The following is a 72,089-nucleotide window of genomic DNA, read 5'->3' on the forward strand; positions in this document are numbered from 1 at the left end:
TATATCTATGAAAATCATGGAACAAGGATGGCTAGTAATAACTAGATCTCATGAATTTCATTAAAGTTTTCCTTGCTAAAAAGTGGTCACCATCAAGACCATCACAAAGCTCTTCAATCACTTTTTCATCTTGGTGTGTTTCAATGCATCTCAATAGGGCTCTATTGAAGTCCCTCCTGAAAAGGATACCATCAACTATGGCATAAGGAACAGATTGCAATCTAAACTATCTTCTTTTTTCCCTATCCAATTCCATGGGATATCCATTGCATGACAAGAGGCCATCATATCATCTATCCAATTCCTTGTATTCTCATTTCCTACCTCTTGTTGTCTTGTCAATACCATGATGACCTCCTCATCTAACTCCTAAGATGAGATCATCTATTTGCACAATCATTTCCCTCTTACCAACTTGGTGATCTAGATGTCAACATCTTACTCCATTGTCTCAGTGACCCATCCAACTCTCTTCTCACTAATGTCTTTTCTCAAACTAAAGTCCTTCACACTTGCATGAGGTACTAAAAAATGGATTTTCTTATGAGACAATAGCTGCCTAAATTTCTTCAAAGACTACAAGGGCTTGCTTCTCCACATAGCTATACTTATACTCATATTTCTTAAGCCCTTCACTAAAGAAGGCTATGGGTTGTTCTTCATTCTTACCATTTTTTTGAATCAAGACAACAAAAATTATTGACTCACCTTCTAACATATAAAGAATGAAATCCTTTTCAAAATTTGGATTGATGAGAGTAGGAGCTGAGGCTATGACTACCTTGATCTCTTCAAAACTTGTCTTTCCTTTCTTTTTCCATGCAAATATCATGTTTTTCTTAAGCATAGCTATAATAGGTTTCACCATGGTGGTTAAATTAGGAATAAATCTCCTCAAAAAATTTATTCTACCGAGAGAAATTTGCAGCCCTTTCTTATGTTTAGGAAGGTAGAGAGAAAGTATGGTTTTAGTTCTCTCTAGACCAATAGTTAGACCATCCTTAGATACAATGTGTACTAAAAATTTCCCTTAACTAATGGTAAAGACACACTTTCTTGGATTTAGGGATACTCCATACTCTCTACATCTGATAAATACTTGTCCAAGATGGCCAAAATGATCTGCTACATTCTTTGAATACACTGTGATATCATCAAGGTAGACTAACACAAACCTTCAATCATGTTCTGAAGGCTATCTCCATTTCCTTTTGAAATGTGGAACTTGGATTTTCTTATGCCAAAAGACATTTTATGATAGGCATAGGTACCCCATTTGGTATTGAATGTAGTCTTAATTTGTCAGCCTCTTTGACTAACACTTGATTATAACTAGAGAATCCATCAAGAAATGAGAACCTATCTGAACCATTAACCATAGAGAATATTTGTTCCATGGAAGGGAAGGGATGATTATCCTTAAGGGAGGCTTGGTTATGGTCCCTAAAGTCCACACACAATATAACTTCTTGATTCTTCTTCCTAACAGGGACAAAGTTTTCTACCCATGATGAGTGCTGAATAGGGAAAATTATATTAACCTCAATTAGCTTAGATAGCTCTTTTTCTCATTAAGGGTTCAATTTTAGGATTCAGTGGCCTCTATTTATGCCTTATAAGTTTGACATTATTAATTAAATCTATGGTATGCTGAAATAAACTTGGGTCAAAACCCTTCAAATCATCATATGTCTAAGCAAATACATCATTAAATTTTTGACAATGGTGAATGAAATTCTCTTCCTCAGTTTTAGTACATACCTTTCCCATGTTTAAGGTCTTTCCATTAGCAACCACAACTAGTGTGTAATCATCTTTGTCAGTAGCTAGGTTCATGCCTTTATCCCTTACTTGGTCATTAGGATTGAAGACGCTCTCTATGGTAGCGAGACCCTTGGGCATCTTGTTGGAACTGAGATTGATGATTTGATCCCCATACTATTCATGCAACCTAGATTGATTCCGATCTAAAAATTTGGCCTCATTCTATAAGAAATTAAAAATTTGCAAATTAGAGTCAAACACTTGCCAATTGATGTTGTTGTCAAGAATAATAGGCCTAACTACCACTTTAATCTATTGCTTCTTTTTAGCTTCAAGGCTCTTTGGCACATTATAAGATGCACCTACTATTGCAAGTCTATCAACATATTTATTTTCTTTCCTAGGGATGCTTTGAATATTAAATGCATTGAAACCTTTAAGTAAATCCGATACTCTTTATTTATAAGACTTGAGCAAACTATGCTTGGTAACATTCCAGTTTCTCACCTGATTAACCACCAACTCATTATCTCTATATACACTTAAGGCTTGATTACCTCTTATTTAAGAAAGTAGGAGAACCTAAATCAAGGATTCATACTTGGAAACATTATTGGTACAACTAAATTGGAGCCTAAAGGAGATGTAGTACCTTAATAGTGTAGGAGAAATCAACATCACACTAGCCCCCAATCCATTCTTATTCCTTGATCCATCAAAGTACATACTCCATATCCCACTTGTATGCTCTTTGGTTCTCATAAGGTTGGGGACAAGAGTATCCTTTTCTGATACACAATATGTACTAAGGCTTGTCTCTAGGGTTTCCAATATAGGATCAAACTGGTATGCACTAGCCCACTCATTTAAGAGAAAATTAGGTATCTCTACTAGGGAAGTAGTAGGCTCATTTACTATATCATCTTAATCTATCTCTAAGATAGTGCAATTCATATTGATGAGATTTGGTGTGCAGGGCTCAATATGATGGAGGCCTAGAGGATCTTCTCTGATTGAAGCCTTGGCTCCTTATCTTTTTCTTAAAAACATGTATAACCAATTAGAAGATATGTAGCCACCTATTTGAGTGGTGAAATCTCTTGAAAGACAAATGCAAAAGTGTGGCTTGGCCTTAGCAACTTATATATCTTGAACTAGGGCATGCATGTAAGGCCATTTCAACATTCCTAAGGATCCCTAAATCTTGATAGTACTACCATACAACTATAATACATCCCTAACAATGGGCTCATATTTAATTTCTAAAGCATAAACAACACACTTAGGCATCACTCAATTGCTAGCCCCTAGATTAATCATGCAATTGTGGACTAGTTTATCCCCTATAATCAGAGAAACATAAAATGTAGGAGATCTAACCTTTTTACTTATTTCTACCTCCCTTGATGATTATACTAGACTTGTGGCATTCTCTATACTAGATGACTAATCCTTTGGTTCAATGCTCTCCAATTCTTGCTGCAACAACCTCTTTTGCATGGGTATAGTAGCAACAACATCCCACATTGAGATATTCACATTTTTCTTCTTCATTTGATCTACGACATTGAATGATGCATTAGGTGCTCTGGTAGAAGCTTTGGGAGCTACATATATAGGAGGTTGAGATGGAATAACTCGGGGACTATTCACATCTCTTCTATTACTATTCTTCCTTTATTGTTGAGGAGCATTGGCTTGATCATTTACTACTTGTACATGAGGTATTGCATTTGATGTTGAAGACTGATTAAGAGGAGGGGTAGCGTCTTCAACAACTCTTGTTTTGCTCCTAGTATTGTGAGCAATGGAGTCCTAGTTCACATTATAATGTTCCTCCACCTAATCATTCATGAAGGAGCAATCACCCTATCTTTGAAGATGTGAGGGACCTTTGGGTTGGGTCTCATTATATGATTATACTAGGGTAGGCTCTTGAGTGGTCAAAGCCAAATAGGATTCAACCTTTTGACACATACAATAAGAATATGAGTAATTGTAGGAGGGGCAAAATCCTTGATCTTGAGGCATGTTGTTATAAGGGACTAAGGCCCTACTTTAATTTCCATTTGAGGTAGAAGCATGGCTATTCTGCCTAGTCTAATCAAAAGAATTGTTCCCATGATTATGATTTGGAGGCCTACCATTTGAAGGGGTCTAATATTGTATTTAAGGAGCCTTATTACCTTGAGTATACTACCTTTCCAAAGTCACCACCTTATTGCCAACTTTTTGCATCACTGAGAGACCATCCTCTAGCTCTTGACCTTGCAATCTCTTATCTATGTTTTGCATCATAGACTGCATCATCTCTTTAATCTCATCCATTCCATTTGAAGATGTGGAAGCTTGAGGGGCTAGAGAAAAGGGTTGTGATGTGGAAGGTGTGGGAATAGGGGCCATTATTGGTTGATGATTTGGCATATCAGGGAAGAAGGGCATAGGGGGCCTTGGAGCTAGCTTTCCTCCTTATATCAATATGTTTTCTACCCTTATTGCTATTTCATAAGTGTCATGTAATGTATCTCCTCCCATAGTTTGTATTGTAGTGGCAATATCACTATTAAAAGCTTTGAGGTAATGCAAGAAGGCATTACCAAGGGTAGGGTTCATTGAAGCTGGTATTTTGTCCCATGTCTTTTGAAATCTATAGTTAAAATCAGTCATACATTCATGGAGGGCTCTTTTCATAGTAGTCAACTATTCTAAAATTGACAAATAGTCACTTTTGTCCTCAAAATGTTTACATAGTCTAGCTCCTAACCCATCCCAATCCATTACAGAATCATGTGGTAGACCCCTATACTATTGTAGAGCTTTCCCTTTTAAAGATGACGCTAGGAGTCTAACAGCTACATCATCTTCTATAATACCATGGATATTGTAGACATTTGCAACCTCTCGAATCTATTCTAAGGGAGAGATGGAAGTTTCACTAGTAAATGTAGGTATACTTTTAAGTGTAGCTACTAGTATATCATGTCTTTGGGCTAACAAAAGAGGACTTCCACTATTGAAAGTGGAAAAATCATGAGCTCTAGGCTATTCCATATGGAATAATGGTCTTGATATGAGTAGAGGCTATTCTTGGTTGAAATCTAATAATAGGAGAAGTGGAGATTGATCTTGTAGGCATATTTATTTCCTCTATACTCCTAACTAGCGATTAAGATACTCTAGTCTTCATTTTCCTAGGGTTTGAAAATGAAAGCTCTTGGTACTGAAATTTACCTCTAGAAGATGCCCATGTTTCAGCTTTGTGCAGGAATCAAAACAAAATTGGTCTGAAACTAGATCTAAATGACTTAGAGTCATCAAATTCTTTGTGGAATGAGCCTCTTGAAGGCCTAAAATGCTAAGAGTAGCACTATTTCTTAGCATGAATGAGTTAATTCTTCTTTAACACCAGTAGACTTTGAAATCTTCTAAATATAGTTGTTCCATCGTGCATGCCAAAAAATTTTGTCACAAAATTTTGTACCCTTGTCCAATTTTTTAAACTAAGGATAACCTTGTGAAACAAGGAAGCAACCTCCAAGCTATGGGACTTGAACTATGAGGTAGAGTCTCTGGAGAAGGCCAAATTCCTTTGCTATTAGGATGCACCTAACTACTCTTGAGAGGAAGAGGGGAAAGAAGACAGTGCATAAAACATTAACCTAATCTATCCTAAAGAGGTGATGCACCAAAAGAGTGCATTCAAACCAATCTCTACCTATATATGCACTTTTGAACCATTATGATGCCAAAAGACATACAAATCTAGACTTGTTTTAATCCAACAATCACATGCAGATAAGAAAAACCAAAATAAATGACATAAGTAAAATGGGATTCACTTACATATCATTCATAGGTCAAGGAGCTATAGTCATGCAAAATTGTAGATATTCACAATACACCAATGAGAGGAAAATAGGTCTTGCACAATACATCAATGGCTGAAAGTGATAAGATAGAACACAATGCACAATTTAGAGGCAAAGGGGATTTATAATAGCATGCTAGAGAAATGTTAGAGAAATAAAGGGGGTTTGACCTTTAGAAAAATTACAAAAACTACCTTGATAGCTTAGGCATAACTGAGATACCTTGCCTTAGAAGCCAAACTCAACCACTATTATCAAGTTGTAGAGAGACAATAATGTTGATACCAAAGGATTTTCTTAGGTGCATATCCATATGCAAAAAATTGTATTCTTATACATGTATTCAGCTCTAGAAGGGACATAAATGACAACCATAACTAAAGATTGGGTAGATGAATCACCCAAATTAGAAAGACGATAGAAGATTTATTTACTAGGCATGGGGAACACAAAATAGTAGTTGTAGATGATCAAAAGATTGATCTAATCATTAAGAGTAATTTTCATTTTTCTTGACGCTTAATCAAATATATTAATAAGTCAAACGTATTCAACCTCCATCTTAACCCTTCCTACAATTTCATTGGTTAAAGATCCCTTTGTTTTTATAGACTAGACAAGTGAAACACCTTCATGGTCAACTTAATGTCCTACAATCCTACGATTGTCAAATGAGGTCAAAACCCTTCATAACATTTTCAAGTTGGAAACTGATCTTTACAATGCTACAATCATCAATTATCTTATGGTCAAAGGTGCTTTTTATAATATTTATGAGCTTATGATCATCAAGCCCTCCTTTTACCCTTCTTATGATCTTATGATCATAACATTGCCTTATGATCCTACAATAGTCAACTTACATACTTTTGCATAGCATTAGGGATTGGTATTCAAACCTTTGTGATCCTAAAATCATAGCTATCCTGGCCTTGTCATGATCTCAATGGCTTCCTCATTTTTACTTGCAATCCTATGACATAGCTTTATTGTAAGATTAGAGCACTTCATCTAACTACTTTTTCTTAACCACTACTGCTAGCTACATTCTTACCTTCTAAACTGGGTTCTCTATGTACACATGTCCTCACATCACTTCCTTGCATTGTCTAAGGTTCAAGTAGTTTCATAAAGTGAAAAAGAATGGATCATAGATCCTTTTTGATCTAATGATGAAGACTAAACCCTTAAGTTGCATGTAGATTCATTTCCCCAACCAATAGGAATGAGCCACATGTGTAAAGACTGACATATCCAAAACCTATCATAGCCCACCAAAGATGAATGGACCCACCATACACAGTCTCAACTTGTTACTTTCTTGCATTGTCTAAAGATTGTACTTCTTGGAAAAGTGAGATTGCATTGATCGTAGATTTGGGAAGATCTGACAGTAGGGAAAGTTGTGAGCCTATGGGAAAATTAAAGTGCATGTTCACTTTAGGAAATGAGATATGACCTAAAGTTCTCAAGATATATTTTTTGTGTGCCCTAATTTGAAAACTTCAAATATATGAATGTTATAATTTTTAAATTCAATATTTCCATTTGGCAGGAGGACAAAATTGGCCAACAAGTATCATCCCCATTGGGTTTTCCCCTTGGCTAGGGTTTTCCTAGTTAACAAATAAAGGTGTTATGAGGACTATTCGTGTATGGTTATATTTACTCTTCAACATTGTTGGTTTATTTTCATATGCAAGTTATAAAGTAATTAACAATATTCAACCATGGGAAAAATTTTGTAGAATATTGATTCACCCCCTCCCCCTCCTCTTGCCCTCTCAATATTACCTAATTCTAACAATGGGTATTAGAGAACAGTTACTCTAAGGAGGCTTAACAACTTGAGTAATATCCCTATGTATGTGGAATAGTTGAAGAGAAACCTTGAAGAAGCTCTTGAACAAATTAATCTTCTTACATAAGAAAGAGACAACCTAAAAGGTAGCTACGAAGATGCAAAAGTCTATATTGGTAAGCTAAAATATAAGATAGATGATATAAAATCTAAGAAAGAACCAAGTGAGAAAATTAGTAGTAATGATGAAGTAGAAAATCTAAAGAAAGAAAATGAGATCTTGAAGCATGAGTTGAAAATTTTTGAATTTAAGTTGAGCCTTAAGAAAAATGGTAGTAAGAAAGTCTGAAATCTAAGAATGTAGACCTTATATCCTAGTTAAGTCAAGTAACATCTTAATTAGATTCTATCAAGATTGAGCATGTAGAATTAGAAACGTACGATATCATTGTGAAAAGGGAATTGACACAAGCCAAATAGTAGTTAGAGAAGCTTTACTCTAGTAATAAGAAAATTGACAAGTAGAAATTTTACTAGAGAACCTCTTACAAAAAGATAGGTCTTGGATATCTTATTGAGAAATCAGCCAAGAAAGCTAAAGTTAGAAAAGAGCCTGATCTAGCTATAGAAACACCTAAAGAAACTGATTAGAGTAAGATTGAGTTATCTAAATGAGTTGACCTAGTTGATTTGTCTAAGAAATTGTATGAACCTAAGCTAATAGAGCAAGTTGATCAACCTAAGAATGTTGAATCACCCAAGGAAGTTAGACATGGAAAAGAGGTAGATGTTTCATATGCAATGAAGTTGGTCATATGAAGAGAAATTGCACAAGTAAGTCTTTTAAACCCATTACTAATTTCTATTGTTATAATTGTCATGGTTATGGACATAAAGTAGTAGAATGTAAGAAACCTAAATTTGATGATAATAATGAGAATAGTAGAATATTTAAGAACATGCAAGTAATGAAAGAGGAAGACCCCAAAGTAGATCCAATGATGATGAAAGATCTAATGGTGAAAGGAAACTATTTCTATATTACAAGTGTAACAATATTGGACATATTGCAAGGAATTATAGAGTACCTAATAGTCAGAGTGGAACCAATCAGAGGAGGAATGCATTTGTATGTTAGTTATGCAATAACTTTGGACACACATCAAAATTTTGTAGAATGGACAAAAGAAATTTCAATAGAAATCCTAATCATAGAAGGAATAATAACATAAATGATAGAAGGAATGATAATGATAGTGATAATAGTCAGAATAAAGCAATCAATGAACAAGTTGATGAATTCAAAGAAGTATTTGTGAAAGCCTATAATCCAGAGAGTTCTTATATAGTTTTGGAAGAACAATATTTTGATGCACATGAAGGGAAATTGAAGTTATAAATTGTTTGTGACTCATCTTATCTGAATTAAGAAGTTTTAGCAGAGACAAAACATCAATTAATTAGAATTGATGATAGCGAGAGAATTAGAAGTTGTGCAATTAACAGGAAGAAGAAGACATAGAGAAGATGCTATGGTCAAGTGTGCAAGCTTACATATGATCGCATGAAGTTGTAAGACAAAAGACAAGTTTACTAGTGATCAGTGATAGTTTTTAAAGTTATTGTAGATGCACATTTAGTGTAGAGTATGATTTGAAGTGATTTAAAGACTATGAAAAAAATTGTGAGTATCATTTGATAATGCAAAGAGTTTAGAGCTATTTGGGAGTGATTTGACAATGATTTCAAGTGTGAAGAAAGGAGTTTAAAGTATGAAGTCACAGAAGCCCTAAAAATAAAATTTAAAGGTTGTTTTAGAAGCTCAAATTTAATTTTTAGTGTATATAGATAAGAATTATGGCAAGTTAGACAATATATGATGTAAATGAAAGGCCGAGGTATAAGTTCAAGAAACACCCATTTGTTTCTTTAGTTGATGATTCATTAGGAGCACTTTCCCAAATTTCATTGAATGTGCTTCACCTAGAGGATGTTTGAAGCTACATTCATTATAAGTTTGAAAGCATTGGAGATGAGGACATACATAAAGATTTAAGAGTTGTGTACAATAGTGACCCAACCCTTAAATTTGAGTATGTGCTCTTTAGTGAGTTAAATTTGGTCAAGTATATGTTCTACATGGTGTTTGACAATCATGAGTGGACCAAAATCATTCTACGTAGAGTTCATGATGAGATGTTTTCGATAGGTGATGTGCTAGTCACAATTGAAATGATCTAATTAACAAGGTTATAGGTCTAAGAAATGAAGGTTGCAATCCAGTTAATGGCAGGAATATGAGAAAGTTTGTGGAGACAAACCTTAAGACTATATTTGATGGCACAAATATGAGATTTGATCTGATTTGAGATATTGGAATCAAAATATTAAGCAAAATTATATGTTACAAGTTAAATCATAGCTCTAGGATTAATTCAGTGCCAACAAGATTTATGCATGCAAAATATGTGATGACAATAGAGAAAATAAAGGTAAACATGTGTTAGATTGTTAGAACAGAGTTGTTGGACAACATTGCAAAGTTAAAGAAGACTAAGAATGTAGTCTTTAGATTTGATTCTTTATTGACACATATGTTCTTTTATGCAACCAAGCAATTTCTTGGAATGAAAAACTGGGAAAGTGATGAATGTACTATGAAGATGGTAACACAATGTTATAGGGCTAGATTGGAAAATGTCAGAGATAGTGACATTGACAGAATAATGAAGAAATTTTAATATGAGATGAAACAAAGATATAAAATCCCTCCCTCCATTGTGGAAAAGTATAAATATGAGATATGCTTCATGGTGGAAACTAAAAAAACTTGTATGGAAGTAGCAAAATCAAGGGTGAAACTCATTGAACCTATGGGTTATGAAATGAGTGAGGAAATCATAGAAGGGTATGCATAGATCATACTATAGTCAAAGAAGGACACTCAATACCCTAGATGGGATACTTATGATAAGAAGGTAAGAGAAGTTTATTCTGAACTTCACAACAAGGAAATTAAGAAGAAAGTGGAGAAGAAAATATATTCCATTCTTAAGCAATCAGGTATGACTTGAGAAGATTTTAATGAGACCAAAGGTATTGTGCTAAAAATGAAAGCTAGTGGATAGAATGAGGTGATAGATACAACACTAATTGCTATTGCATCACCATTTGAATGAATAATAGTTGCAGAACCTAGTACAAAGATATCCACTACACCCTATGCAACAGTTGTGTAGTCAAAATAAAGTAACTATTGTACTACTTGTTAAACCTTAATCAAGCTAGGTAGTTAGGAGGTGAGGTAATACGTCAATTGGTTTGCACAACTAACCAACCCTTCTATAAGTACTTGGAATATTTTCCATGTATGGACAATGTTTTTGGTATGAATAAAAAAACCATTTCCTCACCCATTGGTATTGTGGTATTAAGGTACATTCTATTTTTTTTATTTATGGGTATATCAATTGTGATATTCTATATCATTTGCATTACTTTGTGAACATGAATTGTATTTCCATTCTATATTTTTGGTGTCATTTCCTAAGTCCAAACTAGGAGGTCGACAAGATGGATTAATGGGAAGGCCCTTCCCACCACTTATACAAGTAAAAAATAGTGATAGATAAGAAGAGGAGATAACCAGGGAAGATCAGTTGACATGCAATATATTGACAACCTGGGAAGCTGTGCTCAATTAGTACATACAAAGAGAAGCCCATGAGAGAATGGTTCTTGAAGATATGGTACACGATGGAATTTTGGTGCCACCAGTGGTGTATGATCTCTTGGGAAAGATTCCTCACTTGTTGTCACACAATTTTTTATGAGTAGAAGAGGAAAGAGTTGAGACACAAAGGGAAAAAAGGAGATGACAAGTACTCCAATAGTTTTTTGAAAGGAGGACCAGAGAATGTAACTTGGAGGAATGTAAAAATTCCAAAAAGGAAAATAGATACTAAACTAATTCATGCCCCTGATTCCAAATATATATCCGAGGCGGGTACCAAGAGAAGAAATTGAGGAGGAAGCTACTTTGAGGACACTATGTCTCCAACAAGAGAAGGAGGGATGTTGTAACTTAAAGGGAGGACAAGGGATTCCACCAGAGTCCAAGAGGGGTTGATTGAGAATACAATTAAAGGTATAGCCAATTTGGTCATCTCAAAGACATCAAGAAGGAAGTTAGGGTACAAAAATCCATAGACACTTGGACAAAGAGACCTCCAACAAGAGCAAAGTTCTAGAGAAGAGGATAATTCTAATGATCAAGAATCAAGTTCATCAAGAGGAAGTGTTCCATTCAGAGGGAGTGTTCCATTAGGAGGGAGAGTTCCATCGGGAGGAAGAATTCCATCTAGAGGAAGTGTTCCATTGGGAGGAAGTGTTCCATCAGGAGGAAAGTGTTCCATCGGGAGGAAGTGTTCCATAAGGAGGAAGTGTTCCATAAGGAGGAAGTGTTCCATTGGGAGGAAGTGTTCCATTTGGAGGAAGAGCTACACCATGAATTTTAGGAGAAATTATTTTGTTAGGAGGGAAAAAGGCTAACATAATGGAAATAGACAAACAAAATGTTTTGAAGTTCATAAGGGATAGCTCGGGGGACCCCACACACCACTATAAAACATGCATAACCATATGGAAAGACAATGTAGAAAATGACATAGCTGAGTGGCTAAAAGCTTTCCCTACCACACTAAGGGGTATAGCCATTGACTAGTATATTGATCTAAAGCTAGGAAAGAAAAACAAATGGAATAATATCCATATAGCCTTTGAGAAAGAATTAAGAATCTTGAGGGATGATGATGAAATAGTAATGGAAATTTATAACACAAGGAAATGGAAGAGTGAATCCATTAAAACCTACATTCGAAGACTAAAAGAGCTGACAAGAAAGCTTGACAACAAGCATGCAGATGGACAAACGAAAAGATGATTCATTGAAGGATTAACACCATCCCTTAGGAAAAAGATGAAGATAGTCCCACCATCAACATTAGGGATGCATGTACTCACACTATGGACATAGAAAGTGAGAGGAAAACTTCCAAGGTGAGAAGACATGGAAGTATGTGTAAAAGCCCAAAAGAAAAGATGAATCCAAAACCATCCAAGCCCTGAGAAAAGACTTGAGGCAATTAATGAAAGAAGTGGCATGGAGTAAGGAAGAAAAAAAGAAAGGGAGGGTGCTTTGGTGCACCAACTATGGAAAAGAAGGCCATACAAAAGGAACATGTCCAAAGAAAGAATTTTGTGAGATTTGTCAGGTACTAATGCATGCAATTAAAGATTGTCCCTATAATTTAAAAACAAAAAGTGCTCAAGTATTCCTTATCCAAGGAGACAAATCTATACCACCCTCTAACCCTCCTAAGGATACAAATATGAAAGCCTCACCAGGAGGATACATAAATAACAGAAGAGGAAGCAATAATAATAGCAAAAATAACAATAATAATAACACACCTCAGCATGAAAACTAGTGTAATTTTGAGGGGATGTCTATGATCTAGTGTAGGAGGTGTAATCAATGGGGACATTTTGCATGAGATTGTCAAAATGGAGGAGGATAGAATGGAGAAATGTTGTGGGCTAGGAAATCACAAGGATGTAAATTGTCCAAGATAGAAGGGGGTAAATATGTTAGAAATTGAAGAACTAGAAAGTGAAATCCTTTCCATCACAAGGATGCAAGCCAAGAAACTGGCCTACCCAGATGCTACTACGGAGAAGGAATGATTTCAGGAAGCAAAGCAAGACATTCAAGATAACATGGAAGAGAAAGGGAAGACAAGAACACATAACCTATCTACAGACATGGGTGTACCAAATATTGTGAGGCAAGTATTGGAGACCACCATCCTAGTAATTTTTTTTGATTTATTGGAAACATCACCTCAACTATAGGTAGCATTAACATAAGAGGCAAGCCTGAGAGGGATACCCTTTGAGGGAGAGAAGAAAGGAGAAGTATAGATCCAAATAGAAAATAATACCCTAGTCACTATAGGAATGGGGAGAACACTAGAAATAGTAAAAATAGAGATATTAGGTTACATACTTTCAAATAATATTATTTATAAATGTTATGGGGTAAATGTCTTATCTGAAGAATCATGCAAGGAAATAGGAAAACCCACACTTTGGCCACCTACATTTCAACTGGTAGGAGCAGACCATCACAAAATTAAGACAATCAACACCTTGATGTGACACATAGTCAGTACACGACAGTTTTTCTTAATTTTATGGTTATTACTATAGAAAAGAAAGGGTATGATGCTTTATTAGTAAGAGGATGGCTAGCTCCAAAAAAATCCACCCATTATTGGAAACAGAATACTCTATCTATTGAATCAAAAGGAAGAAAGTACATCATAGACCTAAAGAACCAATTAGTCAGTCAGGATATGACATCAGATTCAAAAGGGGAAGACCATGAAGGGATGTAACCTGAAAAGGAAGGAGTGCTCAAGTTGGGAGAATGCTTAGATGATGAAATAAGTTCCCTTAATGGATTAATCAATAGGAAAATGGGAGACTATGAAGTTTCCCACGCAAAATGTAATATGTTGCAAATACAAGAATATGAGTTGGAAAAAAGATACTCGGAGGGGTACATAGAGTATAAAGAAAATGGGGAAATAAAGTTATCTAGTCCAAATAATAAACCTATCAAAGACCTAGTCAATAGGTCTAACTTAAAAGCATATGAAGAAAGGAATAAATAGGTAACTAGCTATTTATAAGTACAAAAGGAGGAAATGAGAAAACAAGAAAAGAAAAAAGTGGCCTAATAGAAAAATCTCTCCCTAACTCATATAAAGGGGTTTCTATACAAACCATCACCTTCACTAGAATACCTCTAGAAATAGCCACACTTGAAGAAAAGAACATAGTGGCCATATGAGAGCATTCATAGAAAGAACAATGTATGAATGTTGTTGTACAAAGGGGAACAATAGTTGTAAGACCTGAAGACAAGGATAATATAGTGGTCATATGAAATCATTCAATGAAATCATGGTGTATAGACACTATCATATAGAGGGGAACAATAGTCATATGAGGAGAAATAGGATTTGTATAGGCTATCATATGAAGGGAAGCATTAGTATGGGTGGCCATACAAAGGAAGACACTAGGCAAGGGATCAGACTATGTGTAGTCCATATGGAGACAACAATCTATACTAGGTCTGTATATGGGAGTCATACTCACTAAATTTTCTACATGGTGCCATATTTAGTTGGTACATAGACAACTCTTCAAATTAGTTTTGTACAAGGGAAGCTACTCACAGGCTGTACAAGCACATACTACATCCATACAGAGCCAGTATCAAAACTGTACCACACTATCATACGTGGAAGAGGTCCATATAGAGGACTGTAGGAAGCCACACTATATGAATGGTTGTTATATTTGGCATACACAAATAACTAAAGAAATTTTGGAATTGAGGTATCAACACACAATGGTGAAATCAAGCATAGGAAACCTTAGCAGAGAACATTATTGATTCCAAAAAGAAAAAACTAAGGACACTAAAAACAAAGAAGGAGATAAGGAAGGTGACAAAGGGAAAGGGTAAAATGGCACAAAAGATCACTCTTGAGAATATCACACTTGAAAGTATGATGGGAAGTGAATGCAGGACCCAGTGGGAGAAAGTGAAAGAAGATCATTCTCTAAAAAAAGAATTGTGCATAGGAGGTAGACAAAATAATTTCCACTCCAATCTTTGAATTAATGGAGTTTGAATGTATATTATGAAACTTGGTTATAGGTTATGATAGATCATGCCATAAATCTATAGTCTAGTATTTCTAGCAGCTGGTGATAGTTTCTTATTCTATCAAGAAAATAAATAAGGTTTTCAAAATTCCCAATAGAGGGTAGAAACTAGAAAAAACCCTAATGTTCGTAGAGGAAAAGAAGAAGTGATTTAAACTAATGTGCATAAAAGATCTTACAAATCTAGAATGAGAAGGAATTCTAAAGAGCAGTAGGGGTCTCAAGAAAATTTTCATTGTAAATGATGAATGGCGATGCATTTTAGATTTTGTATAAAGTAATCCCATAGCTAGCAACCACATTTTAGACATTGCTCTTTGGATGTTTCCCATGGTTGATGGATTGTATAAGGGACAAGCATATAATTGGGCCCTATTTCTTTTTGATAGACTTCAAGAATTCATGGAGTTAAAACACAAAGCCTTTTACATGCCCCATCCTATCGTGGCTTTATTTTTAGAAGAAATATGGAATCAGGTGAGCAGTAAGCATTGATGACCATTGATATTAGCTAAGAAGGTGGAACCCTACAAGCCAACTATGACATATCCATATGGACACCATGAGTGTAGGATATCACAATGGTGAACCACAGAAAAAGAAACTAAAATAGGTAGTTGTGGTGGAGATACTAGAAGAGGATGAGGAGGATGAAGAGAGTTCTAAAGAGGAGGTGAATGATACATATTTATCTTCCTTAGATTCCTAGAAGGCAGAAATCTGCCTAAGTCACCTACAAGGAACTCCATGGGAAGTTTCTTTCTTACCACCTAGGGAGGGTCCACTTCCAACAAGAATATTAGAATCTTCAAAGATTTACGATGACCAAACCATGATTGGTGGGCCCAAAGGAATTTCTATAGAAGAAATACCTATGGATGTTCCTGAACCAAACCTGGAGAGAGCTAAAGAAGTAGTGGGTGATAGGAAACAACTTCCAAAATGAGGGGCTTCTAGATTATCACTTCCAAGGATGGTACAACTAATCCCTTCCCCCCCTCGAAAAAAAAAAAAAACCCATACTAAAGTAATAGATTTGAGATACTAGACAAAGTGTGCACATAAGGTGAAGTTGCAAACACCTCTAAACCCAAAAGTAGTGCACCCATTTTCCCTTGTAGTTCAGTCAATAGGGGTAGTGGATAACTAGAATGGAGAGATTATCACTAAGGAGAGTATGAAAACTATGGAAGATATAGTCCTAGAGGAGGTTGATTGATTTCTTGAGGAAGAAGGAATGGTGTCTTCCCCTTATTGATAGTTGATGAGGACCCGATAGAGATACAAAGTGAGTATAGGAAGCCTCTTGACATATTTTCTTTCATAGCCAAGGAAAAGTTATTTCTAACTAAGTTGAACACCATGGAGAATTATACTAGGGATATCATGCAACAAGCTAGGTCCCAGAATCTAGAAACTATCATAATCATAGTCAAAGCATTGGCTGCATTTATGTAGATGGATTGCCATATAGACTTGGGACTATTAAAACATAGTGGATATTCATAGGAGGACACAACAACTACATAGACAAACACATTTTTTTCTTGATGGTCAAGAACAACCACCACCTCTTATGGAGACCCTTATAGGTATGGAAGTTTCCTTTTGGAGGACCTTCTTGGAAATCTAGTAGGGAAAAATCTTGGCTAAGGAATGAGAGTTGGAAAGGGAATCTCTTCAAGATCAATGGAAAGAAGAGACAGTTGACATGAAGGAGACCTAGAGGATAGAGAAAACTGACTTGGAAAGCAAGATATCCACAAGAGAATCAAAGAAGATGGACATCCTAAGAGTACTACAAGGTGTTCAAACAAAATAGAAGACAACTAAACGTGAGCTGCAATGGCTATAGGGAGCTCTAAGTACATGGATTTCTTCCCATCCCTCTTCTTAAAATCATATTTTTGTTGGTTTTCCCAACCAACTGACCCTTCTTTAAGTACTTAGAATGTTGTCAATGTATGGATGGTTTTTTTGATATGAATAAATAAACTATTTCCTTGCCTATTGGTATTGTGGCATTAAGGTAAATTCTATGTTTTTCTTTATGGATATATCAATTGCAATATTCTATGTCATTTTCATTACTCTATGAATGTGAGTTGCATTTCTGTTCTACAAATTGTGCAAGTACAACCAATTAGAGTACAATTTAATCAACCAAGAGGCAATTAGAGGATGGAATACCTATTACATAGAGAAAGTTAAAGAGATTGGTGAAAGTTAAGAAGGAATCTACACCATTCTCTAAGAAAAGGGTCAACTAAATTGTAAGTGGACCCGAGAAAAGAAGAAAGACTTTGCAAATCAATGATTCTGAGGACTCTGATTATGAAACTAAGGAGAAGCCAGTTGAGAAAGAAACAAAAGAAGGAAGAACACCAACATGCAAGAAGGCATGGAACCAAAGGTAGAGAATATGAACATGTAGATCATTAATGATAACAATTTTGTACAATTGAATAAATATTATAGTTTGTATAACAATATGGATGGAAGATAACTAGAAAATGCTATTGCAAGAAATATGATATTAATAAATAAGAGATTTGATAGCATACAAGGTAAGATCCTAGAATATCTTTACAACAAGATACTAAATAGAAAAAGAAGAGTAGTAGAAGAAGACACCAAGGTAAGAGACAACATGTTTAAAAAATTGTGTGAAGTCAACACCAAGGAAGACTAGGAATTTTTTTTGAAAGACATTGAACCCCTACTAAGAAATAAAAGAAGAGTTATTTTTCTTATGGGAGGAAATTATGAGGAAGCCAAGAAAGAAATAGAGGAAGCCATAGTGAAACACATGAATCTTGTACCTCCAGTCATGAAGGAGAGTGTGCAACCACAATCAGATAGTCTAGTCTATGTGTAAGCTAGTACACCATTTGATGGTGAGGAACATGTTGAGGAAACACAACAAGCATACTGACCTCCTCACATAGTTATGGGTACTCAATCCATGAAAGTGCATAGTATGCACATAATAGTAGATGCAAAAGAGAACCCTTTTGCAACTTATTAAACAACAATTGTTGGCAATATTATTTCCTATACCATTTTTTATGAAGAGGATGAAGAAGAAGAAAGAAAGAGGAGTGTAGAGAGGAAAAGATTAGAATAAGAAGAAAGAAAGAAAGAAAGAAAATTTTATAAAATAAAAGGTTGGAAGAAGAGGAAAGGAAGAAATAGGTAGAAGAAGAGAAGAGGAAAGAAGACAAAAAGAGAGAAGAAGAAAAGAGAAAAGAAGAAGAAAGATAAAAGAAAGTAGAAGAAGAATCAAAGAAAGAAGAGGAGAAACAAAAAATAAGCTAAGAAAGAAATATTAGAAGAAGAGAGAAAGAAGGATGAGGAAGAGAAGAAGAGTAGAAAATTGAAAGTAGTTACACTTATTCCTACAACAACTCTAGTAGAAGAAACAACAACAATAATATCTAATGACAATGATCATTAGAAAGGATAGATGAGATCTTTGAGAAAATTGCTTCAAAAGAATAAATTAGTTAAGTCCTTGGAGAGGACATTTTTAGAAGTCTTGGATAGGATGTAGAAGACAACTCACACAACTACTACAAATATAGTCTTGCAGAAAAAGTCTAAAGAATTGGTGAAGTCTTTTGATGAAGAATTCACAACCTTGTTTGAAATTGCTTCAATACAACCATAGGCCAAGCATGATGCATCACTGTTTGATACAATATGCACAAATGTGAGAAATGACATAAAATAATTAGATGTATGCATTAAGGAATTGAAGAAGTATATTGATGAAGGTAAGAAGTTGTATGGACAGTTTGCACTATCATACAATTACCTACCAGACTTTGAGAATAAAATCAAGAGTCAAATGAGGGAGGTTCATACACTCACTACCAGATTACAATAGCCTAAAGAAAGCATTGAAGATATTGGAGCTAAAATGGAGAAGATTCACAATGCTATTAGAAGAATTGAAACTAATAAGCAACAGGCAATCAGAAGATTCTTTATTCTTAGAGAAACTTTGTCACCCAAAATCAACATTTTGCAGAGGTAATTGGAGGAGTGTCTTGCAACCAAGCCCTCCTATGACAAGTTTGCCTATAATGATTTGAGTGCTGTAGAAGTTGCATCCTATGAATTTGTACAATAATTAGTATATCTAATTTAATCAAGGAGAATTGGAAGAAAGATATGGAGTGAATGAAAACTGGTTTTGCAGATTGTTTATTGAGAATGACAAGTTGATCAAAAAAAGGCAACACAATTTTTGTATATAGTTTTTGACAGCCTTTTCCATTGATTTCAAAGGGGGAAAATTATATTTAATGAAAATTGTATATGTATTAAAAAGAAGTACATATGTGTATGTAAAGGGGAGTACACTTATGTTAGAAATAATATTCCACCAAGATAACTGAGGAGGGGGAAGGGGGCGGGGGTGAATCAATTATCCAACAATTAAAACATTTATCTTCTTCAAAAAAACTTAATCATTCAACCAAAGTAAACAAAAACCATAATAAAATTCACATAGATAATTACACTAGATAAGTTGACTAGGAAACCCTTGATCAGAGGGAAACCCTAGTGGTAATGATGCCCACAAGATGATGTACTAATATAAATATTCCTTGTTATAGGATGGACCCTATTAGGAGTCTATTACAACATTTAGTACAATGGGTCCCAATTAGGAGACTTTGAATCCATATTAGGAGATTCCAACCCTATTAAGAGTTGTGGTACAATGTATGTAAGAAGAGCCCACTACCCAAACATGCAATTTTAACTACAAGAAGAGCTCACTGCTCAAACAAGTAATTCACTGTTATGTCCCTCTTTCCTTTGATCTATTGACTAAACCAATCACTATTAGACCTTGTAGACTAGGTCAAAAGCCTTAGATCACTCAACAAAACCTTACCAATGACGTTTCCTTCACTTCCACACTACTCTGCTTAACTTTGCATCCACTCTTGCTGCCACTTATCATCAATTAGGAAAAAAATATCATTCTATACCATGATAAAGGAAAATTTCCTTTCTTTATACCAAGTCCTCAAAAAAATTCCCTGAGTTGGTTGTTAGACCTTCTCAATTAATTATTATAGGACCACATTAAGAACATGTTATACTTAGTGATAACATAAATCTTCTACCTTGTAACTTGAATAACTTTTTGTACACACAATATTATGACTATTGAGATTAGCCACATCATTACCAACATGTCTTCTTCATGTTCTCAACCTAAATTCTCAAAATATCAACTCTGCTACGAGATATAACAAGTTTATCAAAACATGCCTCTATAAACTCTATCTCAGAATAGACATCACCAAGTTTCTCATAAATTCTTCTATACTTATCCTCTCTTTTAATGACATTAAATGCACATATCATATACTTAGGAGTGTCTCTCATAACCTTGGATAGTGTAAATACTTAACTAGCCATCCATACCAACTTGATCTTTCTGTTGTTCTTCTGTCAGATACCACAAAAAATTGCTATGTTGACATCAATGACAAACTCGATCATGAATGTAACATATCATCATAGTAACATATCTACAATACTCCCCCATAGGAATATCATCAACATTCATTCTTGCAACCAATCTTCTAACAACTTATGTGTCATTGTAAGGAGTGATAAGGAATGCATTGATCCATCAAGATATGAATAAAAATGTTATATTTTGAAGGCATTTCTTTTGTATTTACCCTTTTTTTGTATGACATCATTTTGGGACTTAGCCAATTTTTCCAAATGTTTCCATCAATGCCAAAGGGGGAGATTCTTGGTAATATGGATAGATAGATGTCTACAGTGTTTTTATTTATGACAAAATGTATTTGATATTCATTTATGCAATTAGAGTTCAAAAATTGTCTAAGTGTTTGATAGATTGTAGTAGTATAGAGATAAATATAGTGTGTACAGATGGAAGAGATCGAGTTAGGACATGCACATTTAGGGATTGTTAGAAGATAGTATCTTGATATGTATGTTAGTTCACAAACATGTATAAATAGTATGGCATAAGTTATAGTTGATTTATTAGTTTAGGTGTTTAATAAAGCATGACAATTTATTGGATTATATGACTTAAGGAATTGTTTGGGTGACAAAATAATTACTAATTGATGATGGGTTGGCATCCTAGATGTTTACCCCAAGTCATTTTTATGTTTGGTCAAGCGTGTCAAATCATTGAGGCCTATTGAGTAGGGATTTATTAATTTGTGAGATACAAGAAAATATCTTATCTTGCCCAGATAAAGAGTAAGATATTTAACATGCAAATTGTTCTGAAGAAATCTTGAAACATATGCGAGCCTTATGTGATACAAAATCTGATGTATGATAAGATCAAGTGCAAGTTTCAGCAATGAGAAAGTATTTTATGTATACCTATACTTGTGAAAAACTTTATTGCTTATTGCATGTTAGGGCAGTGGGCTCTTCTTGCATACATTATATTTGATCTACCAACTCCTAACAAGGTTGAAGAAACTCCTAATAGGGTTAAGGATTTTACTAGAGCCTAGTCCTCTAACAAGGACTCAAGACACTATATGTATTTCATAGACTCTTAACATGGTCAATATCCTTAACAATATTCTTTTTTTTAGTGGATCATCTAGTGGGTATCATTCTCACTGGGCTTTTCCCTTGGCCAAGGTTTCTCTAGTTAACATATAATGGTGTTATGAGTTCTCTTTGTCTATGGTTATATTGACTATTCAACATTATTGGTTTATTTTCATATGTAAGTTATAAAGTAATTGAAAATAATCAATTGTGGGAAAAAGTTTGTAGAATACTGATTCACCCCCCTCTTAGTATTTACCTATTTCTAGTTATCCTAGAGTCCCTTTAAACAAATTCAATATAGATAAAAGTTTATAAACATTCTTAGAAATCACTCAGTGTAATCATTTGACTGATCATCCAACTTGTTCAATCACTTTATCTCAAATTGTTAACTAACTATTCATTTCTTTACTGAGTATTAGTAAACTATCTTAGTTGTTATCTTTTAAAACATAGTTAGTACTGAGTTGCAATAAACTATAAAAACATGTAAAACAACTTGAAACACAAATGACATTCACACATTTGACACCTTGATTTTAATGTGTAAATTCTACAAAGGGAAAAACCACCTAGGACCAAAAACCCAAAAATTTCACTCTTTTGAAGTGAGCTCTGCTAGGAGCCAACCTTGTCAAATCTTACATACACATAGTTAATGTGCCTCTATTAAAGGATTTTATCAAAATATCATTTAGAACTTATCACTCCTTGTTCTTGACTTTAGACTTACCTGATTTAAAGGACTTATTAACATTCAATATAATTCCATCATTACAAATGGATTTAAAAATAAGACTGTCAAGTCCACTCATTTAAGAGATCTTTGACTACAATAGTTAAATAGTAACAATACAAATGATCTATTAAGAATAGAAACTACATTTTCTTGTTCATATCTTTGTTGTTGTAATTTCTTTTTCCTTTTTCACTTGGTTGATTCACTCTTTCATCATCTCAACTTCATTTCTTTCATTTGTTCACTCAATTCTCCTAGCTCAACACTTTACTCTTTTATCCTCATCAACAACTTGACATTCATATCTACCTTCAACTTCTAATTTGGCATCATAATAGAATCAATATGATTAAAAACCTAAATTGTCTCATTCTTCTCCTTAAATAGTTTTCTCAACACTTCCAAACTTTTCCATCTTTTATTTCTTAATCACCATTGTCGATCTTAGATTTTTACAAAATTTTCAGATTTGAAAACTTCATACATTGTGTTTGGACACTCATAAAATATAACTTTCATAGAACTTTGTGTCCATCCTTATCTTTCTTCAATCTTCATCATCAAATCTTCATTGAGTTATCCCTTCCATAGATCTTGCAACAAACATTGACTCACATCTTATACTATCTCAAAATTTCCAAATTTCCATCACAAGTCAACCTTAGATTTATATTCTCTGAAATTGTTCATCAAGTATTTACTCAATAAACATAACATTTAATCAAGAAATATAGAACTAAGTTATACTTGAATTTTTGCACAATACTAAGTTTCTCAGTTTCCTTTTCCAATCACTCAGGTAATACTTTAGTCACTCAGTGAATACAATCTCCCTTCATTAACCTTGCTACTCAGTTAGGCTTGTGACCTTCAATATATTTTAAAAATATATGATTGTAAGAAAATCAAATCAATATTACATTTACATTATCCAACTCCTTTAAGTACCCATTACATACCTTACATGTCAACTATCAACTCTATCTACATCACACTTTCTTCAAATCCTCTTCATCAATCAAATGATATGGTACTCTACCGAGTTAGCATAATATCCATCCAAATAAGAATTTGACATCAATAATAATATAAAATCTAATATGACTTCATTGTATACATTCATAGCATCAACATCTATCAATCTCCCATTGTCGATTATATTATCTGCTGGTTATTACTCATCTTGGTAAATTAGGACCCCAAAGTGTGATTTGAATTGTTGATGTTAAAGGTAGATTGTATATCTAAGCTTAGAGGCACTCTCATTCACTATTTAGTTAATAATTTATGGTTTCAATTTATTTTATTATTTTACTCTTTGTAATAATTAAGCATAGAAATTTCTATCATAATATAAAAATTATAGGGTAAAAGGATCTAATAATACATATAGAATTTGAAAATAAATAAATTAACCATTCATAATACAATAATGAAACTATGTCTCAATTCCTATACATGTAAAATATTAATTGAAAAAATTCTAGTTAGTTTAAAATTTAAGAGCATTGGACCATGAAAAATTAAAATTAAGAATCCATTATTGTTTTTATTTGAAAATACTACTAAAAATAAGAAGAAAAAGGTAGAGCGCATGCAACCCCCTCAACTGTTGCAAATAATTGTCATATAAATTAGAGCAAAGCTTTTATTCCTAAAAGATGCAAGGTGGAATATTAGTAGAATCATTAGTCAAAGAAAACACTATTTATAAAAAATAGGGCACATGGTTTCAAGGGCATCTTTGAGCCATATTACTAGAAAAGGTTGGATGCAAGGAATAGATGACAAAGCATGGTGAAAAAAAAGGTGGCGGGGGGGGGGGGGGCACAAATAAGGGACTATGGGTAATTCTTATATCTTCAAGAACACCTTGATTTTCTACTGGGGAAAATAGAGAGGCCTTGAGTACCAGAAGCACCCAAAATTTCACTTTTGTTTACCCCAAGCATGAAAACCACCCAAATTTGGGCACTAGAAGTCGACATAAGCCTAATAACTTTATGAATCTTGAACCTAGGCAATGGCCTAAAAGGACAATGCAAATGCTAGATACAAGAAACCCCCAATATCAATACAAGATATGGTTAAATCCCTAGCTAATAGAAATTTATCCCCCATCAAAAGATAAAATAATGATAAACATGCAAAATAGGCATATGGATGGGATGTTTAACTACTATAAAACCATGGAATCTTTTCTTGATGGTTGGGGCTAGATTTGTCAATGGAGGAGATTGCAATATGGTTGAAGAGTCAATTAAACAAATAGGTAAATATCACTATATTTAAAGATAATTTCATGTACTTATATTGTGTTATATTGCACTTAAAAATAAATTTCTTAGAGGAAACCTTGCTTATAGGAAATAATACTTTATGTTCATGGATTGGATCCCTAATTTTGGTCATTCACCTAAGGATAAGGTTGAAATTTCTAGATGGATTATGCTTCATATTTTACCTATAGAATTACTTAAAGATGCATGTTGATACATATTTCTAATAAAATTGTGAAATTTGAGAAATTTGGACAACGCACTAGAATATTTTGATGTTAAAATGGTGGTAAGAAAGGATAGTTATAATAAATCATCGAAGCATATTAATTGAAAATAATAATAAAATAAACTATATAATCAAGCTTATGTTATGTGAGAACTCATATATATGTAGGTCAAATATAATGTCTTTCATAGATCGTTCAAGATGCAACACTTGGTCAATATTAGGTTTAATGAATCAAAAGGTGGGTTTTGTTATAGATAATCTGATGGATAGGATAAATTATCAAAACCAAAATAAGTAATCACTTAAACTAGTAAATCAATTAAGCTCATTATTCTCACCAATAAGAAATGATCTAGATAATGATGAGGAGCACATAGATGCCAATACAATAGAGGATTCGAGGAGAGATGTATCAAGAATAAAATCAAGGTTCCATAATGAGAAACAAAAATCCTCAAATAGGACTAAATATGCAATCCTTCCTAAGGATCATGAGGAAGAGAAAATTTCAAAATCTCATCAGAAATAGGGTACACATGTTACCAATCAAGAACCTATCCAACAAAATCACAGTCTAGTAGCCTCAAACAAAAGACATGTAGTCATCAATAATAAGGAACATGTGACAGAAGAAATATGTGAACAAGTTATAAAATAAAAGATTAATGAGAGTATAGATAATTTAACCAATATGGAGACTATAAATAAGGAGAAATAATATTTCATTAAAAATATTTGGGGACTCGAAGAAAAAGATAATGCTCAAGCATCTTTGGAAGAGGAGATAGTAGAATTGGGAGATAAAGAGGGATCCTCACCCATTTTTGGCCTAGCTTCTAATAATTGAGATAAAATTACTTCAAACTGTGGAAAGATCTCAAAATAAAACGTAGGAAATCCCTTTCAAAATTAAGGAAAAATGATGGTCTAGCAAAAAATGAACTTAAGATTACCAACCTATTTAATGCGAGGAAGAGGCAATGCCTTCTCATAGAGCCATGAAGGTCATTTTGTGGAATGTAAGAGGATTTAATGCCCCTAACAATAAATAACTATGAAAACATTGCATTACTAAATACAAACATGAGGTAATGATAATTACATAAATCAAGCTAAATAGAGAGAATATTTAAATGATTAAAAAGAAACTAGGGATATGGGAATTCTCTGGGGTATCTACATAAGGGGCTTACTAAGGATTAACAATTATAAAGGATTCAAGATGGTTAATTTATACAACTACCCAATATTATAAAAATTGGACAAGTAAAATTGTTAAATGTATTAGATCTATCTATTATTTGCACTCATTAATATTTATAGTCCAACACAAACTAGGGAAAATAAGAGGATTTAATCATAAATTAAAGATTTTTTAAAGACTTTTCTAGAGTAGTTCTTTCTCTTAGGGGGTGAATTCAATTCTATTTTGGACCCCAGAGGGAAATGAGAGTGTCAAACAAAATCTATAAAAAAACCAATTACTTCAAATAAAGGGTCTAATTTTTATTTGAAGTACATACATAAGAGGATAAATTTACATGGAATAAAAAACACAAGGATTCAATAACATAGAAAAAAATTGGAAAGATTTTTTATTTGAGGTAATTGGGTGACATTTCCTTTTAATTTACTAGCTTAAATTATTCCTTATTATGGCTCTGATCACTACCCAATACAATTATCTATAAAAGAGGACTCATCTTTGAGGAGAAGGTCTTTCAAGATTGACCAAATATGGTTCATGGATGAAGATATTTTATCATTAATTAAGTAATGGTGGAGGAAGACAAGAATAAAAGGTTCTAAAATATTCTATTTAAATACTAAACTAAAAGTTCTAAAGAAAAATATCTTGGTATGGAATACAAAAGTGTTTGGTAATATCTTCACACATTAGAAGAATAACTAGAAACTCTTAACAAAGAGGTTATATATAAAGGTATGAATGAGGATAAGTACCATAAATAAAAAAATCTAAAACTAAAAATGGGGATATCTTTTCCAACGAAGAAATCTTTTGGCATCAAATGTCTACGGAGACATGCTTAGAAGCAGGAGAGAAAAACACAAAAATCTTTCACAATAGTAATAAGGTTCATAGAAACATTAATAGAATTAATAACATTAAGGACACTAATGATAGAACCATAGAGAATTTTGTAAGACATTTTGATTCATACTAATTAATAGAAGGATCCAATCTTAATCAATAGAACCAAATGCTAAGAAACATTCTTAAAATCACCTCCTTTGAACAAAATAAGTTGTTAAATGCAAAGTTCACAAAAAATGAGGCACAAATAGCTGTAAAATAAATAAGTGAAGATAAGGCATAAGGATCTAATGGGTTCTTGACTTTCTTTTCCCATAGAGGTTGGAATTTTATAGGTGATGAGGTGACTTTTGCCCTCAAATGAGTCAAAAATTCTGGGAATCTCCTCCAGGAGATTAATAATAATTTTGTGCCTCTTATCCCCAAAAAGGAAAAGGTTGATAATCTAAATTATTTTAGACCAATATCACATTGCAACACTATATGTAAACTTCTAGCTAAGACCATGGCAAATAGAATACACACATTCCTTCCTGATATCATTAATGAGGAAAAAGAAAGTTTTTTACCATGAAAGTCAATATATGATGCAGTCATTATTTCCCAAGAGGATATTCATTCTATTAAAAAAAAAAAGGAACTTAGGAAAGCTTGTCAAACTAGATGTTAGCAAAGGTTATGATAGAGTATACTAGATATTCTTATACAATGTTCTACAAAAATTTGGTTTCTTCAAACAATGGCTAGACCTTGTTTTTAATGCATGTCTACACCTAGATTCTATATTATCAACAATGAGAATTTGGAAAGATTTTTTGTGCCATATAGAGGTCTTAGACAAGGAGATCCTCTATCACCCTTTTTATTCTTCATCTTAGTAGAATCCTTGGGTAGAACCATAAATAAGTCAAGAGAAGAAGGAATGGTGTGGGGTGTTCACATATCAAGTAATATAGAGCCTACTACATATCAATATTTTGTTGATGATACAATGATTTGTGGGAAAGGAACTTTGGAGGAATCAAGAATCTTTAGGATCATTCTATATACATATACATTGGCATATAGTTAAGAAATAAATAACTCAAAATTAGAAATATTCTTCTTAAACACTGTGGAAAAACTAGAAGATGAAATATGTAGTGTTTTGAATATAAAAAAGTGGACCTTACCTAATAAATAATTAGGTCTCCCTTTGGACATGGATATCAAATCAAAAAAGTTATAGGACATCACAACTGAGAAAATAAAGAAGATATTAGATTCTTGGAAAGAAAAATGATTTTCCTTTGTTTAGAAACCAACCATGTTAAAATCAATCCTACCAGTTATACCCATATACCAAATGTCATGTATCCACATACCTAGAAATAAATGGGATCAAATTATAAAATCTTTAGTACATTCTTCTACAAAGACTTAGAGGATTTTAAAAAACAAGCTTTAATGGCTTGGGGAAATAGTTTCAATCTTGAAGTGGAAGGGGGATTAGGGATCAAAAGAATTAGAGAACAAAATAAGGGTTTAGGAGCTAAAGTGATACAAGGTATGATCTCTAATCAAGATTTAAAGTGGTTGAAGATTCTTTAAAAAAACATTTATAGGGTAATAATCCTCCTAGTTTGTTTTGTCTAGCTAACCGTCCCAAACACTCAAGCATTTGGAACCTTATTATGGAATGTAGGAACCTCATCAACAACCACCTACCTTGAAACATTGGGACTGAAGGGTCAACCCTATTTTAGGATGAATCTTGGGGTGGATATGAGAGAATTTCTAGCACTTGCAACTTTGAGGCTTCAAAAAGAATTTTAGAAGCCTAATGGGGAAAATATGTCAAAGATTATATAATATATGATTATGATGAATTTCCCCCTTAACAGGAAATTTAAAAACTTGAACAATGCCAACATCCCTTTCATAAAAAATTAATTACTTAAGAAGATTCTTAATAATAGAAAATATGGTATGAACTTAGGGCTAGATAAGCTAATCTAGGTGGGGTAAAAAATGGGGGTATATAACACCAAGGATGGATACACCATATTAATGAAAAAAATCTTAGACCTTAAAAAGCTCTCCTTGCAACTATATTGGGACAAGAATTGTCTTCTAAAGGAAATACTTTTTTCCTAGATTTCCCTACAAAAGAAAATTTTCACTTTTGAAAGATTTACTAAAATGGGTTATGAAGCCCCAAGTAGATGCCCCTTTGAAAAAATGATCAAGAAAATGAAAGGTACGTTATTCTCAATTGTGATTATTCAACAAAATATTGGAAATGATTGTATGGAAAAATGGGTTGGATTACTACTCTATCAAACAACATTGTAATTATATTTCGAATATGGCCAAAAACTAATAAAGTTAGTATTTATCACCATTTATGGATGGCCTCTCCTTCCATTTTGATCTGGGAACTATGGAAACAAAGAAAACATAGGTTACTCAAGTATAGGAACTTCCAATAGAATAATTGATTAATAAGATTAATGCTAGTATTATAGAGGTTATTAACATAAGAATACTAAAATAATATAGAAATGAAAAATAAATGACATGGTGGGATGTCAAAATGAGAATTAAATGAAAAAGGTTTAGAAATTCCCATTTTCATTAGTTCCAATAAGATCGATAAAGAGAAAGATAAGAGAGTAAAAATGAACACCACCCAGGAGGGTTGGTATGAACTCAAATTTGATGGGGCATTTAGAGGTAATCTTGGAAAGGAAAGCATTGGGTGTTACATTCACAATAGTAAAGAACAGGAATTTTCCTCCTTATCCCACCCTATTGGAAACCAAATGGGACTCAACTATTATAATTAATTCTCTTAGACAAGACCATACCCCTAATTAGAAACTAATTTCCCTCCTTGATTCAACCATGTATATTTTTTCCTTACTCACTCATTCCACCTCTAATTGTATCTTGCAAGAAGTAAATACATGAGTGGTTGAACTGTAAAGCTTGAGGGTGGATGACATAGTCATTGCACCATTAGGTCCCTAGAATCACCACCTTACCTAATTAACAATTGAGAAGCCTTGAGGCTAATCTTGGTGTAACTTTGGGATTCTTGTACTCCTTAACATGATACTTTTTGAATCATCATTTTTTCCTTGGTCTTTGTTCCTCATTTTATTTTCTCTTTATCAGGTTAGGTTTCTTACTTTATTAATGATTATATGTATGGGGTGGGGGAGAAGATAAGATACATTTACATATATGTCATCATTTATTAGTTTTATAAATCTAGCTGAATGTACTTCACCCCTTTTGGTTTCTCATTTTCTTCTTCTTTCATGCTTTGATGCAATAGATTATGGTAAATGTTTCTCTTATTTGTCTCTCACCTCATTGTATCTTATCCCTCTTATAATGGATAGTCATATTCATATGAAACAAGGTAATTGGGAGCTGTTATTCTTGGGTTAAATATTAGAACTTAGGTTGAGATTGATGGTGCAAGCCAAACATGGTTTGATAATTAGAGATATGATGAACATGGTTGGGAAGGAATTCTCTTTACTTGTAGATAGGCCTAGGATAAATACAAACATCATAGTGATTTTTATTACTAGCATTTTACATGTGGACAAAAAGAAATCCATAATTTCATATTTAAGTTATAGTTTGTTCAAATTCCAACTTTTGGTGGAATCGAACATGGTTATGGATAACATAGATGAGAAATTATGTATTCCCAAAAGAAGTGAATATAACATTAGGGACTGTGTTGTCCCCATTTTGGCTATTCCCAATCCTTTTAGGTTTTCTAAATGGATCCCATTTGTTAAGAGGAACTAGAATTCCTTATTAGCATCATGCATATCTTAGTTTTCCTAGAATGGAAGAGAATTGCATGGTTTATGAAGGTCAATAAAGTTGACCAATATGATGATGAGTTAGAGAAAGAGTGTTAGGGAAGGCCTCATTTTATTTAGATCTATAAGTTGGGCTTTCTAGTTAAAATAGACTTAATCTCCTTTACCAACTTTGGGTATAAGTGGTGGTTCTAGCTCTTTTTTATTCACAATTTATTTATGACATTAAGGTTTGCTGGATAGACTCTTATCAATAAGATAATTTCATCTAATAATGGGTATATAACATGATAAATCTATGTATTTTATCACTTTCCCTCACCTATGAGGGTTTTACAATCCTTATTTTATCTTTTTCCCATTCATTCATATCATTTGTAGGTTTTTTTTCTAGTTATTTCATTCTCTTTTGAGTCATTGTTCTTGTTTCCCTATACATTTTTTTATGGATAGAGCTACACACACATAGTTGTCATGTGCATGTGTGTGTTGTTTACCAAATCACCACATTAGTATTATAAATCATAACTAGCAATAGTGTATTGTCATTGATTGGCAACCAGTCGAGGAGTATACACCGCTTGAGTACTAGTAGATATCTTGATTGCTCGATGTGGAAGAACAGGGATAGGATGAATTCTAATCCAGTTAGCATGAGGAATCATCATAGTGACATGGTAGAACGAGCATGGAAAGAGTTCATATTTAGTTTGTATTCTAACAAGGTTGGTGGAATGTAGAGAGGGTAGATGAATCAAGAGGAGACCCATGCTAAACTACAAATAGTACTAATATAGACCCTACAATGTAGGTATCATGTCACTCATAAATCACTCAATAGTTCAAATTCAAATTTTGAAATCACTAGTTTGAGTGGAATATTCTCCAAGGGATTTGAAACCCATAGATAAGAGGAGACTTTTTACACATTTTTAAGACGTGTGTGTGAGTGTGTGGATAAGTAGATAAGTGGACAAGAGGAGATGGATGATAGAAGAGAGTCATAGAAGAGAAAGTGAAAAGAAAAGAGATGCATCTAACCAAAGGTAGTGGAGTATACTGCAAGAGGAAAAAAATAGGAGAGGAAGGTAGCATGATTAAGTGGAGATCATTGAGTATTCTGAATAGAAAGGGAGATCATGATATCTCAAAATGTGTTCATTAGAAATCTATTAAGTAGAAGAGCACTACATGTTTTTTTTTTAATCACATTTTATCTCTCTCTAACCATTGCAATCAAGTTGTAAACACCTAATAGAACATTCTTTAATAGAAAGCATATATTAAATCCTTTAACCAGGTGCCTCTCAAAAAATATTTCTAAATCCTTTAACAAGGTAGTCTTAATGGGTTGATTGTAATCCTAATAAGTCATAGACGTTCTTACTAGGATGGGTTCTTAGAAGATACATGTTGTAGCTCTTAATTGACTAACTTTTTATCTACAATAAAAGGCTAGTGGTTATATTATCCCCATGGTGGTTTTCATCCACTCATTAAGGGTTTCCACATACAAAAATCTATGACTTTTGTTGATTTTTTTTGGTATGAGTGTATATGTTCCTAGTTTAGTGCATTCATATTTTTGTTAGGATCTTAAGTGGGTATTAACAAGTTATGTTGAAAAGGTAAAAGTTTTAGCTGGTTTAGTAGATGGTACTAATTAGCCAACCTTCCCCCCCCATGTACCGTTTGGGACCAAAAATTGGTATCAGAGCCTGGACTCTGATAGTTACAAGCCTCCCAACTTGAGGGAAGATCAAACAACAACTATGGAGTACAATTATATGAAGAAGCACTCAAAACCATCAAAGACTTAAAAGAAAAGCTTAAGGAGTCCCTAGCAAAAAGAAATAATCTTGTAAAGAAACTTAGTGAGATTCATGAAATCATTGAGTGAATGGAAGAGTAGAGAAGATCATATAAATTTTAAAAAGCTATCTTTGATCTCATGACTAATAACAAGAATTTGAGAAAGTTTGTTTCCAAGTAAAAGAAATAATTGTAAGAAGCATTAGAGAAACTAATCATAAAATAGAGAGAGAAGAACAATGTTTCTCAAGCCTTGGAGAAGAATGAAAAATCACTAAGTGAAGCCATGGAAACCAAAAGATTAGATGAAAAATATTCCAAAAAAAAAAGCAGAAAAAAGGCTAATCGAGGAAGTAAAGACTACAATGAAAGAAAATAAGAAGTTGAAAAGGTTCAATGATAGTTGTGAGAAGATAGATGAGAAAATCAAAGATTCAACGAGGACATTTGACTCAACCGATCTTGAACATGAAGGAGTCAACAAAACTAAAGATGGTGAAGCATCCAAGAACAAAACCCTTACCAAACACAGGCAAAGAAAAATATTGTCTAAAGGTAAGAAGCCTAAGAAACCAACTTGTTATTGTCATGGTAAAGTAGGTCATACTCAAATATATGACAGCAAAAAATGGTTGCATCAAGTTCACAAGACACTTTCTATGGGAATTGCAACACTTGTCATAGGTATGGTCACTCTTCTTGAGAATTCAGATATCACTCTTAAGAGATAAGATTTGATGGATACTATTATTATTGTAACAAGTATGGACACAAGGTTGAGGTGTGTCGATCAAGAAAATGGGAAAATTAGAAACCTCAAAGAACCTCTAAGCTCAACTAGAAAAATAGGTTCAACAAGCCTACATACTCACCCTATGAGAATAGAGGACATACATGCAATCACTGGCAAGTAGAAACCAGTTGAAAAAAACTACTAAGGATGAGAGGTACATGCATGAACTATTACTATTGCAACAATATTGGGAATCTTGCTAAAGAGTATAGGTCAAGAAAAGGATCCCAAGTGTAAAGCTTGGATAATAAAGGAAATTCCAAGATAGTATCCAAGGAGGAAGTTAAAAATGAATTTAACAAGGTATGGGGAAGAAAGACAAACTAGAGAAAAGAGGTCAAGTTTGAAGAAATAGTGAGTTGATGGTGAGAATCTTGAAACAAACTAAGATAATTCTAGCTTAGAAGGGGTTGCATGATAGAGAATATTCTATACACTAGTCCTCTATTCAAAATTGATAAAAGGAAACACAAGACAAGCATAAAAAACCTATATCGAGATAAGACAATGTTGAGATTATGGTCATTTCTGTATAGTACATACACATTAATTGTAAAGAGATGGATAGGTAAGAACTTTATTCACCTTTTCTCATTGATATAAACCTAATGCTAAGATAGAAGGATATAAATAAGTCAAGAGGAGTTTATTTAATCACCTATCATAATAAGTCTCTTGAGCTAAACAAAACTTTAAAATTCCTAGTCAAGCAATAATGCATCATCCTTGCCACCAACAAAGCTTCTAAATTGAAAAAAGTGCACAAGATAATATTCAATGAAACAAACTCATAAAGGCATAATGGTAGGTAAAATTCATAAGACTGTACTAGTTAGCAACAAAGAAGTGAACTAGGATATGCTATCACTTTACTAAAAGGAAATGCAAGAAATCAAGTAAAAGCACTATCCTAATTGTCTATAGATGTCTTAATTATAGAAGATGTAAGTGCATACCTAAAGGAGAAAATCATAGAGATAAAAGATGAAAAATTCTACAAGGTATTCATGTAAGGATTAAACCACAAACATACATAACAAATACATGCAAATATAACCAATATCAAAAAATAATAGATCACATAGAAAAGAACACAAGACACCAATATTTAACATGGTTCACCCAATCCTTGGGTTACATCCACCAAACAACAAGTCTGATCTTATTACGATCTAGTGGTTATAACCTAATTAGAATCTGCACCCTTACAACTCAATACCACCACAAGAACCAATTTTCACATCACGACTATGAAAAAATCCCTAACCCTAACCCGAACCCCAAAGAATTTATGAAGTATGTGTAGTACTTCCTTGATTAGTCACCACAAACTAACAATTCACCACATTTCTTAAAAATGGTAAGGTGAAGAAGGAGAAAAAAAAGCTATGGAATACCACATTGCATCATGTGATAGAGTTTCCAAACTTCATTTAGGAAGACTAGGTGAGAATTGCATTGAGTAGAGTACAAGAGAACTACATATGGATGGATAAACTTTTTAAAATCACAAAGTGGGTTATTCTTAGGGTAACAAAATTGAATGGCATACGAGAAAGGGTGAATTTATACAAAGAAATACTTGATAAAGTTGCTAGACTAATAGGAGAAAGGAAAGAGGGTCAAACATTGGAAATAGAGAAAATCTCCAACCTTGAAATGAGAATTTTCACAATGGAAATTCTTACAAACTTTTCTTCTCAAGAAAACTCAACAATGTTCCTTGTAGAGTGGTTCATGAAGCTTACAATATCATTCACAAAGGAGTACCACTATATTCAAGCAGTTGGCTACATACCAAACTAGTGGTGAACCTAGCAAAGATCAAGGAAAACTCTAAGGTACATCCATTCAATTTGGAGCTCTCTTGGTATGCATATTCTTCTATTTCATGAGAGAAATTCCTAAATAAGGTCAAGTTATGTGGCTAACTGAGAAGCCCATTTGTGAGAAAAATTGTAAATCATATATGATGTTAGGAGACAATAAAAATATTTACCAAAGAGGAAATTTTGAGAGATTTAAAGACACAATGAGGAAAAGAAAAAAAATACCATTTGTCTTAATGGAAGAATACAAAGATGAACTATGTTACATTAGTTATTACATGATACAAATGCTAAAGCCCATAGCTCAATGACTTACCACAATCTAGCATGAGGTAAAAAAAAAAGATGAAAAGGAAGCCATAGAGATAATAATTTATATACCTATTGATGATAAACTAATAGTACATGGCACTAGCACAATGCAAAGAAGCACAATGGCTAGAATAAAAAAAGACAAGGAATAAAATAGAAAAAGGAGCCAAAGAAAATTAGTAAGAAAAAGAAGGAAACTAGTATCAAGACCACTATCCCAAAAGAATAGAAAGGTGACAAAGGTAATATTGACTCATGAAGAGAATCAACCTCACTAGAAATAGAGTCAAGTGACGAAGATGAAAGTAAAAGGAAGAAGTTGGAAGGAGAGGTCAAGAATAAATCGACAAAGAAACAAAGAAAAAAAAACACATTTGTAGTTGCATCATCAAGGACAATGAACCCTGCAAGAGAAAGAAGAAATTATACTCCTCCACTTTCTATTGATAACATAATAAATGACATAATGAACAAGGGAAACTATAATACAATAATATATAGATATGCATTCATGAATGAGAGAGATCATAATAGTGTCATAAGTGTAGTACTAGTCAAGATGAGGGCTTTCAACAAAATCCCAAAAGTGCTAAAGAAGGTTCTACCAAAAGAACTAGCTAACATTATAATTAGTAAATGGAGAACCAGTGTTGTACAACTAGGGAAGATTATTAATGACACACTGACTAAAGTCAGACCAGAGTTCAACAGAGCATATATAAAGACCTACATAGATGCCTATATTAATGAGTTGTTGAGTCAAGAAAAATGTTCCATTAATCACAAAAGAAGGGGAATGAGAAATGTCCGAAAAGGAAATTAAGGAGTGGAAAATTATTATAGATCAAGAAGAAATAATATGTGTAAAACTATCAACTAGTCAAACAAAAGATCTAACTAAACAAGATCATAAGGAAAAGGGAAAGAAAAAGACTATTGCATCTATTGGAACTAGTAGAGTAATAGAAGTTGAAGGACATGTTGAGGAGTTAGATGAACTTATCAACTTTAATTTTCTAACCTTGCCAAGGAAGTCATCATATGCTAAGTCTCATAGAACAACACTTACACATGTGACCATTGGTATTTCCAAGGTGGCTGAGAATTAATCGGTAGTAGACACAAAGTGAAACCACACAACTCACCACACCCAATTGGGAAAGCCAACCAAGATCCAATGCCAGAGAGAAACTTCCCTTCTAGAGGTTGAAAACGAAGCAATAAAAGGTCAAGGAAGTTGAAAAAGGGACAACCATAAATCCACCATAAGAGAAACAAGGTATATAGAAGGGTGCTAACCATCTAGTCTAATATAAAGCACTAGAGATATCTAAGGGCTCTGCAAAGCCTCTAGTTATGAAGAGAAGCTATAATTGGGAAGCACACACCTTGACAAATCTAATGGAAAATGGGTGAAGAGGAGAAGAAAACAATCATCATCTTCAAGCGTCAAAGATGAAGGAGAATTATTCGAATGGCACACTCAGATAGAAGAGAATTCTAAGATAATTCAAAGTGCCTTGAAAAACTATGCTGGAAGATTAAAATAATTGAGTGATGAAAAATTGAAGCAACATAATCTCTTAGTAAATAATCTCACCAAGTCAAAGAAAGAAATTTTGACAAAGGAGAGAGCACATAATCTGGTCAAAGAAAAGAAATTGATCACATGGATAGTTGGTGATTTACAACCTGACCCTACTATTGATCTTATAGATCAAGTGAGGAACATCTTGTAGCAAGCTAACGCCAGTATGATATAGGCTCACTGATAAAAAGGATAAAGAAGGAAAAGGTCAAGCAATTCATTAAGTACCATGTGCAAAAACTTAAAGAAACTAGGAATACTGTAGTCAAATTGTTGAAGACATCTCTCCAATAATTCATCAAATATCATATTCACAATTTTTTTGATAGATCTGAATGACTCAATGAAAATATATCATTAGGAACTTGTATACAATGTGAATGCATATTCATGAAACTTTAGTGTAGAATGCAAATAGACTGACGATGAACTAGACTAGACCCAAGATATCATCATCAGAATGTAATCTGTACGAGTGTCTCATGTTTCCCTTACTACAACTGCTAAAATAGCTCTCAGACCAACATCTTAGTGACAGTTCTAGAATGAGAGTATGCTTAAAATGTAGATCTACAATGAGAACATGCAAGATCTATGACTAAAATGTAGATTATATGTGAAATACAACTCCTAGAAATGCTCTTGAAATGATCATGCAATGAACTAACATGCAATAAATGATGCTAAAATGATGAATTCAAATATGCTTGTAGTGCACATGCATAAAAATCTAGGTCCCTTTACTCTTAGATTTCCTTCCTATTTATAGGATTTTGGAAGGGGTTGGGGTAAGAATCAAGATTTTCACCTTTGACTGGTGGGTGAAACTGAAACTAAAAATATCTCATAAGAGACCAAGAGGAAGAGTCCAACAGACTTGATTTTGAGGATAATTGAGGATATTTCTAATTCTTTTAAAATGAAAAAGTGAGATTTCCAATTTTGTTAGGATATAAATGTCTTATTTATTTTCAACACTTTTATCTTTTTCCTCCTCCTTTTTTGAATTTCATTTTATGAATTTGAATTGTTTTTTCCTCTTTAAAAAATGATTTAGGTCTTGTCGATTTGATAGGTGATTAATGACTTGATGTAATTTTTGGTTTGAAAGTATGTTGTGTTTCCTCTGATTTTCTCTTTAATTTGCACTGATTGATCAAAACTATGTGATTTAAGTCTTTGCCAATTTTTAGGTGTCTACAAATGCCCCTCTTTGAGCTAATATGCAAAGCATGTTAGTTAAAGACTATCTTGATTTTCTGATTTTAAGTCAAATTTTGATGATTTGGATATTTGTTCCTTGATGATTTGATGTCTGATCATTGATGATTTGATGTTTTGATTGTCATTGATTTGATGGTTTGATTGTCATTGACTTGATATTTTGATTACAATGTTGATTTGGTGTTGCAATAGTTTTGTTTAGATACCTTGGTTTTGGTAGGCTTGATGTTTGAAAAAAAAAATTAGCTGGGGTAGGACATTTTTTATGTTTCCAAAAATTTTGATGCCCCAGCTTGGATGCTTCAGTTTGGTATAGATATATTGCCCCCTCAAAAATGATATTGGAAGAAAGTATGGAAGTATGAAAGTTGAGTAGGTTCCAATTTTATTTCTGATATGTTGGGAGGTTGGCAGAAAAAGATAATTAGATTGGTTTGATACAATACCTAATTCATTTTGGTGAGTAAAAAGATGCCAATAGTAGGTAAGTAGGGTAAAAAGGTGATATAAATTCTCCTTGGCGTAGGGGGGAAGGGGGGAGTGTTAAATAGGTCAAAAGCCCTTTTACCCTTATCATTTTCATTCTCCCCTTTTGCATTTGGTGATTTGGAGCTCTAATTCAGCGAGGATGGTGGTTCCTTTATGAGAGCATAGATTTGAGAAGGGTTGTCAGTATGAGTGTCCAACAAACTACATGCCTTGATAAGTCATCAAGATCATCTATGTTTGAGATTTAGCATTTTTACCTATGTTTTTAAAGTTTTGCATGGATTTTTAGGGTAAATGTGGTAGTTTTAGCAATTTAGTGCATTTAAAGAATCTTTTAGTGCATATGAATTGACTTAGCACATTTGAATGATGTATTAACACATTCACTGGTCAATTTAGCAGAGATAAAACCCCTAGTGTTTAAGCAAATTAGTGCATAAGAGAAACAAATAGTCCATATAAATATTATAATAATGCTTTTAAGAGTTTTAGCACATCCATGCTCTATTATAGTGCATATACTTTATCTATGAATGCTTTTGAACAAAATGGCACTTATGTCTCATAAAATAACACATATAATTATGTTATTAGTGCATATATATGTTATAGCACATATGTAATATTAAATAACCCATTCGAGTGTTAAAATAGCACATATGCTCATTTTAGTGATTTCAATTGATAAGATAGCCCATACTTCCTAGGAAATAGTGCAAAAGATTATCAAACTGCAAAAAATGGGTGTAGGTCCACTATTGAGCATAAGATAATGCAAAAGACTAGATTCTTGGTCTATTAGTCGAGTAAACAATAGTCAAGTAAATAATAGTGGTCAGTTATTCATGAAGTGATGTTGTAGGATTGATCTAATGATAGATAGGTGATGTCCTAACTCAAGATATAGAGTAGGGAAGACAAGCTAGTCTGACTTAGGATAGAGAAGTGATAGAAAATAGATCCAAGATAGAACCAGTAGCTAGATAGCTAGACCTAGATATGAGATTGATGTCTAATGATCACTTTGTGACAAAAAAATGACACATTGTGTTTGTTTGATGACTAATAGGTGCATGGGTGAAATCTCATGGTATAAGAACTCTATCTATGGCCATTAGAGGCAATGGGCTAATTGTCCAACGCAGATAAGCAGGTGATAGATAGATGTGGTTTCACATATTTATTACAGATGCCCTAGATCTAAGTGAATAGGGAATTACTAATAGCTATGGACAAATGATGGAACTTGAACCACAACACATTTCATTTACTGATGGGGGAGATGATAGTGACTCCCAAGGATGTATACAATATTTTCTAGATCTTGACCATAGGGGATTTGGTTTATTATAAGAAGACTATTGATGGTGCTACATTTCAAGATATGTTTGCGTATGACAACATTGGTGATGCCAATGTGTCTTTGTTTCAAATGTTATAGTATGATGCATTACCAATAGTTTTGGCTAGGTTGATAGGGGGATTTTTGTTTCTAGATCACTGAGGGTGAGGGGTCTAGTTGGATGGGGTTGACTGATATAGGATATGATTGATGGGCCATGTAGATTTGCATGGGGTAGTTGTATTTTGGCTCACCTATATCATGATTTACATCAGGTCATGTATTTTGGAGCATCATCACTATTAGCAAGGATCATTTTGTTATAGATATGGATATGTGAGCATCTTCCCATTACTCATTCAGTGTGTGTGCAATAGCAGCCACAGGGTATGCCATATATGTATACTTATTCCAGTTTGATCGTATAGCCCCATTTGGGCAAGACAAAGTATTGGTGACCAATTCTAGATGATATTGATGAGGTCATATGGAGACATTATAGGTTCATAGAGCCATGGGCAGAGGATGATGATGAGATGGTGTATTTCTTCAACTTGAGGTATTTTCTTGGTTGGATTCCTTCAAGCGAGTAGTGAGGTAGTTTGGTCGGTGGCAGGACATGCCATAGGGTACAACACATTATGCCTTGGTACAGTTAGAGAGGTTAGTGTGAGGGCTGACATTAGAGTATGAGGCATGTCTAGAGGCCTTACAGATGATAGATAGACTATAGCTATGGGCTTTATGATATGGGGTGAAAAATGCAGGGATAGAGGGGATTATGCATGGTGGTTTTGGGATCATCCATTCCCTAGATACACAGACCCAACCAAGCTGATTTCAAGGATTGATGAGTCATCGAGTAGGGGAGAGGATGATGATGATGAGGGTGGTCTAGGGAGAGACAAAGGAAGATGATGAGCTAGGGTCTGAGTGGGAAGAGTACATGAGAGGCAAGGCAAAGTAGCCATGGCACTACCATAGAGGGGAGTGGCACAAGGCCCAATGCAAGGACCAATGGGTGGAGGAAGGGTTATTGGTGTCTAAGGTCGAGATTATGCATGGGTGAGAGGGGGGACGATTGGTAGGGTTGTGGTTGGTTAGTAGGATAGAGGGGTAGAGCAGGCTAGAGCAGAGTAGGTGAGAGCCCAGTTGCCAAAGGATGTGTAGTTTGTCTAATACCAGAGGCTACTTGTGCAAGGTCCTAGTAGAGATCCACCAGGTGCATAGCCACAGGGATAGTAGCAAGTGGGATCAAAGGCATGGCCAAAGGTATAACTACTATTACCACCAAATGCACCGCCACCACTAGGGAGGCCAATGGGATTGACTGAGTTGGAGGCATGGATGAGTGCCATAGAGGCTTAGATGGGTGAGGTGCTAAGTACCTTATAGACTATGATAGTTGTGATGACATCAGGGCCACCACCACCACCACTGCCACTGAGGAAAAATGGGGCATTGTCGAGTTAGACTATTATGATTGGACAGGTTGCATCGTTTACATATGTGATAGGGCAGGCACCCCAAGAGAATATGGGTGCCCCCAGTGAGCAGGGACTGTTAAATTAGGTACCTCCACATGGATGAGTGTATATTATGTTTGGGGCCTCATTCCTCATTATGTATGATTATTCATTTGATGTTCACTAGACATTCACGCTGATGTACTTAGTTGATCCTTGATTTATTGTCATTCATGTTATGCAATCATTTGATATTCTTGTAGTTTATTTGATATTCATGTGATTTTGACCTGTGGATACATTGTCTAATTGTTATTTTTTCTTTATGAGATATCTAAGCTTATTGATGTTCAGATGTGTGTACTTGTTATATCATGGACTTATGCATGCATGTGATGGTTTGATTTGATGATTATGGTAGCAATGGATGCAGATGTGTATATATATGCGAATGATGAATGTAGATAGATCATGTGTTAGAATAGATGGTATGTCATGGATGATGTGATGAAAATATGATGTGGTACTATGAATGTAATGACAGGAAACATAATGTGGTAAAATAGAATGTGTTGTAATGAAATTGGATGAAATGAAATAATAAAATGTGATATAATGAAATATAACATGAGGTAATGTGATGTGAGAAAATGATTTGTAATGTAATGTAATGGAATGAAATGAAAAATGAATAGTAATGAGATGAATAGGGTGATAATGTAATAAAATGTGATAAAATGTTAAAAGAAATGATATGCGATGAAATAATATGTGAGAGATGAAATGGAATGGAATAGGAAATGAAATGTCTAATGAACAAAATGATATATGATGAGATGAAAGGCAATGAAATGAAATGAAATAGATAATGAAATGGAATGTAATGCAATAGGTAATAAAATGAAATGGCTAATAAATGAAATGATGTATGATGAGTAATGAAATGAAATGAAATGGTTAATGAACAAAATGATGTATCATGGGTAATGAAATGAAATGAAGTGACGTGATAGGTAATAAAATGAAATGGTTAGTGAATGAAATGATGTATGATTGGGTAATGAAATGAAATGAAATAAAATGAAAGGTAATAAAATGGAATGAAATGAAACAAAATTTAAATAAGTAATGGATTGAAATATGTAATGAAATGAAATGTTATGTGAGGCCATGGTAGGCAATGAAAAGAAATGAAGGGGGTATTGAAATGAAATGAAATAAGATGAGAGGTCATAACATGACATATAATCTAATGCAGTGAAATGGATAATGAAAGGGAATGGAGTGTCTAAGGAACAAAATGATATATGATGAATTGAACTGAAGTAATGAAATGTTGAAGGGAAAAAATGATATATGATAGGATGATATGGAATAATGAAATGGAAGAAGCAATGAAGTGGGATGAAATGTTTAATGATATATGATAGGATGATGGGTAATGAAACAAAATAATTAATGAAGTGGAATGAAATGTTTAATGATATATGATAGGTAATGAAATGAAATAAGTAATGAAGTAGAATGAAATGTTTAATGATATATGATAGGATGATAGGTATTGAAACAAAATAAGTAATGAAGTAGAATGAAATGTTCAATGAACAAAGTGTTATATGGTAGGAAGCTGTGAAATAATGAAGTGTAATGAAACATCCAAGTGTGGGGATGGGATGAAAGGAGATGAAAAGATAAATGGAAATGTGATAAAATGGGAAATGACAAATGTGGGGTGGGTGGAGGTGAAGAATGGAAGAAAATGAAAGTGTCTAAGATTCGAAGGCTATAAGGTGGAGTGTCAACTTTTGAAATTCAAAAGCCATGAAATGAATGGATGAAATGGAAAAATGAATGAGATGAAGGATGAAAAAATGCAATGCAATAAATCAAATGAAATAGAAGGTGGTTAAACAAGATTGTTCGAGATTCAAAGGCCACGAAAGGCAACCAACAATGTGGTGAAATTTGGTAGTGACTAGAATAGTCTGAGATTCAAAAGCCACATAATGCAATGAGTGGAATGAAATGGTGAATTCATGAAGTTTAATGCTGGTGTGAATGTGGTGAAGAGGCAAAGTCCATGAGGGTTGAGAGCTTAGAAGCTCATCTTGATTTTGATGTTGATGTTGTTGTCTATTTTTTGGATAACTAGTCTTGAAGTTGTTGACTAATCTTTTTGAATTACATCCTAATTTGTGTGTCAACCATTTGTTTTTAGGGAACCCAAGATGATAATGCAAGCTAAATGAATGCAACTAAATATCACTTTTTATTTTATTTTAAAGAGATGCAAACTAATTGTCATCTTAGAGCGTGTGATAAAAAGTGACTAAGTGCAATCACCACTAGCTCAACTATAGTGATATGCATACTATGTCACACTGAGAAGTATTGTCAAAGATGAACAATGTAAAAGGAAACATGACAACCGCTAAGAAACAAAAACTATAGCTGCAAAATAATAAAAATAGGCACGCAAATAGTCACATGTTATATAAAAGAGCTCACATAAGATGTGCACAAAATTAGTTTAGGTACACATGGTGTTCCATACAAGAGGAAGTACTTATAAGTGGACACCAATAATGTGTGAAACCAAAGGATCACTAGAGTTAAACAGTAAAAACCCAATAAAAATATCATGACTTCATCCTAGTACCTCTAGTCAAACACATCATTGAGGTACTAAAAGCACATGATAGCATAGAAAACCATTATTTGCACACTAGGCATGCTTTCAGTTGTGTGTAACAATGTTAAGTTTGTTCAATTTTTCTAGGGAGAAACTATTGTACCAGGTGGCTAAGAAGGTGTGGGATGTGTCAGTGGTGATTTAGCAGTGAAATTTGATTGTTAGTGTTCCTCGACAGGGATTTGGGTGACTGAATGTCAGAGCTAAGGGTCAAGTGTATCGGGTACTAGTGCAGCAAGATGCAAAGAGTGGATACGTTTAAGACTAGTAGAAAACAAGTTTTGAGCGAGTGACAACTATAAGTAGGAGGATAATATGGGAATGAATCAAGGCAAAGGGAAGAGTAGAATGTGATTATTGGATGTATTGAGAAGCTAGAGGAATTGTGCAAGTGAAAGTATGTCAAGCTCACTAGATCAGTCACAGCAGGAGGGTGATGGTAGCCAAGGAAGGTGGATGAGGCAAGAGCAAAGGGCGAACTGTGTCCGAAAATATTCCAAGGAGTAGGTGGATTAGTCAGAACTCCAAGTGTTAATTTTGGGTGTAGGTGAGGCCAGTTAGTTGAGATAAGAGCCAGCATAACATGAAGAGGTGGGGATGAGGGAAAAAAAAACACCCTTATAAGCTTTAATGATGTTATCAGAGACCACAGTGCAACATGTGTTATAGGTGGTATCGGATGATGAGCCAATGATACAGGTGGAGAATAGTCTGCCTGAGAAGACAAAGAGTATGTCAAGAGTGGATGAGGAGGCAGAGGAAATGAAATCTTTTGAAAAGTTCATTGGAGAAACTGTGAAGGATGAGAGAGGTGCTAGTGGTGGTGAAGTAATGAGTGGGATGCATCGGTTGATTAACCTTAGGATGCTAGGAGGGGGGTCAACATAACGGGGAAAAAGAAGTGTAAATGTAGGGGAAATATGACTAGAGGTGGTAGGCAGAGGTCAATCATCATGGGACGTGGAGGGATTAAAAAGAATGTTAGCTATAGAGAGAGTTGGAGCAAAGAATGCAGAACAGGAGGTCACATTTTTGTTAGGATTGATGGAGAAGGAATAGGAGGATGGAACACAAACTGAGGCAAGGCACCTACAGGTGGTAATGGATATAGAGTGGGCACAAGTGCAATCACTAGAGATAGAGTTGTGTATGGAGCACTTGTGGGTAGAGGGAAATGATGTAGGGATGCAGGTTGGAAGGTTACAGACGCAACGATTGCAAGAATCATTGAAGATGGCACAAGTGGGTTTAGAGAGTACTTAGAATGAGCTAGTGTTATTGCAGTCATAGTATGAGTCTTTTAGAAAAGTGATCATGAAGGAAAACTCCTTGGCATTGAAGTTTCATGAGTGGTTAACATTAAGTAAAGGGAAGCATAGGCAATTACAGTAGTGTTCGGATGAGGCAAAAGCAGACATGGAGTGTTGGTGAATGATGAATGATCAGATACAATAGGAGTGAGATGTGGCCCAATGAGTGATCACTGCATAGGGGGTAAGCAAGTTGGTGGAGAATGTGTTGATGGAAATGCACTGGACACTAAAGGTACTCTAGGAAGTTTCTTATTGGATGGGATGTTCTTATCAAATATTCTTGAATGAGGATCGACGAGAGAACAATTTATAGATAGGGAATTTACACATGTATTGAACACACAATTATGTGGTGGGAGGTTTCCAATTCCCATGGATGCAGTGTGGACACTTAGGGTGTTGACACCAGGTGCTTCTTTGTCTAGAGCTAGGCCAGAAGGGATGCCATTGAGTGGACACCCTATTTTGCCATCTCCCCTAGGGAGGCCAGAATAAATAATCCACCAGCCACTATTTAAATATAATGTATTCATTTCCATTGTATTAGAATAAAAGCTTGTTTTTGTTGTTGTGGCAATCAAAGCGACAATAGATGTTGATTGTAATGCATTGTCATGTTTATTTTTGGTATTTTCATAATATAATTGGATGTTTTTGCATTTTGTGGAATATGTAAATGTTTTTGGATTTTTGATAGATATTAGAATGATTTGGTGTTTTATAACAAATATCAGAATAATTTTAATCTTTGTAAGTGTTGGGATAATACGATCTATAGAGTAGGGATAATTATTCATGGGTAGGAAAAAATGTTTGCATGGTATCATGATGAAAGAGGAATACAAAGTCAATAAATGCATTATTTCAGTATTGCATGCTTGGTATATGGGGAACTACCATGTGTAAAGCATAATTCTATGTATATTAATATCCATTACTAATAATTATAAGGCAATTGTTTGGATATTCCTCTAGGTACGTGTCAAGACAAATATTCTCAATGGCTTATAAAAACGTGTTTAGGGGGCCAAAAGGGACACTCGGGCCTTGATAAGTCCTTAAGAAAATGTGTTGGGACCCAAAAACGTGTTTGAGGGGTCTAAAAAGGACATTGGGGCTGTGAAAAAGGCACTTTGGGCCTACAAAGGTGCTAGAGGTCCCTAAAAAGGCATTTGGTCCTAAAAAAGGCATCGTGGGCCTAAAAAGGCATTTGGGGCCTTGAAAAAAGTGCTTTGGGCCTAAGAAGGTGTTGGAGGGGCTTAAAAAGGTGTTGGGGCCTAAAAAAGGCAATTGAGGGGTCTTGAAAAGGACATTGGGGCCTTAAAAATGATGCTTCGGGCCTAAAAAGGCATTGGAGGAACCTAAAAAGGCATTGGGGCCTAATAAAGGTGCTTGAGGGGTCCTAAAAAGGACATTGATGCCTTGAAAAAGGAACTTTGGGCCTAAAAAGGCATTGGAGGGTCCTAAAAAGGTGTTGAGGCTTAGAAAAGGCACTTGAGGGGTCCTAAAAAGGACATTGGGGCCTTGAAAAAGACACTTTGGGCTTAAGAGTCCTAAAAACAGTGTTTGAGGGGGAGACAAGCTCTCATACTTACACTTACTTATTTTGTGCCCCCAACTGGATGAGGATGAAAGAGTCTGATGGATATATGGGCTTTCAAGATAGCATTGATATATTTCTTCCATTTTCTAGGTGCGTGTGATTTTTTAATGTCCAGCAAAATGTTTCAGGACATTACTACATTGCTTCTTAACAATCGGGAAGGCACATTGGGTTCAAATATTTTATGTCTTATTGTATAGCTTAATTAAGCTAAAATGAGGTAGGAATTGATAGGAATTTTAGGGTGTTGTTAATTTTTTGAGCTTTTACGACCATGTTTGGCAATGATGACCCCTTTTCAAATGTTTTTGGCAAATTTGGACAATGTGTTAACTCTTTTTGGTAAATTTTAAAAAAAAATTGAATTTTTTTGATAGTTTTTGGCAATATTTAGATTTTTTTGATTTTTAAAAATATTTTTTGAATTTTTTTTAATAGTTTTTGGAAATATTTGGATTTTTTTGATATTTTTAAATAATTTTTGAGTTTTTTTATAGTTTCTGGCATTATTTGGGGTTTTTTGATATTTTAAAATAATTTTTGAAATGTTTTGATAGTTTTTGGCAATATTTGGATTTTTTTGATACTTTAAAATAATTTTTGAATTTTTTTTAATAGTTTTTGGCAATATTTGGATTTTTTTGATATTTTAAAATAATTTTTGAATTTTTTAATATTTTTTTGGCACTATTTGAATTTTTTTGATATTTTAAAATAATTTTTGAATTTTTTTTTATAGTTTTTGGTAATATTTGGATTTTTAAAATATTTTTAGATGATTTTGGGATTTTTGGGAGTGGAATGAGGATGTAAGTGAGATTTTTTGGAATACGGGGTGTAACTAGGACTATGTGAGGTATCAAAAGAGGCCACTTGACCAAAATGGGCTAAAAGGTGGGAACATGGATGTAGATGGCTATGTTTGGGATGCAGGAAGTAATGAAAGGAGTTTAGGACATCAAATGGGTCAAACGAGGGCTAAACCAAGCATTGGTGATCATTGGTCGAGGTGGATAGCTAAGATGTGCATTGATTTTCCTACAATTCATGTCTATGGTATCTTAATAAATAATCAGACTCCCTATTTTGTTGAATTTGTCACAATGCCCTTTGTTGTTGTCATACTAGCCATCTCTATTGCTATGAACTATATTTGATGCCAAAGAACCATGGAATTGTGAGCCACAAGTTTTTCTCAATTAGGTATGTGTGAAATTAACTTGACTATGTTGGATGAGCCTTAAACAAGCAAAATTAGTCTAGAGACAGCTGCTTGAGGGTTGTCTTGATGGTTTTTTAGCATTGAAGGACTTGTTTTGTTTAGGGAAGTCCAAAGGTGCTGTCTCTTGCCCCTTTTCAAACCAAAGGTGGCATCCTCACTTTTGTACCAATTTATTTATTTTATTTTTTTTGGTATTTTTGAGGATTTAAAAAAAAAAATTGGTATTTTTAATGTGTTTTCTGATGCTTTTAGACATAAAACCGTTAGATGGATGGTATTGATGGGTTCTGCTAGTTTTGTACCATTACAATCTAAAAATTTGTAAGTACTAGTCTCGAAGGATTCTATGATAAGGTAAGGACCAGTCCAATTGGCCTCCCATTTTTGTTTCTTTTCCCTAGCTACTTGATTCTTAGGGTTTTCTCTGAATACTAGGTCACCAATCTAAAAAACATAGGGTTTTACCTTTTTGTTGTAATGTCTTGATAGCCTATTCTGATACACTTTGAGGTGGTCATGTGCTGCACACTATTGCTCTTCTAACAATTCTAGCTATTCTAGGTAGGCCACTCTATAATCCTCATTTGATAGGACGTCCCAAAGAGTAACTCTCAAGGATGGGATCTCAACCTCTAAAGGGAGAATAGCTTTACAGTCATAAACCAAGGAGAAGTGTGTCACACCTATAGGCCTAAAGGGCAAGGTTCAACTGTAAATGCCAATCTCTACCTATATAATTGATAGTTCTTTTGAGGATTTTGATAATAGTTTTTTTGGTAGCCTCTACTTGGCCATTGCCTTGCGGATAATAAATTGATGAGGAGTGGTGTATAATGTGAAAATTTTCACATAATTCATCAATTATTTGATTTTTGAAGTACATGACATTATCTATGAGGATAGCATGAGGTATGCCAAACTAATAAATGATATGGTTTAGAATGAAGGAAGAGATTTGCTTTCCCATAGAGTCGATAAGTGGCACTACTTTGACCCACTTGGTGAAGCATTTTGTGGCAATGATGATCCATTTATACCTAGAGGAGGAAGGTGGATGGATCACTCCAATCAAATCAAAGCCCCACTAATAAAATGGCCATGATGTGACCAAAGGGTTGAGCTCTTGGGCTGGTGCATGAACAAGGTTACCATGGATTTGACATTTTTTGCAAGTTTTGACATAGTTGATAGAATCCTTTTCCATGGTTGGCCAAAAATAGCCCATCCTAAGAATTTTCTTCGCTAGTGTTAACCCACTGAAGTGTGACCCACCAATCTCTACATGGACTTCTTGTAGAGTGACTCTAGACTCATCCTTTTTGAGACATCTAAATAAAGTACTATCAAGACCTTTTCTATACAGCGTATCAGCCACCAGGGTGTAGCATGAGGTTTGTTGAGTGAATTTTCATGTTTGGTTATGTGGGAGGTCAAATAGAATGGTGTTATCATAGTCATAAGTGATGATGGGGTTATACCAAAGGGAATTAGGAGTGTCTAAGTGGAAAATGATAAGGGAATCAAGTTGGATAAACATGGGTTGAACCAACTCTTCTACTAAGGACGCATATTGCTCATGCTACTTTGGGAGCTGGAGTAAGGAGGCTAGGGTGTCCATAGCATCTGCTGCTCTATTCTTCTCTCTGGGAATTTTCTCAAAGGTAATGTGAGAAAAACATGCCTTGAGTGTGTTGACCATATGTTTATAAGGCAATAATTTTTCATCTTTGGTCTGATAAGTGTGAGCGACTTGATTGATGATCAACTGGTAGTCTCCATAAACCTCCAATGCTATCAGTTTCCATTCTAAAGCTAGCTTGAGACCCAATACCAAAGCTTCATATTTGGCCATGTTGTTGTTGCAAGGGAAAAGTAGTTTGTAAGACTTAGGCATGGTAACACCTAGTGGCATGATGAACAACATACCAGTGCCTGATCCACTATGTGTGTAGGAACCATCAAAATAGAATTTCCACATTACTAGCTCTGTCTGAGGAATGTGTGTGTCTATAAAATCTTCTAAGATAGGATTTGAACTCTCTATAGGTGCATCTTCCAATTGAGCAGCAATAGCCTACCTTTTGATTGCCTTCCTATCAACATACTCAATGCCAAACTTGCTTAGTGGAAAATGATAAAGGAATTGGGTTGGATAAACATGAGTTGAAACACCTCTTCTACTAAGAACTCATACCGCTCATGCTACTCTGGGAGCTAGAGTAAGGAGGCCAGGGTGACCATAGCATCTGCTACTCTATTCTTCTCTCTGGGAATTTGATCAAAGGTAATGTGAACAAAACATGCCTTAATTATGTCAACCATATGTTTATAAGACAATAATTTTTCATCTTCGGTCTGATAAGTGTTAGTGACTTGATTAATGAACAACTGGGAGTCTCCATAAACCTCTAGTGCTATCAGTTTTCAATCTAAAGCTAGCTTGAGACCTAAGACCAAAGCATCATATTTGGCCATGTTGTTGGTGTAGGGGAAAAGTAGTTTGTAAGACTTAGGGATGGTAACACCTAGTAGTGTGATGAACAAGATACTGGTGTCTAATCCATAGTGTGTGTAGGAACCATCAAAATAGAATTTCCATGTTATTGGCTTTGTATGAAGAATGTGCATGTTTAGAAATCTACTAAGATAGGATTTGAACTCTCTATAGGTGCATCTACCAATTGATCAACAATGGTCAGCCCTTTGATTGCCTTCCTATCACCCATTTAGCCAATCTATTGGTTAATGTTGTTTTGCTGAGAAGATATTTTAGGGGTTCAATTTTGGATATGAGCTTGACTTTGTGTGTTAGAAGGTAATGATGTAGCTTTTGGGAAGCAAAAACTACTACACAAGCCTTTTCAATAAAAGAGTAATTGAGCTCATAATTTACCAAGGTACGATTGATGTAATAGATAGTGTGTTCTTTTTCTTGGTCATTTTCTTGTGCCAGGAGGGCTCTAATTGATTTATCTATTATAGAAATGTACAACAACAAAGGTTTGTGTGGTACAGGAGGTACCAACATGGGCAGATTCATCAAGTAGGTTTTGAGTAAGTCAAAAGCCTTCTAGCATTGGTCATCCCACTTAAAATTTATGTCTTTGTGTAGCAAGTGTGTGAAAGGTATACAATTCTCTACCAACTAAGAAATGAACCAACAAACCAATTGAAGCTTTCCTTGAAGAGAGTGTAACTGACTTAGGTCCTTTGGAGGTGTCATATTGATTATGGCTTGTACCTTTTTGGGGTCAACTTATATCCCTTTGGCTGAGACAATGTATCCTAGGAACTTACCTAATTTGACACCAAAAGTGCATTTATTAGGATTGAGCTTGACTTTGAACATTTTTAGGTAGGTGAATATTTTGGTTAGTATTGGAAGATGTTCTTCTTGACTATGGGACTTGGTGAGAATATCATCCACTTAATTTTCCATAAATATATGCATCATATTGTGAAAGATAGTGGTCATGGCCTGTTGATAGGTAACCTCAGTGCTCTTTAGCCAAAAGGGCATCACATTCCAAAAAAATGTATCCCACACACAAGTAAAAGCCATTTTCTCTTGATCTTCTAGTGCTATCCTAATCTAATTATACCCTAAAAACCCATCCATGAGTGAAAACATGGAATGACCTACTATTAGATCAACAACGGTGTTAGTGTTGGGAAGGAGGAAATCATCTTTGGGACATACTTTGTTTAAGTCTCAAAAATCAATGTAGATGCATATGCTGCCATTCTTCTTTGATATGGGGACAATTTTGGATATCCATGATGCATATGCTAAGGGTCAGATGAAATTGGTTCTAATTAACTTTTCTAACTCTACTTTGACTAACAGAGTGATATGGGGATGTAGCATTCTAAGCTTTTGCTTTACTGGCTTGGCCTTCGAAGAAATGTTGAGATGATGGAGGATTAAATTTGGATCTAAGCTGGGCATGTCTACATAAGACCATGAAAAGTTTATCTATCTTTCTTTAAAGAAGTAGATGAATGCCTGTCTTTCCTCTATGCTTAAGGACTATGATAAATAAATGATCCTCAGTTCTTGCTCTATGCAAATGTTGATTGGTTTTGTTGGTTCAATAAAAATAGAAGATCTTTCCTTAGAGTGTTTGGGTGAAGTATCTATCACCCCATGGATTGTTGTCATAATTGGGTTTTCACCTTAGGATGCATCACTTTTATTTGTTTCCATTTTTTTCTTGAGGTTAGCCACAACTTGTTAGTGATTATTGGGGTTGTAGGATGTTTGACCTATTCTAATGTGACTAAGGTAATTGATACCAGATTTGACCATATGCCTTTCTTTTTTTCTTTGTTGATGAGATGGTTCAACCACATTAAGGTAGAGGAAGACTTCACAATTAGTGTCAAAATGAGGGATGTGGTGAAGCTCAGTTGTATCCAAGTTAATGAGTTTGGGATAAACTAGGGTTAATGATTCGTAACATGGAATAGGTTCAATAGGGTGTAAAGACATGATCCATTGGATGACTCATATGTTGTATTTGTTAGATCTATGAGATGAGCTTCTTCTAGAGTGTCAAAAAAAGTAGAGCTTATAAGAGGCTCATAGTAGTCATCCTCAACCTCTACTAGAAAGAAGTCAAGAATTAGGGTTTGAAATTGAAATCCTTTGACATGTTCATCATCTTCTAAATTTCTTTGTTGTATCCTAGTTCTCGGTAAAGTGGGTCTCGGACTATGAGTTGTTCCTTGTGTAGCCAAACTATCATATGTGGGTATGTGAACTACATCACATTATTTATCATCAAGATATTCCTTAGATAATGATTCAAATTCCCATTTAGTGGAATCTTCATCATCTTCATTATTAGAGGTGTTTATAGATGGTTCTATCATCGGATATGAACCTAAGAGGGATAGGTTCACATTTATGACACGAGTTTTTTTCTGGCTATAACCATCCTTTTGCTTAGGTACTCACACAAGGGTGGAAGGGGAAGAATCACTACACTTAGGATGAGCTTTGGAAGAGGCTTGTGTCTTATATTGTTCATCATATCCTACCATTTTTTTAGACTTGTTGGACCTAAATTGTGCCATTAGAGTTTCAATGATGCCTATCCCTTTTCCTAAAGGACCATCTCCCATGTATCTCATCTTTTTCATTAGGTCAAAATCTTTTCTAAGTAGGTGGGAAGAGATATCAATATTTTGTTGACTGATTCCTCCCACCGAGTTTGAAGGTGTACTACTTGCTTTTATAAAATGTGCATGATAAGCCTTGGTGGATGATGGTTTTCTATGAGATCTCAAAGAAAGCAAGGGATCAAAGAGGGAAACTGAGTACTTGCCCACCCTTTGCAATGAAATTTACACTTTCTATCAAAATTTTCATCAAATCTATCCATTTCTTTATAGTGTGACCATTTAGGGTTTTTGATGATGATGTTGAAGGGACAGAAGGACCCCAACAACCTACTTTCTCTTTACCCTTAGTTGAAATTGATGAGTGTTTGTTGCGTCAGTCAGTAGAGCATGAAGTGTTTGTAGTTTTGGACTAATTGATGTCATCTGTTGGTGTACTGGTTTCTTCCTTATTATGAGGAACTAGGGAATTACAATACTATGCAAAGTGTTGGTCTTTGGGTATTCTCACTTCTTGACCCATGTAAGGAAATTTAAGACATTGATGATAAGTGAAGGGAACGGCCTGCATGTCATGAATCCATAGACTTCCCAACAAGATGTTATAAGTTAATTGTAGATCTAAGACCTAACAAATAGTCTCTTTCACAATTGGTCCTACTCTAATTGGCAAAATAACCATGCCTTTGGAGAATCTTTCCCCATCGTCGTAAGCTTTGATGGTAATTATCTTTCTTGGGTCAACAACATCCTCTATATACCCTAGGGCTCTTACTAAATTGAGTGTGCAAATATTGAGGCATGCTCCACCATCAACCAATGCTTGCTTAACCCTATTTCTATGGATAAACACTTCAATATGCAAAGGAGATTTTTGGGGCTGGATGACAGACATGTCATCTTAGGCTAAAAAAGATACACAGTGAGGGGCAACCAGGTTGCTGACCATGTTTTGAAATCTACTCACATCCAATTCATTTGGAACTAAGGCTTTGGTGAGTATTCCCTTATGCTCTAGGGAGATTTGCAATAGTTCAAAAATGGAGATATGGACCAGAGTCTTAAGTAATTGGTTGACCAGATTGTACTTGGGCAAGGAGGAACTTGTAGCTACACGATCAAGATTTATCATAGGTCCTGGTAGGATAACTTTAGAGGCTTGGCCTTCGGTAACAACATTTGAGAATTTCTTTTTATTTATTTTTCTTTAATTATGATGACATTTATAGTGTCATCAAATCTGGAGATCATGCTAGTAGTATTATCATAGTGATGCACATAATTGACCTTACTTTGAGGGGGTGCATTCTAATTGGCTTTGGAGGATTCACCCCTTTCATGACTCATAAAGGGATTCTTGAAGGCCACGTGGTCTTCATTATTGCTATGGTTGTTTACTTTGATGACCCCATCATTGATTAATTTTTGGATTAACCCCTTAAGGGAAAAGTAGTTATTAAATGATGCCCCCTATTTTGGTGGTAAGCACAAATGTGCTTGTCATTCCACCACTTCGACTTAACTTGGGGTTCATATGGTTTAGCCTCAAGAAGTAAAATGAGCTCATCTACCAAGAGGGTTTGCAAGGCACTCTTGTAAGACACTCTGATAGGAGCATATAACTTAGGTATATCAGAAGATTGGTATTTATGAGGAGGAGGAGCTTGATTGTAAGAAATTTGTTGATAGGTCATTGAAGGGGTTTCTACATTACATCAATAGAATGGGTGGGCATTGTCTTGTTGGGGTGCATTTGGGTTAGTGTTGTTGACAACAAGATATGATTGGTTTAGATGGGATTGGTTTTGAGGTTTCACATGGTTGGTTTCAACCATCCCCTCATTAACAATGTTCTTATTGTTGTTTTTCCACCATGAATTTTATTTATCAGTGGTCCAATCGGAGGAATTATGAGTCTGCATTCAGTTATTTGAAAAGCGCTTACCATCTTTTGATAGTTTAATGATGTCATTATTTAGTAAGGTCTCATCTACCTTAGTATCCTTTTCTAAGGTAGTTTTCAAATCTTTAGGCCCTTGAAGTTGGAGCCAGTAATTCATTGGTTTGGATAGATTATTAATGAAGATGTTAGTCTTCTCTTTATCGGGTATGTCTCTGTGGTACTTAGTGAAAGTGGGTCTTCGTCATTATAAGAAAGTTTTGAATGACTCGTTGGGGAGTTGTTTTGTGTTGCATAGGTTAGTCATTGTAACTTCCTTTTCAATATTGTAAGAATATTGGGAGATGAACACAGAAGAAAGTTGGTCAAAAGTTTTGATATTGGAGGGTAGCTTGGAGAACCACTCCATGGCTTGCCCTCTAAGGTTTCTAGGGAATAGTCGCATCAGGTATGTTATGTCATGGAAAAATTCCATACTTAGGGTATATAATTGTCTAAGGTGGTCTTGTGGATCTTATGTGCTAGAATATTTGTCATACTTTGGTATTTGTACATTTTGTGGGAAAGGTGTGAAGGTAATGTTATTATCAAAGGGGAGGGAACACACCTTCTCAAGGCTGAATTCTGTAGGTTGCATTTTCCCTCTCTTCATTATTTCCATTTCCATTTGAGGTCTTGTAGTTTTTGTGTGACAACATCTAGGTGTGACTCTTCTTTGTCTCATTCTAACTTGGTCACATCAAAGTTAGATAGTAAATTCATACTTTGTTGTGCTAACGCTAGTATATAACATTCCTTATGTTTTTCAAGTATCTTGTGTATGATGTTGAAAAGCTTGGGATTTTTTTGGAAATCTTTGATCTTAGTTTTAATACTTTTTTCATCCCACATGTTAGATGAACCCATTGTGGCCACATATTCTAAGTTTTTATTGAACAAGGGTGACTTGTGAATAGTTGTGTTCTATGGACAATCTATTGTTGTAGTAGGCTCGAGGAGATTTAGAGGTTTTGTATGCTTAATGGTTCTATTGGCTATTCTAGCACTCACTCGTATAGCCGATCACTTTGGTCTTGTAGCTATGTCAGTTTTATGTGGTGGCATGAAAAATGAGTTGGATTCCTTTAGTTTTTAGGCATTTTTGAAAGGAAAGGGTTCCCATTGACCATGATTTTTCTATGGTAGCAAGCTAGATTGGACAAGGTGTTTACTAATGTTGATAGGATGAGTTTCACTTTTGCAAAGTCAAGTAAGGGACAAATGTGTATCTCTGAATGTTTCTAACTTGATGCACAAAATGAAGCAATGATAACTATTGGGTTGATAATGATGTTTGTAGCTCTTCTTGTTTTGGAAGGATGTTTTTGGTCAAATATGAAATTTCTCAGACTTTGTAAAATACCAGCAAGGAAAAGGGTATCCAAATTGATCATTTATTCACGATTATTATGCACACATATGGCCTTTGTTTTATGTTTTTTCTTAGATGCATCATTGGAATGGTCAAATGTGCTATTTGATTGATCATATGCACTATTTAAATGCTCATATGCACTATTATAAATGTTATATGTGTTTCTTAATGATTTAGATGCATCATTCTATTGGACAAATGTGTTGTGTTAAGGCTCATATGTGTTTTTTAATAGGAATATGCATTATAAAAGAGATCAGAAGCATTATGGGAATGTTCAAAAGTGCTATTTTATGCAGTATATGTGCTACTTTCAAGCTTGTTCAACAATTTCTTCATCTTGGACTTGGTTTCTTGATACTAGTTTGAAGTTTGTCTTTCTAAAAGGTATGTGATCTGCACTGGTGTTCATTATTAAGTTTTAAAATACTTCCAAGCACAATAGTAGTAAGACCAAAACAAAATGAAAAATTGCAAGCACCTAGAAAATGGAAGAAAATGGCTTCCTATCATGGTTATCTAAAGCCGGTGACTAGTGGGTCTTAGTATTCTAACTGTGTTTGGATTTACCTCTCTTGTGATAAAGAGCTTCCCACCAATGCTAGGAAGGTTTGGCACAATCCCTTGTAGGACTACTAAAGGAAGGCTATGTTCTGAACATAGGTGGCTTGCATTCAATTGAGAATGCAAGATTGGGAGGCAATTCCTCTCATCGGCCCTACAAAGGTGACTCGGGAGGAATCCCTTTTGATGAAAGATAACCCTACCTAGTGCAAAGTAGGAAATGGAAATCATGATAGGTCTGGGAGTCTAATCACCAAAAGAGATTGAGAGCATATCCCTACTATTTTGACTTCCCAAACACAATAGACATAAAGTTTGGTTACCAGCCCTTATGCTACTAGAGATAGAGGAGCTCTTAGTTAAGCTATTTGTGTCTTCTTTCCTCATTCAATTATGATTGATCTATACAAAAGGTCAGGCATTCTAATCAACTAGAAGGAGTTGAGAGCATAGGCCTACTTCTTTGTTAGATCAGCGAGATCAAATGCTTCTATTAAGCTATATTTGGAACTTAGAAGTGTCGCACTTTTAATCAATGAGAGTTGAGGTCCACTTACTTGATTTGGAGCTAGCAAAGGCTAGGCACATTTGTGAGGGTCTTCATTCTTATTACACATTATCTACAATCTAGGAGCTTTTCTTGTTAACTTAGAAGGGACCCATAAGAAAATGATATTCAGATCTAGAAGTTAGATTAAGGAAACTATAATTTTTACTAGATGTGCTATAGAAACATTCATATGTGTTATAAGAAACCTCATATGAACTATTTAATCATGCAAATGTGCTATAATAAAATCAAATACATTGTAAGATGGTTTATATGCACCACAAAAATGATTATATGTGTTATAGAACTCTTCAAAAGCACTATAGAAAGATTCAAATGCATTACAAAAGTATGTAAATGTGTTAAAGAACTATGTAAATGCACAACAAAAAGATTAAATGAGTTAAAATAGAGTTCATAAGCATTAGAATATCTCTCAAAAGCATTGACATAGATCTCAGAGGCACCGAAAGATCCAGATCTGGCCCTTGTATGCATAGGGAAGACTTTGGAATGTTGTTCTTGTTGATATGAGGCCTCCCAAATACCGTAGAACCTGTATTTGATTAGATCTACACAAGAGAATAGTAAGAAACATAGATTTACACTAGAAATAAAAGGTTAGACTGAAAAACTTGAAAATAGAGAGGCTTGTAGTTCAGCCCCACAGTGGGTGCCATTTTGTACATAGTGTAAATGCATATTCATGAAACTTTAGTGTAGAATGCAAATAGACTGATGATGAACTAGACTAGACCCAATATATCATCATCAAAATGTAATCTCTACGAGTGTCTCATGTTTCACTAATTGCAATAGTTAAAATAGCTCTTAGACTAGCATCCTAGTGATAGTTCTAGAATGGGAGTATGCTTAAAATATAGATCTATAATGAATACATACAATATCTATGACTAAAATGTAGATTATATGTGAAATAAAACTCACAAAACAGCTCTTGAAATGATCATGCAATGAACTAACATGAAATAAATGATGCTAAATGACACAAAATGATGCTAAAATTCTATGAACTTGCTACAATGAAAATGCTAAAATGATGAATTCAAATATGCCTATAGTGTAGATGCATAAAAACTTGGGTCCCTTTGCTCTTAGATTTCCCTCCTATTTATATAATTTTGGAAGGGGTTGGGGTAAGAATCAGGATTTTCACCTTTGACTGGTGGGTGAAAGTGAAACTAAAAATATCTCATAATAGACCAGGAGGAAGAGTCCAACAGACTTGATTTTGAGGATAATTGAGGATATTTCTAACTCTTTTAAAATGAAAAAGGGAGATTTCCAATTTTGTGAGGATAAATGGTTTTGTTGATTTGATAAATGTCTTATTTATTTTCAACACTTTTGTCTTTTTCCTCCTCCCTTTTTGAATTTCATTTATGAATTTGAATTGTTTTTCTCCTCTTTAAAAATTAATTTAGTTCTTGTCGATTTGATAGGTGATTAATGACCTGATGTAATTTTTGATTTGAAAGTATGTTGTGTTTCTTCTAATTTTCTCTTTAATTTGCACTAATTGATCGAAACTATGTGATTTAAGTCTTTGCAAATTTTTGGGTGTCTATAATTTTTTAAGGAACTCAAATGTCATTTGATGTTTTGACCAGTTTAGCAAGTGTGTACACCTATCAACTTCAAGAAAAGTATAATTTGATCAACTTGGTTACAATAGTATAACACACATAGAACTGCACCCTCTTTGAATTACAAAATTTCTTATTTCACAAAATAGGAATTATCTAAGAACATATTAAAGAGGTAGATGCATTGATATCCTAAAATATTAGAGAAATAATTGAAGAAATGGAACAACACCTACCAAAAATTACCACCATGATCTATGTACTTCACAAAGTTTTAGACTCATGGAGGACAAGGTTGGACATTGCACAAGAAGGACTACCTATGTCATTGATGATAAAAAGAGGCAGATGAATGACTATGAACCTTAAGGGGAGATGAATGAATGATTAAAAAAAATAAAGGGGAAGATGAATGGTTATAAGCCACAAGGGGAGATGATTATGAAGAGAAAGAAAAATGGGGAGATTGACAGAAAGAGGAAGATGATTATGATGAAAAGAAAACAATGACATGGGGAGATGAATATTGGTTGGAGAAGATTAAGAAAGGCATAGAAAAATTTGGTAATCTCAACCACTAGTAAATGTTCTACTAGTTTCTAATCCAATAAAAGTATATGTTTTGCCATCAATGCCAAAGGGGCAGATTTTTTACCTAACCCTTCACATTAGCATGATAAAGCATAAAATACATGTGTGTTGTCATTGATTGCAAACTAATTGGGGAGTATACACCTCATGAGTATTGATAGATATCTTCACTAGTCTACATGAAAGAACAAGGCTAGGCTAAAGTCTAATCTAGTCAGCATGAGGAATCATCGCAATGGCATGGCATAATAGGCATGATAAGAATTCATATTTAGTTTGTACTCTAACAAGGTCAGTGCAATGTGGAGAGGGAAAATGAATTGAGATGAGAGCCATGGTAGACTAGCAATGCTACTAGTATAGACCCTATAGCATAGGTATCACGGGTCACTCATGAACCACACAAAAATTTGAATTCACTAGTTTGAGCAAGATATTCTACAAGGGTTTTGACACCCATAGATAAGAGGAGACTTTTTACACATTTTTAAGAAGTTTGTATGAGTGTATGGATAAGTGGAAAAGAGGAGATGGACAATAGAAGAGATTCATAGAAGAGATAGTGTAAAGCAAAGAGCCACATCTAACTAGAGGTAGTGGAGTATATTGCAAAGGGGAATTAGTGGAGAGGAAGGCAGAGTGACTCAACAGAGGTCATCGAGTACGCCAAACAAAAAGGGAGATTGTAATGTCTCCTCTATTAGGGTTATCTTGGTACCAAAGATACCTAAAAAATAAATGTTAGAATCATAATAATAACAAATATATTTATGCTACCAAACCCTTCTAGCTTAAACCCCAACCTTAAAGACATTTCTAGTTTGGGTTTCATAACCCTCATTTATTCAATCATCTTCTCTAGAGTGTACCCCTTAAGATTCACATATATTTATGTTTAGAATAATGTTTTGAAGATATTTATATTAATCATATATCAAAATGGGGTTATGATTGTCCACCCCTCCCAAATTTTCTTGTCCTCAATCTATTCTAGTTTATATGAATCCTATAATGTGGGTTAGCTTTTACTGTGTAGCTTTGTTATTAAATAATGTATTTAAGTATTTTTACTAAGATCATCTCATAAGGAATCCAATAGTATGTTTTGAGATATATCTTTTGGTTTATAATTTATTCCTGATTTTATCCTTTTACCTTACAGGATGGAAGGATCATGCTTTGATACTACTGTAATGTACCCTCTATTAGAGTTATCTTGGGATCAAAGATACCTACAAAATAAATGTTAGAATAATAATAATAACAAATATATTTATGCTATTGAACTATTATAGATTAAACCCCAACCTTAAAAAAATCTCTAGATCAGGTTTCATAACCCTCAATTATTCAACCATCTTCTATAGAGTGCACCCCTTAAGGTTCACATATATTTATGTTTAGAATAATATCTTGAAGATATTTATATTAATCATATATCAATATGGGGATATGATAAAGATCACAATATCTTAGAAGGTATTCACTAGAGATTAATTAAGAATAAGAGTGTTACATGTTTTATATCACATTTGATTACTCTCTGATCATTGTAATCAAGTTGTAAGTGTAATGCCTATCCCTAGTTGAATTTTCATGTCATATTGCCATATTCTTTTAGGCTAGTTTTATGATTGTGTTTTATGATTAGCAGTACTTGGTTACTAGATCTGATTAGATGTTATTTCATATTCAATTGATATATTTGATGAGCTACTTAATACATGATTATTTTAGGTGTTTATGTTTATCCTTTCGATGATGATATATGTATTTTCATTTAGTGATTTTTAGTTATCTCATGATGACAAATAGATAGATGATTAATATGTAGTTTCTATGGTTACTTACCATAGTTGCATGTGTATGATGTACTTGTATGTTTTACTTTATGATTTTCGTTTCTAATGTGGTTGAGGGAGGGAGTTGTAGTCACCTGCTAGTTGACATCTACATGATGTACCACTCCTTGTCATTGTCTATTTAGTTTAGATTATATGTGTATGCACATGCTTGGTTTTTATGCAGATTGTAGGTACCGAGCATCAACTTCCTTGAATTTCTAGGATGAGTGTGCCCTATCACAGTATCTCAATGGTAAAAGAGGGGAGATAATTCTTAAGTCTAAATCCCAACCTAAAGCCAACTGTCCTAGAAAGTAGGAGAAGTATCAGAGTTTTACCCTTCCAAATTCATCAAGGATGTGAATTCATGATTTTGACCCTGGAGTTTGATTTAGTACTCTATGAACTGTATATTGGGTTTTTGTATTTACTCTTGTGGGTTTGTGGTGATTTTTAGTTATAATTAAATCAAATTAAAAGAATAAATTAATGCTTTAATTTAATGAAAATTTTAGAAACAAAAATCAATATTTAATTATGTTTAATTAATTGAGAAATTAATAAATAAAGTAAATAAATTTAAATATTTAATTAAAGCTCTAATTTTAGGCACACTTATATTTATTTAATTTAATAATTATTTATTTAGGAGTTTTATTTTTATAATAAACTCTAAATAACATTATTAGTTAAATTAATAAATATTATATTAAAGATGTCTTGTAATTTAATAAAAGAGAGAAAGGTATTGATTTAGTAAGTTTATTTTAATTAAAATGCAAAAAGCTTGCACATGAAATTCAAATAATGAAGGAAAAGGGTTTCATGTGATTGCAAAATTGAAGTCGTAATTTGGGAAAAGCTCTTTATTAAGGAATTAGAGCTCATTTCTCCATACTAAGATTTGGAGCAACCAATTTTTAAGAAGACAGTTTTCAGAACAAGGGGAATTGCTTGCAAGCTTTGTGTGTTCATTATTTTAGAATCATATCCAAGTAGGATCTTGTTAGTTTTGTGCAATAGTTTTCATTCTTTGATTTCTCTGTCTTCTTCATGTTTGTTGTGGATATGTTATCAAAATTTCCATTGGGTTGAAATCCTTGTTGCAAATTTTGTTGTTCTTCGTTTCAAAATCGCCTATATATGAATTAAGAATTAGAAACCCTCATTTTGTACATTTTAAGAGGATGATATTTTGATACAAGCAGGGTTTGGGAAAAGAAATCAAGAATGTTTTATATAGATTCGATTGATTGTTCATATTTCTACTATCAGACTTAATTGGGGAAATCTTTAAAAAAAGTGTGTGTATATAATTATTATAAAATTATAAATAATATTAATTTAAAAAAAATCAAAATAATGTGGTGGGGGTTGGGGGGGGGGGGGGGGGGGTGCGTGGACGGCTGAATTTGGTTTTGTCTTGTATTTTAATAAACAAAAAAAACAAAAAAATATGTTGGTGGGAGGTGGGCTACCACCCCCACCTCTCGATTTTTTCCTGCAAATTCTACCAGCCTCCATTAAGTCTTGCATGTAGTGGCAGTACCTTGTGTGGCTGACAGGCCTAAAACACATTTTTGTTATATGCTATTTTTTTAATACATTTTTTAATAAAATTTTCAACTAATAATATTTTTTTTAATATAGTTTGTTTACTTTAAAATTATTTCAATTTAAAGATATTGTAATATATTTTAGTTAATATTATATTATTATTAATATTAATTATGATTATTAATAAATTAAAATTATTTATTAATAGTTATAGTTTTTATATTAATAATTAATATTAATTGATAATTTTGTTAATATGTATTTAATTTTTAAATTTTTTAAAGATGGTGATTATGAGTGGTTTGGAAATGGGGTTTTAGTGTTACATCAATCGGGTTTAATTAAATTAATTATTTTGAACCTAATGTTGATTTATCTAAGTGAACATGATGAACTTTTAGAGTTACATTATTAAATGAAGTATGTAAACTTGAATCCTATTGTTTAGTCAAAATTATGTGTTTTCAAAACCAAACAATATCTATGAAAATTGAAACCCTATTTGTATATCGAACCTTTGTGTTTTGAAAATGAATTGAACTATGAAAATAATAGTTGAAATTTTGATGAGATGTATGTTGTATTTCATGTTGGGTATTGGGTTTGACTTAGTACATTGACCAATCAAGATATCTACCAAAGGCTTGGGGGTTTTTCTTCAATGATGATGATTATGTATACAATCTTTTATACCTAACCATGGTGATGTGTCACATATTTTCTATCATGAGATTTGATCTGTTGTTTGTTAATGCTTTCTAGTTGCTTGTATAGAACTGAGGTGAATGGTGTGTTTTACTAATATAAACTTTGAGCTTTTGATGACATGTCTTTTGGATGCTTTTTAGTTGCTTATATAGGACTAAGGTGATTATTAGAATTTGTCTTGTGGTTCTTTTTAGTTGCTTGCATAGGATTGAGGTGAATGTTATGATTTGTCTTTAGTTGCCTTCTAGTTTCTTGTAAATGAATGAGGTGATTACTATGTTTTATCTTTAGGTTCTTTCCAATCACTTGTAAAGGATTGAGGTGAAAATTGTGATTTATGATTTTTACTTTTTTATGAGCCCAGGGTAGGTAATCTGTGTGTACATTGTGAATTGGCTTGCAATGGAGGTCGGAGCCCTAAGTGGCATTGTAAGTTGTTTTAATAAGTGGTAAAATTTTATTAAATGGGTTTAAAATAAACTAATAAGAGTCATATTTTTCCTTGCCCATGCCTCAAGTGCTAGTACAAGCTAGGATGGGAGTAGAGACGATGCTTGGTTGCAACCTTTCTTTGTTAGTATGCCTTGTCTCTACAAAAGGTTATTGGTGCCACATAGAGACACTAGGGAGCCAAAGTCTAGAGAGGCTACCAAGGTAAACTTAGAGTTGGCTCATGCGATGACACTTGGCCACTTACATAGTAAATATCCTACGTGTCTTGTTGCCTCTGGAATTAGATGATACTTGTGTCTTTGTACCTTTGAGATAGATTGCTATAAGGATTTCCTTGACCTAGATGTTGGTTATGAATTATGTTTGATATCTATATGGGACTTGAGACTATCTCCTCAGCATGGTGAGAGTGGGCCATTTAGGTTCCACAAGGTTGGTGGTAGTGCTTTCTACTTATATCATTGAGATCCGATCATTGAATGTCATTGTTGGATATACCTATGTAGTTGTTCCTTTCTATCTAATCTTCTATTTCTTTTGGATGGTTATATTATGTTATACTATACTTAATTTATTAGAGATCTTATGAGATGATGTATTTATCTATGATGTATATTCTTTGAGCTTCTCATACCCTATGGCTTGTATAGTGGATGATTATGCATTCTAGTTATGCCAAGTGGCATCTTATGTAATCGTATTATTATTTAAATGGATTCATACTTGTGATTATTCTTTGATGTGGTTTTATTATGTATCAAATTTAGTATTAATTAAACTTAAATGTGATTCAATGTCATGGGACCCTTAAGAGATGTAATCTATTTTGATGGTTGTATGTATGTGAGTTATTGCTTGCACTATATTTTATCTGTTGTTGTTTAATTATTATATTTAAAACAAAAAATGTTTGACAAACTTAGTATAAATTTTGATTAATTTATTTTAGGTTCCCTAGTGGGGTTTTACATCTGGTATCATAGCCCAAGTTTCTACATTGGGAGTTTGAGGTATATTGCAATGCCACTAGTTGTTAACTAGTTAAACTGAAACAAAACTTAAACTGTTAAATGTATCTATTACAATTTTAACACTTGAAACTTCAAACATGATTTCTTAAACAATAGAAAAAGATAAAAATTTAATATCTCTTGTGTTGGATTCCAATAAATTTTTCTTGTGATTGTGCTTTATGGTGGTATACCTTTGTTGACTTTGTGGGCATTTTGTGGTTCTTGTTTGGGTGTTTTAGGAGGATGGTGTTTGAGACTAGATTCATTGTAAGGGGTCATAGTGTAGGTAGTAGTAGAGGCCATGCAAGAGGTGGACATTATAGTCCTCCTCTGATTCATAGAGAGATTCATGTTCTAGAAGAGAATAGAGAGGAGAGCCATAGAGAAGAGCATGTTGACTCAAAGGAAACTAATTTGAGATAGAAATGAGAACAATCTTAGAGCACCTACCTCCTCCAAGGGGTGTTGAATAGGAGGGATCACATCATGCTAGGAATGAGGAGAGGTGGAGATCCAGGAGTCCTTGGAGGGACCTCTATGATGACAGATAGAGGTTAGTCAAGGCTACTCAGATGAAGGACCTAAAGAGGTCCAAGTTTAAACTGTTCAATGGGGTTGGCAAAGGATATGTGGTAGAGCAGTGGTTAATTACTTTAGATAGATTTTTTTTTGATGTAGGACGTTAACTCTAATGTCAAAGAAAGGTTTTCCATAACCCACCTAGAGCTCTTTAGAGCTACATGGTAGAACATTGAGGAGCCGAAACTAGGTGTGAACATGAACACCATTAAATGGGAGTTATTACTTGAGAACTTCAGTGAATGCTTACTACAAGAAGAATGACACCAATACATGGAAGATGAGTTCCATGATCTAAGGCAATATACTATGACCATGGCAAAATATGAGAGGAAATTCTATGAGCTCATGCCTTATGTAGTGGTTAGTGATAGTTCATCATTGATGGTTCAACACTTCATTCGGGCTCTAAATAATCATCTCATTGGGGGTGTTAAGGTATTTCAACCTAAAAGCCTCAAGTATGTGATACATTAGGCTATCCTTATAGAGAAAAGTGTCACCTTGGGACATGGTGGTTTTGTGGTAGCACCTACAGCATCAAGGTCCAAAGGTAATCAAGGAGCGAGTAGTAGTAGGAAGCCTCCTTCTTCTAGAGGCAACCAACAACAATAGAAAGGAGGATCCTATCCTTCAACATGGAGTAATGGTAGTGGTTCACACTCTAGGGATTATCATTACTCTCAATGCAATAATCGAAACCAATATGACCAGCAATCATAGAGTACTTATTCTTTTGCTAGTGGGGGTAGTTTTTAGTAGTCCAGTGCACTAAGAGTGCATAGGAGTTTTGATGGAGAGTGTTTTTCATGCGGACAATATGGACACAAGTTGTCCTATTGTCCTTAATGGAAATCATAGTTCTCATATCAGAGACCTAAAAATTTAGAACCCAACGTTGGAGATTTGGGTAGGTCACAGAGGGTGTTTTCAGTGGAGTCTTAGCCTCCTATAAGGGGAAATGGTTCAATAGGACCCATACAATGAGTGCTAGAGTTTTTATCTTTCTTGTAGGCTTCTAAGAGCCAGCCTAAGTCTAGGGGGTGTTTTGGTGTTTTGAAACATCATGATTTCAAATTACTTAGATGAGAACATAATACATCTAGGGGAAACTACTTTCCATCTACAACATATCCTTTTAGACACTGGGCCAACTATAAGGCTAGACCCTTCTTCTACTTTAGGCTCTGCAAAACCTAGGTGGTGGACCTTATATTCACTTATATGGTACTTGTGCTAAATCATACACTTGAATCTAACAAAGCAGATAAAACCCTTAAACTTCAACACTTATGTAAAGATCCCATACATGGAATAACTAATAACATGGCCAAAGAAATTGATAAGCTAACTGAGGGCATCATATTTCAGCTCTTAAACAAAAAGGGAAATGGATGATTGATTAAATTTGATTTCAACAAATCCCCAAATATACAATAGTAAGAACATTTTGATCCTATACTTAATCAATGCCTTATCTATTGGGAAATTCCACAAATTACATACATACATCTATGATACTAGTGACATATTCCATACATCAAGATCTCAGATCTATCTTATCACTTTGTGAATCAAACATCTGTATTCATAAAGACCTCATTATAATGAAGCATCCTTCTCAAATAACCAACAACCTGTCAAATATATTAAGCATTTCCTTGGCCCTTTGTTCTAATAGAAAAATATATCAAACATACAACCTTAAGGGGATGCAAATGGGTCTCAGTTCTTTTTCCTAAACCTCAAAACATTGTAGATTACAAAGATATAAGACAAGAATTAGAATGAAACTAAGGTTTGTATTCATTTCTTTGAAACTATACATTTAGATGCATGTAAAACAATTCATAAAACCACTAAATAGATCATAACTAGCTATATTAGCTTAACTACTACTATTCATACAAGAGAAATATGTTGAAGAATATGGTGGAATCATAACTCTAGATCCAACCATATGGTCTCACAGACAAACTAGAACCAACCCTTACAATGAATCAGAAAGAGAAAGATATAGGAAATGAATGAAATCTTGGATCTAACATAGAAGTGACATGTTTTCACTTGAATCCTTATTCCTTGCTATTGTAAAACATCTCTTCTCTTTCTAAAACTAAAATCTGATATGATTTTCATCATTATTTTGTAACAAACTTGAAATATCCCTTCCTCAATGATGAAAACCCTTGTGTTGCCAAGATATCTAAAATGTATCTAAAATACTAATAATACCTTGATTCAACTGACTTGGAGGTGATAAAATTTTCCCCTAACTATATTCATACTGCCTCTAGCATTCACTCAACTCACCAGTTCACTAGAAATCAAATCTAAACTTCAATACCTGAATGTGGTTTCAAATTGAGTACCAAGGAAAAAACCTTGTATAACTTGAGTAGATGGCTTGTTGTGCAAAAAAAAACTCCAAAAATGGAAAATTCACTTTCTACCAATTCTAATGATATATACTAGTCATATATACGCTTATTAGAAATGCCCAAGGGATCAAAATGAAAATTAGTCTCTAGGACTGACATCATAGGTCTGCACTTAATTTTTCAAAAATTTAAAATCTTTATAAAGATTTAACTTTAGAATAAAAACACTTTTGATTTAAAAAAATCAACCTCCACGTGAAATTGAAGAAAAATATTTACAAAAAACTTTTCACCACTTTTGAATTTTTCCTTTACCCATGCATCTGAGTCAACTAAGGTTTGACCAATTTTGCCACATGGCAACATGCCATTGGTCAGTGTCTGCCATGTCACTTGCCAACAGGTGCCACATGGAACCCTCTGATTGGTCCCTAAAGCATTACCACATGTCGATATCTCGATGGGCCTCCTAATTGCCCCATCATTGCCATGTCATCCTTTATCTGTACCTACCATGTCACCACCGACTGGGGCTTGCTACCACATGTCAGCTAGGTGCTTCCCTACATGCATAGTTAGCAACTGTCATGTCACATGCGGGAATGCACCCTTCTGACACATGTCCCACTATGCCATTTTGGTAGCTCAATTTCCATGCCACATTAGGAGTCCTCTACCATGTGTCATTCTACAATTGGTTATCAGGTCACCACGTGTCATGATTTCATTTGTTAGTTGGATCTAGTCAGTGTGGCATCATCACATCCATTCAAAATTTCACTTAATGTAGCCTAGCTAGCCAAGTGGGCCCCTTGCAAAATGCTTTTCCTTCCAAAAACTCCACGCCTTTAAGACACCTCAATATTATTTGATGGTATACTTAAAAGGCTGAAAATTAATCATAGGAGAAATGTGGGATAACTCATGTAGCTTGCCTTACACATTATGAATAGAGAGACCTGCTATTTACTTAGCTAATAAATCCACCATCGTGGATTTGTATACAAAAATTGTTCCTCTACAAAAATTTCAACATCTTCATCATCAATTGATCAAAATGTAGGTGCAAAAGGTTTTTACATGTTCCAAAGTGGCATGTCCCTCTCTGTCCAAAAATATAGGTGATGACTCAACACATAGAATCCTCCATTTATGCTTGTCTCTAGGAGGATGTGTAATTATTTATATAGTAGAATGAGGGGCTAGCCCATAGCTATCCACATCCCAATGCAAGAGTCAAGAGAAAAAGAATCCTTGACCAAAGGTTTAGACATCTTCACACATAGAGAATAGGGATTAAAAAGCCACTACTAATGTCTTTGTATAAAAAGTGATTTCCTCCATGCACTTTGGATTGCCTTGCTCATCCTATGGACCAATTCCCTTCAAACTCTCCCTACTACTCATGTCTATGTCCCTTCAAGATCTATCCATGACATAAAAGGTTTTTATAGATCATCCAAGCTCCAATCGGTCACTAGAGTTGGTAGCTCCTCTGCCTTTTTTTAGTTCTTAATCCTTCTCTCCATTTTCTCTTTGTGATCACCTTTTATGTTCTACCTCTACATGCATCTTCATGGCTACCTTTACACCTAGTGGAAGAGATATGTCCCTTATCTCATATCTTAGACACTTTAGACCCGAATCACTTGCAACTTCATTGATAGATTTCACAATATATTCATTAAGAGTGTCTCTTTCTAAAAATGTTTTATTCAATTCAATCTTACCTAGTTCATTATACATGGTTATTTGTGTAAGCTAAATGAAAATAAAAAGTGGGATTCTCATCCCCATATGATGCTCTAATAGGAACCACTATCTTCACATAAAGTACCCCATCAATTGAAATACTAATGCTCTTTTTTATTGCCATTTGGTCTGGTGTTGAAATGGATTCCTCTTTTAATGAATGCACACATGCAATACGCTCAACCATAGGTATTAAATAATGGATTCCAACATCAAGAGTCTTCACATATTTTCCAAATTGTTCAATAATAAAAGCACTCTTTTTAGGCACAACCCTTATACAAACTTCTTGAAAAAGACCCAACTTAAACATTACAAACCAAACCTCACATATTCCTTTGCAAAAGTAAGCTCATGTTAGACAAAACATACATCTCCTTTTGATATGTTCAAACTCCTCCTTAAATACTCCTAGTATTTAGCTCTCCCTGTGAGGATCAATCAACTATGGAAAAAGGTCCAAGAACATATGTATCATCATCATGACCTAACATAGCATAACAATTTAAATCAATTGTGACATCTTTTAGTCACTCACATTTTATCAACTTAGTGGAATTAGCCAGGCCCCAAAGTGGGTTCGATTAAAAAAAATTCATTTTCAAATGACTAAACTGTCAAATCGATCCACTGAATACCCAATACTGATTTAAAATCAAACTCGACCACTAAATAAAACTTTGAAACTCGTTTGCACCTCTTTCTACAAATTGTCAACTTCATGCCAAGGGATCTTCTGTTTGCCTTTAAAAACTAACCAAAACACCTGATTGAGCTCTAAGATTTGACATGTTAATTCTTTGTTCCATATTCTTGTACCCTATCAAATCTTGTCTCATGAAAAATTTCAGTCAAAAGTTATTGACTGTCAAATTTTCCTTCTCATAACTGTCTACAAGCAAACATGTTAGGAAATCATAAAATGTGTTTGGATTTGGCTTTGAAAATAGGGCAAATAGACACTTGGGGGCACAAAAACTAGGGCATTGGTTCACTGGCACGAGGAAAATATAGATTTTTGATTAGGGCTCATGATGAATAACTAGGCATATTTGGCGAACAGTCAAAGTGGGCTACTCAAAAATGTAGAGCTAGGAACAATGGTAGAAAAGTGTTTTTGTAAATAGAATAGACTTGGGAAAATGTGCAGACGGATTCATCAAAACTTGCAAACTAGAAAACTTAAAGAATTTTTAGATTAGAACGCAATGGTACAATCCATTTTATCTCACCTAGCATGGATTCAGAGTTATGACATCCTGAATATGATCAATCTGCATTTCTTGACACTAGTAAAACTTCACAAATCGCATATGGAATCACGTTTGAAAAACTAATCAAACAGATTCATCATAAGCTCAAATATGAAACATAACAACTCCCTAAGCTCTAGAATGCAAAACAAAAAGAAT

The sequence above is a fragment of the Cupressus sempervirens genome, chromosome 7 (assembly GCF_028749045.1).
Source record: "Cupressus sempervirens isolate cs-2001-9-10 chromosome 7, ASM2874904v1, whole genome shotgun sequence".
In the NCBI taxonomy this organism is placed as follows: Eukaryota; Viridiplantae; Streptophyta; class Pinopsida; order Cupressales; family Cupressaceae; genus Cupressus; species Cupressus sempervirens.